Source organism: Nicotiana tomentosiformis, chromosome 3 (assembly GCF_000390325.3).
Source record: "Nicotiana tomentosiformis chromosome 3, ASM39032v3, whole genome shotgun sequence".
NCBI classification, from domain to species: domain Eukaryota; kingdom Viridiplantae; phylum Streptophyta; class Magnoliopsida; order Solanales; family Solanaceae; genus Nicotiana; species Nicotiana tomentosiformis.
Genome location: NC_090814.1, coordinates 35,141,840 through 35,213,928, shown reverse-complemented (window position 1 = coordinate 35,213,928; position 72,089 = coordinate 35,141,840). Strand labels below are relative to the sequence as shown.

The 72,089-nt window shown below is 39.8% G+C and overlaps 1 protein-coding gene and 1 long non-coding RNA gene across 2 annotated transcripts; one reads left to right on the top strand and one right to left on the bottom strand.

Annotated features, from left to right (window-relative positions):
- The first annotated feature begins 6,351 nt into the window (after nt 1-6,351).
- LOC138907609 (uncharacterized) lies at nt 6,352-8,702 on the top strand. Its single transcript, XM_070198212.1, has 2 exons — nt 6,352-7,695; nt 8,646-8,702. Exons 1-2 carry the CDS (start codon nt 6,352-6,354, stop codon nt 8,700-8,702), a joined length of 1,401 nt encoding a protein of 466 aa, XP_070054313.1.
- A 14,822-nt stretch (nt 8,703-23,524) lies between these two features.
- Nucleotides 23,525-43,441, bottom strand: LOC138907007 (uncharacterized). Its single transcript, XR_011414676.1, has 3 exons — nt 42,967-43,441; nt 27,095-27,160; nt 23,525-23,899 (listed from the first exon to the last, which is right to left on the bottom strand). It is a non-coding gene; the product is annotated as an uncharacterized lncRNA (long non-coding RNA).
- Nucleotides 43,442-72,089: the final 28,648 nt, after the last annotated feature.

Sequence of the window (72,089 nt, the reverse complement as noted above, 5' to 3'; positions counted from 1 at the left end):
GATGAAAAAATCATCAACAACTTAAGAATGAAGGTCCACGAATATGCAACTGACTTGATAAAGACCGAAAAAATTTGCTAGATACTCAAACAAAATTAGCTAAAAGAGCAGAAGAACATGCCTACCGTTTGAAACAGAAATATGACAAAGAAATAACAGTTCTAAAGGAAAAGTTGTTTGCCCTTGGGAATGAAATGGTCCAGCAAACCAAAGATTTTAAGACAGAAAAATAGCATTGCTACGCACTAATTTGCCAACTAGAAGAAAGTGTGCAACAGCTACAGGACCAAAACAATACAAGTGCACAAGTGTTGGAAGCCCGGGCACAGCAAATTGGGCGTCTGCTTCAAGAGAAAGGAGTTATCAGAACCAGGATTAAGGAGATAGCTGACTATGTCGTGATGAAATGTCACGAGTGTGAAGACATGACTAGGTCCATGTTATTCGCTTCTATGATGACCTTCGTCCACCAGGTAATGGATGACTTAGATCGTCTTCAAGAAGACATTGTGCGAAGACCCGCGCAAAGACTAGCTAATGCCCCGTAGGCTCCAAGAAGACCAGTAGAGGCTCTCATGTACTTTTGACTTTCCAATTTTCGAGTCTGTACTTTACGGCTTTCTAGAGTTTGATCAAAATTTTTTGTCGTTATTTTGAGTCTGTATGTTTTCTTTTGTAGTCGTCAGTACTTTTGTAATAGAAAACCAAAAAAAGAGAAAGAGAAAAAGATGTTTTGTTAATGTAAAATGTGTCTTTGTTATTTTGCACTTAGTCCCTGAACTACGTAATGATCTGATTCATGCGGCGTTATGATACGTAGGCAATCCACATAGGATTCGATCATAGCCATAAAAGAGAGAAACAAATTAAGAAAGTAAAAAGGGAGATCACAAAGCTGGGATGAAACACACAGCCGTTGCAAAACATTTAGAAAAATGTTTAACTGTTTAGGTGCATTGCATCCCCCAATATGCAAATCCCTATGTGTTAAATGTCCCAAACTAACTGGTTTGTTGTGTATGCTATTAAAATCAAGGTTCTATTTTTAGGTGGTTTGTTTTGTGGTGGTAATCTGGCTTCACACCCTTATTTCACGAGAGCTAAAGGAAGTATCGCCATGGCCTCAGAAAGTCATCTACCTATCGTTGAGCCCGAAGATAGCCCGGCATCGGCTATCTCGCAGCCAGAGTCAGAAGTTGCTGAGGAAAATAGAAGGCTACGATGTCGTATGCTAGAGATGTGGGATGCATGGTCCAATGGTAGGGAACCACCAGTACTATCCCTGGATTTCCTGAATTGATCCCCAGGACGGGAGGAACTACCAATATCCATTCTGTTTGGGTACCCCACCATGTCAGCCAACTTCACTGGTATACCTTCTGAGGTTCGCCCCCAGGCACCATCTTCAGGAATATCATCTACAGTGTTCACAGCACCACCAGCCTCTACCACGGCACAACTAACACTACCTCGACAAAGCTTTTAACCATCAACTTTCACTTTCCAAGCACCCCAATTTCAATTGGACACCACTCAGGTTACCCCAAATTCCTATCCTCAGCACCTACAATTTGAGTCTCCCATAGAACATGAGAGAGCCGTAGGAATCCTGAACAAGAATAGATAGCACGAAAGATGAAAAGCATCGAGCAAAGCCTCAAGAATATGCAGGGCCTGAGTGGCCAAAAGAGCGTTTCATATGCTGATCTGTGCATGTTCCCTCACGTGCATTTACCCATTGGCTTTAAAACGCCAAAGTTCGAAAGATATGATTGGCATGGAGACCCGATTGCTCACTTAAAGCGATATTGTAACCAGCTAAGGGGTGCTGGTGGAAAAGAGGAGCTGTTAATGGCCTATTTCGGAGAGAGCCTCACCGGAAGTGGTATATGGACCAAGACATCTTCCATTGGCATATATGGGATGACCTGGCCCGGGATTTTGTAAGGCAATTCCAATACAATGTTGATATAGCCTCGGACGAGAATTCTTTCACCAACCTCAAAAAGAAAGCCTCAGAAAGTTTCCGGGAATACGCTATCAAATGGTGTGAACAAGCAGCCAGGGTAAAACCACTGATGGATGAGGCCGAGATGGTCAGTGTCTTCTTATAGGCCCAAGAGGCCGATTATTTCAAAAACATGTTGTCTTCCATGGGCAAACTGTTCGCGGAGGCCATAAAAATTGGAAAAACGGCCTGAAAATAGGCCGCATCATAAGTCAATCAGCTTTAAGAGCCACTTCCCAAACCATCCAGAGCGGCTCGGGAGGTTTAGCAAGCCGGAAGAAAAAAAAAGAAGGAGCTATGATAATTTCAAGCTTGAGAAACTCTCGTCGATCCCGAGATTATTCTGGTCCACCTTCCAGGACCCCGCAACATTATTACCCCCACCAGGATGCAGCATATGCTATGGCCCCGTATCCTTATGCGGTAATGAACGCACAACCATACACCCGACCACAATAGCATTACAACCAAAATAGAGCTCCACCTCTAAGAAACAACCCTTCTCACCAAGCTCCGTATAATCCCCGTCCACCACAAAACAATTACCAATATAACACACGTCCCCGTGAACCACCCAGGAAAATTGATTTCACCCCTATTGGTGAATCTTACTCTAGTCTGTTTCCAAAGTTAGTCCAAATAGGTCTATTGCAGCATGTACCTCCGAACAGGCAGAACCCGGAGTCTCCATCCTACCGGCCAGGTACTAGGTGCGCTTATCACTCAGGGGCGGAAGGGCATGACACTGAAGATTGTTGGACCCTTAAGAGAGCAGTCGAGAATCTGATAGAACAGAAGCGGGTAGTGTTAAGGGACGAGGAAGTCCCTAATGTAACTAACAACCCGTTACCGACTCACAACAACGGGCCGGTCATCGGGATGATCTGTGAGGACAAAGAAGTCGACCCAGCATTAAAAGCTATCATTGCCATCGCCGACTCAGAAAAGAAACCTAAAGTTGTGGCAAAACAAGTCGGAGATGAGAAGAAGATAAATTCCACTCCCCAAAATGCAGAAAAAGCCGAGGAAACAAAGATAGGGGCAGCACCCGCTAAAGAGGCCATTCTCTATGTCCCAAGAGCCCCAGGAAGGGACAACTCATGTTAAGCCCTCCCAAGAGATTTGAACAGAGGAAAACCACGCCGAATATGCCAAAAATGTATGTACCGAAAGGGACTTACGTGGCACGGAGGCCAATAATTCCACCCAGGCTGGATGAGCCTTTGATCATTAGCCGCGTACCACAAAATCCCATGAGAGACCCCACTGCCGTCCCTTGGAACTACAACCAAACAGTGGTCACATACAAAGGAAAGGAAGTTAGGGGAGAAGTAAATGAAACAAACTAATCTGGGAAGTATCACAACCCAGAAGAATTGAACAAAACCAAGCAGAAGCGGTTTCCACTCAAAAAGCCAGTTAGTGCTGAAGAAACGGAGGATTTTTTTCGGAAGATGAAAACCTCGGAGTATGCTATAATTGATCAACTTAGAAAGACTCCCTCCCAGGTTTCACTTTTGTCCCTACTGATGAGCTCAAACGAGCACCAGAAGGTGCTTCTAAAGACACTGAATGAGGCGTATGTTCCGATTGAAACCACGGTTGAACAATTGGAAAGAATGGCAGAGCGATTTTTTTGAAGTCAACCGAATCTCCTTCAGCCGAAATGACTTGCCTCCAGAAGGAGCCACCCTCAACAAAGCCCTTCACTTGACTGTCAAGTGTGAAGGATATTATGTGAAAAGGGTTATGTTAGACGGTGGGTCCGAAGTTAACATTTGCCCTCTATCAATATTACAGAGGATGGAAATCGGGACAGAAAGGATTAGACCGAACAATGTCTGTGTGCGTGCTCTCGACGGTGTCAAGCGGGATACGATAGGGGAAATTGACTTGATCCTAACCATTGGCCCCGTAGATTTTGAAGTAACATTCCAAGTTTTGGACATGGATACTTCATATAACTTTCTCCTAGGAAGAACCATGCCGCGGGAGCTGTGCCCTCTACTCTCCATCAAATGGTCAAGTTCGAACATGAAAACCAAGAAATAGTTGTCCACGGAGAGGATGAACAGTCAATTTACAGGGACCCGTCAGTCCCATGTATGGAGGCTAGAGAGGGGAGTGAGCACATTGTCTACCAAGCCTTTGAAATTGTGGTCGCCGACCAGTGCGAAGAAGGAACACCATGTCCTCAACCCTGCTTATCAAACGCATCAATTATGGTTGCTAGTGAAATGATCAAACATGGGTACAAGCCCGAGAAAGTGCTCGAGGTATCCTTACAAGGCGTCACAGAGCCCGTCACCTTGACTGCCAACAAGAAGTTCTTTGGCATAGGTTTCCAAGCTACTGATGCCGACGAAAAATGGCCCGATGAACGTAAGAAAAATGGGTGGGCCCTGCCTCAGCCAGTCCCGCACCTCGCCAGGTCATTTGTTAAGACAAGATATATAGAAGAAGAATAAGAAGAGGCCTTCACGACCGAAGAAATTGAGGACATTTGTGAGGCAATGAGGCAAATGTTGTACGAGGTCCACATGGTCCAACCGGCCGAAGGCTCAAGCACTGCTGAAGTGTAATACGTGGGGCCCAATGATAAGCTTCAAAATTGGAAGGCTACTCCATTCCCTATCAGACGGGAATCCCGGTAGTTCAGTCTTGCCATCTTTTCTGCATTCCGAGTTATTTCAGGGTGTAACTCGAATGTTTTTAATTTTTTGTCTTTTCATTTCAATGTAAACCCTCGTATCTTCAAATTCAATGAAATGAAATAAATATTTCATTGTCTATGAATCTTTTTTTTATTATTCTTTCTGATTTTGCTATTTATCTTATCTTTCTCTTTTCAGTTATAATAATACGGACTTAAATACATGACATGCTTGCGGACTTCATGCCCAGATCCTAAAACGTTGTCTAACTGTGAAATAATGAATCAAGAACAAGAATATGATGAATATGAGGATCTTAGGGAAATAAATTGAGAATTGGAACAATTTGAGAATAAGCCTAAGCCAAACCTAAATGAAACCGAGCCAGTTAATTTGGGCAGTTCAGAAGAGATCAGAGAAACCATGATAAGCATTCACGCTGAGGAAAAAACTAGAGATGCATTGATTCAACTTTTGTTTGAATTTAAAGACGTGTTTGCATTGTCTTATGATGATATGCCAGGACTAAGTGTCAATTTAGTGGTACATAAGTTGCCAACTTATCCCGGTTGTCCACCTGTCCAACAAAAGTAAAGAAAATTCAAAACAGACATCAGCGATAAGATCAAAGAAGAGGTTGCCAAACAATTAAAAGCTGGTGTAATCCGAGTAGTCCGATACACCACATGGTTGGACAATGTGGTTCCAGTACCCAAGAAGGACGGGAAGATCTGAGTGTATGTTGACTACAGAGATTTGAACAAAGCAAGTCCCAAGGACAACTTTCCGTTACCAAACATCCACATTCTTGTCGACAATTGTGCCAAACATGAGATACAGTCTTTTGTGGATTGTTACGCTGGGTATCACCAAGTCTTGATGGATGAAGAAGATGCAAAGAAGACAAATTTCACCACACCATGGGGAACTTACTGTTACAGGGTCATGCCATTCAGTTTGAAAAACGCCGGGGCAACTTACATGAGAGCTATGACTGCCATCTTCCACGACATGATGCACCAAGAAATTAAGGTGTACGTTGATGACGTGATCATTAAATCTAGAACACAAGAAGGCCATGTGCGAGATCTGAGAAAATTCTTTAAGCGTCTCTGCATGCATGACTTGAAATTAAACCCAGCTAAATGTGCATTCAGAGTTCCATCTGGGAAAGTCTTGGGGTTTATTGTCAGTCGGAGGGGTATTAAGTTAGATCCAACAAAGATAAAATCTATCCGAGATCTACCACCTCCGAAAACCAAGAAAGAGGTCATGAGTTTGCTAGGAAGGTTGAATTACAATAGTAGATTCATCGCTCAGCTTACTACCACATGTGAGCCCATATTTAAGCTGCTAAAGAAAGACGCGGTGATTAAATGAAGGGATGAGTGTCAAGAAACTTTTGATAAAATCAAAAAATATTTGTCAAATCCGCCGGTGTTGGTTCTGCCTGAGCCTGGAAGACCTTTGTTCTTGTACTTGACGGTCTTGGAGAATTCTTTTGGCTGTGTTCTCGGGCAACATGATGCGACCGGGAAGAAAGAGCAAGCCATATACTACTTGAGCAAGACATTTACTGGTTATGAAGCCAAATACATGTTGCTGGAAAGAACTTGTTGTGCCCTAACTTAGGTCGCTCAAAAGCTTAGACATTATTTGTTGGCCTATACCATATACCTCATAACCAGAATGGACCCTTTGAAGTACATATTCCAAAAACCGATGCCCACAGGAAGGCTAGCAAAATGGCAAATCCTGCTCACTGAGTTTGACATCGTTTATGTCACTCGCACGACTATGAAAGCCCAAGCCTTAGCCGATCATTTAGCTGAGAACCCAGTTGATGATGAATACCAACCCCTAAGCATTTATTTCACAGACGAGGAAGTAAATTCAGTTGAGGTAATTCCGAAATACGCTAAGACTTGGGAAATGCTCTTTGATGGAGTAGTCAATGCAAAAGGTGTCGGAATTGGGGCAATTTTAATTTCACCCACTGGTCAGCACTATCCGGCTATAGCCCGGCTTCGGCTCTTTTGTACGAATAACACTACCGAATATGAAGCTTGCATCATGGGCATGAACATGGAAATTGATCTGGATGTGGAAGAATTATTAATCATGGGAGATTCTGATTTGATCATTCGGCAAGCCCAAGGTGAATTGGAAACTCGAGATATCAAGCTTATCCCATACAGAGAACATGTGGAAGATCTTAGCAAACGGTTCAAATCCGTTGAATTCAGGTATATTCCTCGATTCCACAATGAGTTAGCTGACGCACTAGCTACCTTGGCTACAATGCTGCCGTATCCGGGCAATGTCCATATTGACCCTTGGGAGATTCAAATCCGAGAAAGACATGGTTATTGCAATACAGTTGAAGTAGAACCAGATGTTCAACCATGGTACCATGATATCAAAAGGTTCCTGAAAATAAAGGAATACCCCGAGCAGGCCAGTGGAGACCAAAAGAGAACTATTAGAAGGTTTGCTGGCAGTTTCTTCTTAAGCGGAGAAGTTTTGTACAAAAGAACTCCAGATCTAAATCTTTTAAGGTGTGTAGATGCCAAAGAAGCTGAAAAGATCATGAACGAAATACATTCAAGAGTATGCAGGCCCCACATGAGCAGGTATATCCTTGTGAAGAAAATCCTGCGGGCAGGTTATTACTGGATGACCATGGAACAGGATTGCTTTAGTTTTGTCCGGAAGTGCCATCAATGTCAGATACACGGTGACCTGATTCATGCACCGCCTTCAGAGTTGCATCTTATGTCAGCACCTTGGTCATTTGTTGCTTGGGGTATGGATGTCATTGGGCCAATCGAGCCGAAAGCTTCAAATGGGCACAGATTTTTCTTGGTTGCCATTGATTATATCACGAAATGGGTCGAAGCGGTCACTTTCAAAGCCATCACCAAGAAAGCAATGGTGGACTTCGTACATTCCAACATTATCTGTCGTTTTGCTATTCCAAAAACTATCATTACCGACAGCGCTGCAAATCTGAACAGTCACTTGATGAGGGAGGTATGCGAAATGTTTAAAATTACGCATCGCAATTCTACCCCTTACCGACCCAAAGCCAATGGCGTTGTTGAAGCGACAAACAAGAACATCAAGAAGATCCTCAGAAAAATGATTCAAAGTTCTAGACAATGGCATGAGAAGCTGCCTTTTTGCATTATTGGGATATTGCACAACCGTGCGCACATTAGTTGGGGCCACGCCATACTTATTGGTTTATGGCACTGAAGCCGTAATACCTGCAGAAGTCGAAATTCCCTCTCTTCGAATCATTGTTGAAGCCGAGATCGAGGATGACGAATGGGTCAAAACCCGGCTGGAACAATTAACTATGATTGATGAAAAGTGGATGGCCGCAGTTTGTCATGGGAAGTTATATCAACAAAGAATGAGCTGCGCCTACAACAAGAAAGTGCGGCCTAGGAATTTTGAAGTGGGGCAACTCGTTCTAAGGCGTATTCTCCCACATCATGATGAGGCAAAAGGAAAGTTCGCTCCAAATTGGAAAGGTCCGTACATTATAAGAAAATTATTGCCGAAAGGGGCATTGTACTTAGGAGACATTGAAAGAAATGACCCCGAAACAGCTATCAATGCGTATGCGGTCAAAAGGTATTATGTTTAACCCCTTTTGCGGTCTTAATACTCTTTGATTGAGATGACGAAGGCTTCCATTCTCGCCACCCAAACACTATAAACCCTTTGCAAACCCTTTGAGCCGGTTACTCTTCTTTGATCACTCTCTTTGGAACCTGAAAGTCAAAAAAAAAAAAAAAGCAAAACAAAAACAAAAGTTTCGGCTTGTAATTTCCACAAGTGATTATCTCTTGTGAGCAGGTTAGCGGTTTTTTGTTGTTGACGAAGCTTCTACGAAGAGTTTTACCGGCTATCCGGTAAGAGGTCGAATATGTAAATGTGGCTAGTGATTCAGAGTGTTCATGAAATGTTAACAGAAGGATTTCGAGGAATTTGGCGGGTTGATTGTGCAAGATCATGTCAATGGAGGATAAGGAGCCTTGGTGGGTTCCAGGGTTATGTAATGGTAGCTTCAAGCTAAGTAGGAGAGCCCCACCGACTATGATTGGATTGCATGGTTGTCTACTTGTGAGGTTTCTGGTTATCGGCATATTGGTGGGTTATTATGACTAAGGAAAGAGAACATCAGTGGTAATTTGAGCAAAGGATTTGAGGAATGTGTGCTATAATTGGCCTTATCGATTCATGTTCAGGCTTTGGGAAGACTCATAGTTTATGCTTCGTGTAGATGTGATGTACAAGGAAAGTGATCCAGCCGGGTGCTTCTTTGCGAGGGTGTTCATGTGCTAGCAGAGCCTTGGAGTTAATTATGTTTAGGACCAAGTCAGGGTGGGTGACTCTCAACAACGGTCCTAGTGGATTCAAAAGTTAAAGTGTGGTGCCTGAGGATTTCGAGTCCGTAGTATGGTTGAGCATCAAACTTTTGCAGCGGATTATAAATGGAGCTTGGAGTGTTCTGTATTATCTTCGGTCTGCGGTGTAACATGAGAGGAATGGGAGAAGATGACTTCGGATTCATAGAGGAATTATCAGAATGGGTGTATCAGTTGGCGATGCTATTGTGCGCTTAAGGAGGACATGAGATGGTTTATGGGTTTTGAGACAACGTGGTTTCGTGAAATAAGGTCACTCAGGATAAGTGCGAATTTAGGTTTGTTATGTTTTGAATGGAGCTATTATAATTCCTAAGGCAAGTCTAGAGTAAATTAGAAGATGTCGGATCGATTAGCAATGGTTGAATTGGCATAATGGTGGCAATGATTAGTTCCTTCAGCGTGTCAAGTTATACATGTGATTTGTGGCAGTACGTACGAGGCTTGACGACCGCCATAATTGATTTTATTTGGGGGCATTCGAGTATTAGGGCCTGTTATGTGTAGATGAATCTCGGAAGGGTTATGGTGGTTTAGACCACTACTCGAGGGCGGTACTTTTCTAAGGTTATGGGAACTCGGTCGCGTGTTGCAATGGTTCTCCTGAAATGAGTTAAGTGAAAGGTTTCTATATGAAGAAGTGTGTACCCGATTAGTGGTTCAGGAGTTATGAGGGAATTCTTATACTCTTGTGTATTGGCATGATTAGGTGCAGTGAGTAGCATGGGAATTCGAAGTTGAGGATCAAGGTTGCGGTTAAGTATTGACAAGAATGTCACAAGCTCGGATGAGCATAAAAGGGATTTAGATGGTTAGATTAAGCTGGTATGGTCTTTGGCGTCACCTGAGATCGGTGTCCTATGTAAGAGGCTTTGCGTACTGATTGTGGATTCTTGATTTGCCTTACAACACTAGTGTGGCCGGCGGTATGGATGTGCAGATTTGTTACCTGGTGCGGAAGGTCGTGGAAGCATGTTCCACGGGAAGATTGTATAAGTGTGACATATAGTCACTTGATTTATTGAAGATTGGAACCGAGTATGAAGGTTATGGTACTATCGCTAATTTGAGAACTTATGCCCAAAGGGTGCTCGGTTCATTTGGTTGAGGACCATGGAAGTTTGTTCTGGATTTGACGGATGTTCTTGTGTGTCATGGGAAAAAGAGGTTATTGTGGACCCCTGAAAGGTTATTGGCCCAATACGGTGCGATCAGAATCAGCTTGAGGTCCGTGGATGGTCTAAATGTGAATGTGGGCTCTATATCAGGCCAGATGTGTTCATTTAGCATAGCGTTGTTTATGGAGGAGTATTCGGACGTTTGGTGCTATTCGTCGTCAGCTATTTCATGTAATACTCTATTGTGCCGTGTAAGTTGTGAGGTGATTTGATTATTCGCACTCGTATTGAGATCCCGTGTAGTTTGTGGTGTTATATGAGCATGATGGCTCTCGAGATACAAGTCATTTATTGCACCTTAGTTGTGCTTGAGTTTTGTGGAGTATGGCACTGTCTATCTCCCCAGGGATGGTATTACGCACTTGGCGTGCTTGTGGTCGATATTTGGGTATTCCGTAGTTATGAGCATTTTAGCTCAGTAAGTATTTCCTTATAGATTATTATATGTGGATCGGGTGGCACGCCGCCACAGGTATGTTGTTTGGATCGGGTGGCATGCCGCCACGGGTATCATGGTTGGATCAGGTTGCACGCCGCAACGGTATCATGTGTGGATCAGGTTGTACGCCGCAACATTGTGATGTTGAGTACAGTTCCCTATATCTATTCTTGTATGTTTTGTTTCTCATTCTCTAAGGAAAGTTCATAACGTCCTCTCGGTTGTTTAATTAGTTACGTGGGTTGAGTAGTTCCTTCCAGAGTTCGTCTCCTTATGTATCACATTCGAGTTTGTAGCTTGTTGGCACATGGTAACATCATATAAGACTTTCGGCAGTGTTTGGGGTGGCTCATTGCCTGAACAGCTTGTACTGGGTGAGACGAGATTATTGGACCTAGGATCAGTGTGATCAGATCTATATAAGGCACATTAAAGAGTAAACATCGATATTCAATCTAGAATAAGGTAATGGTTCTTGTCGGGAGGAGAGAATCCATGAATTGTGATTCAGCAGGTGGTTATGAGTTTCTACACATCTCTTCTATCGTGGCAATATTGCGAGAGCTGAAACGGGACTTATATGCTTTATGAGGTGTGTTGTGGTCATCAAATTCGGGGGATTTCGGCTAATGTTATCAGAGGATGTTATTATGGTCATGTGAACCATGCAGTGCATGGCGTGGATTCGGCAAAGGTAGGCAATCAGGTATTGGTGCATCGTGTAGTGATTGATACGGTGTTCGTATATGGAGACGGGCCTGGCAGAGAATTCCGGATGTTGGAATTGGGCTCCAAGGCTTATTTGACTAAGGAAAAGGGAGAATTTTCAGACTGGCTTGAGTTAGTGGGCTCAACTGAGTTGTGGTAGCACAGGTAGGTGCACGAGCTATTAAAACAGTGATTTCAGACAACTCCAGAGCTTTTCTTAGCACATTCGAGGACGAACATATGTTTAAGTGGGAGAGAATTTAACGACCCGACCGGTCGTTTTTAGCTCTAGCGCGTCGTTCGGCGGTTGGAGGCCATGAGCAGCTTCACTTCAAGTATTATGACTTGCACGCGTGGTCGAAATTAAATTTCTGAAAGTTCGGAGTTGAATTGGAAAGAAAATTTTCATTTCGAAAGCTTTAAGTTGGAAGAATTTAGCTAAAGTTTTATTTTTGAGTAAACGACCTCGAAATCGGGATTTGAAGGTTCCAACAGGTTCGTATGATGATTTTGGACTTGGGCGTATGTCAAGATCGGGTTTTGGATGATCCGCGAACGTTTCGGTACCTATTGTGGAAGTTGGCATTTTGCAAGAATTTCATAAATTTGGGTTGAAGTGCATTTCAATGTTATCGAAGTCCGTTTGGGATTCCAAGTCTGGAAATAGCTCTGTATGGTGATTCTGGTATTGGGAACGTATCCGGAAGAGGATTCCGAGGTACGTAGGTCATTTTGGGGTCATTTGGCGAAAGTTAGAAATTTGAAGGTTTTTGAGAAGTTTGACCAGAATGGGCTGTTTGATATCAGGGTTGGATTCTTATTTCGGAAGTTGGTGTAGTTCCGTAATATCGAATGTGACTTGTGTGCAAAATTGGAGGTCAATCGGACGTAATTTGATAGGTTTCGGCATCGAATGTAGAAGTTTGAAGTTCTAAAGTTCATTAACCTTGAACTGGGTGCGATTCATGAATTCAACGTTGTTTGATGTGATCTAAGGCCTCGAGCAAGTTCGTGTTATTTTCTTTTGACTTGTGTGGGTGTTTGGTTGGGGTCCCGGGGGCCTCAGGTGTATTTTTGATCATTTTGGGCTACTTTGGAAGCTGATTTTCTGATGTCTGGTGTTGTTCTTCGCGTTTGCGAGGATCCTATCGCGTTCGCGAAGAAGGATTTGGCTTCTGGGATTTTGTTCTTCGTGTTCGCAAAGAGGTTCCCGCGTTCGCGAAGAAGGAAATCTCTGTTGCACAGGTTTGATTTCGGAGGCTCATATCTCGCAATCTTTAAGGAATTTGGAGATGATCTAAAAATAAAAGTTGTAGCTCTTTGTGTCTAGTTTTCAGAAAGGTAAACCATTTAACATTTGTATTTGTGTACATAAAGCTGTGACTGGTACACTACAGGCTGTCCGAGAAGATGAAGAAGAAATTTGTGTTGCACAGGGCTGACTTTGGCAGCTTATATCTCGAAATCTATAAAGAATTGGGAGATGACTAAAACATGAAAGTTGTTGATCATTTGGAGTTTTGTACAAAATGTTATGACCATTATACTAGAGGCTATCTGAGAAGAGTTTGGAAATGGCTTTTCAGAATTTTGTTCATCGCGAACACGATGGGATGCCCGCGAACGCGAAGAAGGGTCGCCTGGGCAGTGTATAAGTTTGCAAAAATGGGTTTGGCTCATTTCATCATTTTTCCTCCATGGGAGCCGACCTAGGAGCAATTTTGAAGCTCCATCTTCATCATCTATTTCAAGGTAAGTGATTCCCACATATTGCAAGTTAAATACTTGGATTATATATAGATTTTAACATGGAAATTCATGGAAAATTAGTGAAAATTTGGGATTTTGGTAGAAACCCTAGAAATTGATATTTTTGAATTTTGACCACGAATTTGGGCATGGAATTGAGAATAAATTATATATTTGAGTTCATGATATTATGGGTAATGTTTTTCTTTGAAAATTTTCGGAATCCGGGTACGTGGGCCCGAGGGTTGATTTTATCGACTTTTCGAGCGGAGTTTGAAATTATTGTAAATTGGTTTATAATAATTATTGGAGTATATATTTATGAATTTGCACATTTATTGATTAGATTTGAAGCGTTGGGTATCAATTTTAGTTGTTGGAAAGGCTTGGGATCCGGGTATGGAACTTCGGAGCGAGGTAAGTCTCCTTTTTAACCTTGTAAGAAGGAATTAACCCCATAAGTGAAATAATTCATTCTGTGCTTCTATTTGTGAGGGCTACGTACGCATGAGGTAACGAGAGTCCGTGCGTAGGTACTATTATGCTTAAGTTCGGGTAGTCTGGGACCCAAATCATGCTATACTTGCGATATTTGCAACCTTATTGTTAATTTAAATTGCTTAAATCATATTGAAATTGGTAAAGGAATTTTTAAAAGGTTAAACTTCATTTTCTTGACCGTTAAATGAGAATTGGCATTTCCTTGGATAATTGCTCCTTAATGAATTCTTGATTTGGCTGTTTGAATGTGTTTTTCTTTTGTGGAGCGGGCCGAATGCCTCGGCAGGTTAAATAGATGCATCTATGGTTCGTGCTGTTTGACCCTCGGCAGTGCACAATTTATATTTATATGTTGGATTGGGCCGTACGACCTCGGCATGACTTGCGCGTGATAATTCTTTGGAACTAATAATAATTGACATTTCTTTATTGGCTTGAGATATAAATTGTTAAATGATGAAAATAAATTTGGATATTTTCATTAGTAAAAAGAATTGTTGATTATTTTCGGTTATTGAATTTTCAACTATGTTATGTAATCCTTGCTTAACAGAATATTGGCATTTAATTTTTGGCCCATGGTAAGTGTCGGAGTCGACCCCTCGTCACTACTTCTTCGAGGTTAGGCGGGATACTTAGTGGGTACGCATTGATTTACGTACTCATACTACACTTGCTACATATTTTGTTATGCAGGCACATATATATTTAGTGGCCTTGTGGGCGCAAAGGCGTGGTTAACGCGGGATCTTAGATGAGCTGCATTCCACATTACGACCCGCAACCAGCGGAGTCTCCTTCAGAGTATATTTTTCTTTCCTGTCCAAATTTGTACTCCGGACAGATGCTGTATTTTATTTTATTTTATTTCCTAATTGATGCTCATGCACTTGTGACACCGGATTTTGGAGTGATTATGAGTTGTTCAATATTGAAATTGTTAAAAATATTATTATTTACTCCGAATTTCCATCTTCTACTATTTAATTGAAGGAAAATTATGATTTCAAAAATATTAAAATGAGACCTAAACTAAGTATTTAGTGTTGGTTTGCCTGGCAGCGGTGTCCGGCGCCATCACGACTTTTAATGGAAATTTGGATCGTGACAAAAATTGCCCCAAAACGTTGATTCGGGCCCACATCTTAGAATCGTATAAAAGTCACAAAATCCGAACATCCATTCAACCACCAGTTCACCCATACCAAAATAGCTCAAATCCGATACCACAACCTCGATCAAAACCTCAAAATTCGGTCTAAGAACTTTTCACCCTTTTCTCCCCAATTTCAAAACCCAAATCCTTAATTAAATGACAAAATTAATGATAGATTAGTGAAATATAATAAAAAGTGAGTCAAGAATCCTTACCCAAATATTTTCTCTGAAAATCTCCCAATATTTCGCCTCAATCTGAGCTCTCTAGCTCCAAAAAAGGATAATGAAATCAAAACCCTCGAACTTAGACTTTTCTGCCCAGTTAAACCGCTTCTGCGAGTACTTAGCCGCTTCTGGTGCTCCGCACCTGCGAAAATTCCATCACATGTACGGTTCCAACTTAAGCCCAGAAGGCTCGCTTCTACAGCACCCTAAGTGCACCTACGCTTCTGCGAAGGGACAACCGCATATGCGCTTCCGCTTCTGCGCGCCACTGACCGCACCTGCGGTCCCTGCTGGACTGACTCACTCTCGCTTCTGCGGCTGAAGGGCCGCTCCTGCGGCCCAAGGTGCGTAGGTGCGATTGCACTAGACATTGCCAAGCTTCAGCAATCTAACACAACTCCAATTCGATCTGTTAACTACCCGAAATTAACCCGAGGCCCCCCGGACCTCAACCAAACATACAAATAAGTCCTAAAACATAATACGAACTTAGCCGAGTCCTCAAATCAGATCAAACAATATCAAAAACACGAATCGCACCCCAAATCAAGCCTATTGAAACTAAGAAAATTTTAACTTTTACAAACAATGTCGAAACCTATCAAACACGTCCGATTGACCTCAAGTTTTGCACACAAGTCACATTTGACATTACGAACCTACTCCAACTTCCGGAATCGAAATCCGACTCCGATACCAAAAAAGTTTACTCCCGGTCAAACATCCCAAAAACCTTCCAATTTTCCAACTTTTCGCCAATTAACGCCGAAATGACATACGGACCTCCAAATCAACATACGGACACGCTCCTTAGACCAAAATCACCATACAGAGCTATTGGAATCGACGGAACTCGATTTCGAAATCGTCTTTACACAAGTCAAACTACGGTCAACTATTACAACTCAAACTTCACACTTAGGGACTATGTGTCCCGTTTCACTCCGAAACTCTCCCGAACCCGACACCAAGCATCCCGGCAAGTCAAGTAACCATAAAATGAAATAGAGGGGAGGATCAAGACTAATACTCTTAAAACGACCGTCCGGGTCGTTACACTAACTTAACTCAAATATAAAATAATTTATATTTCAATTTATTTTCAATTTAAATTGATTACCTAAGATAATTTTTTTAAAATATAAATTACTTTTATTTTTAATAAATATAAATTACTTTTACTTTTTAAATATGAAAAATGAAGCTAAACAAAACTTGGAATTAAGAAAAAATAAAAGAATATACACAGTAATAGAAAAGGTTACAAGAAACAATCTTCAAGTAGTGATCTATATTTATGGTACGTTTGTATATCTTCTTTCTCATAAGTCTTAGTAGGTGAACTCTTTTATCTTCTCTGGAAGTTTAATGCCTCAATGGCAATGCAAATATAGTAGTCCTCTGGCATCATACTATCATCTGGAAAAATTATGATGAAATTTTACTTAGACTATGTAATGCAGCTAACGAAATTTTATCTTAATGTGCATAGTCACGAATTTTTATATTAACTTGATCATGACTTGGACATAATAAACCATAGAGGGCGGTTCTTCTTTCAGCAAGGTGAAAGTGTATTTCTTTTCCAATCTACAAAGCTTCAAAATTTAGGGTTCAATTGAAATTTATCTAACTTAAAGCTAATAATTCAAGGTTTCAAGCAATATTATCATACCAATCACTAATTTTCTTCTTCTTTTTCAAAATAGGAGTTGAATCCAAAAACCTAATTTATGTTTTACCATCCAAAACAGAAATGGCATAACTAAAAAATTTAAACGATTAACTGATGTAAATTGTGAAATACAGATAGCAAAGAAAGAAAATTAAACTAAGTAAAGAAAAAATTAACTAGCAACTGACTTTCTTCGATAAAAATGGCCAAATGACCCTGAACATGGATTATAAATTTAAACTATAATTTTCAAGCTTAAAATATCAGATAGACACATAAAGTACCGGATATCATGAGAAAGATACAACCCTTTGGCTCCATGAGAAGTTTACATGCCAAATTCAACAATATCACAGTTTAATCATCAAGTATACCAAATCTCAGCATATGTATAGTGCCTGGCACGATTACCCCTCAATCATCACACACACCTACACTCAATATTGTATGGGTGCCTGACATAAGCCCGTCATCAAGCACGTCTCGTGTGCCTGCTGATCACGCCAACTGTAGTCCTAAAAAGGATAAGCGATCGCTGCAAATATAATCCGGTCTAAGAGTCCAAAGTCAAATCACATAGAGAACTAAGGTTTAGCTATAGTTGTTCAATATCACTAAGAAGACAAGCTCGAATAATTTCTAAGTTATAAAGAATGTGATTTTATTCTAAACTAATTAGCTATTAAATTAAAGTAGTAACTTATCAATTAAACATACTAAGGATTAGAGACAAGATTAAGAGGCCTAGAGTTATGACTTTTCCAACTATCAGAATTCTTCCCACCATGTCTTCTATAATTTTGCCTAAGTATTCCCTACTGATCTTGAGCACTTCATATGTCGTAGTTCTCTCCCGAGTAACTACAACAATTTACTAGACATATTCTCCCGAATTACGCTAGCTCGTACAATCTTACCGCTTACTATAATCACGCCAAGGAATTGTTATTCCTAAACTCACCTTTAAACCCGCCATTTTAATTTCTCACATATGTTAGTAGTGACGGTGTTCAATAACAATCTAAACATATACCTTTTCCCAAGCAATACATAATAAATAGGTACAGTCAATTGATGGCCATTCAATCAATTGAAATAAGCATGTAGTTAAGCAAATAAGAAAATTCAAAGGCTAAATTATATTAAAACGTAACAAGAATTCATCTTACAAAATGTTCCATCAAAACTCTAGATATTAAATTAGCTTCTCATAATAGTATGTAGAAATACAATACTAAAATTCATAACTAATGATAGAAAATAGGAAGAAGAAAGGAAAAACTCGTGGTTGAATCTTCATCCTTGCTCCTAGCATATTCTTGCCTCCAAAGGTGTTTTCTAACCCTAAAGTAGTATCTCTATCTTCAAAGTTATGTAAAAAAAATCACGTCTAGAGTGTATTTATATGACCTAAGTAGAGTGGAGGATCGTCCAATGCAATCTATTCGTAGATAGGAAAGCTGAAATCCGCATCCATGCTCGCACGTAGCGTGCCATACACGCGAACTCAACTTTTACAAGTTTTTCATTTCGGGAAGCGATTCGTACTTTGGCTTCATTTTCCTATTTTGTGCACTCAATTGTCTTCTTTTCCGCATCTGTTTTCATGCCATGCATGAGAATGGACGAGCTCCCAATTCTTCCATCTCCCCCCCTCCCCTGACAACAAATTAACATCGTTTAATCACTTATTATCCAAACTTACTCCTACACATAAAAAATATGTACGAGCATATTTCACTTCAAAAATTATGTAATCTTTCGCACCTCACTTAAAAAATAATATGCGAATATACTAAAAAATATGCACTTTTTATCATTTATCATTACCCCACACTTAAACTCTTGCTCATCCTCAAGCAATTTAAAATTAAGCACATCGGCAAGTAATTAAATTTTAAAATACTCAAGCATCATACTAATGACAATGGTTTATATCAATGCTTAGAATCTAGCATAAGGGTTGTTGACATCTTTCCTCTTTTTTCTAGACCCATGCCAAGACTATTTAAAATATTTGTGTGACCCTTTCTAACATCCTAGCTTCAAAAGATGACTCCAATAGTTTCCTCTTTGTGAATCTCTTCTAGTGCCAACCAAAGTTATGAATAAAGCATATGCTCTCACCAACAAAGCAAAGAGAGTAATCAGTCCACACACTCAAATATGAATCTAAATATAATTTAGAGACTCATATATTGAAACAATTTTCTCACTCTCATAAAGAAACTCATGTGCCCCCAAAGCTTGTACCATAGACTTGCCCGTAGTGTAACTCTCTACTAATTTAAGCTCACGAAGTCTAGATCAATTAGGTCTATATGGATCGTAATATATGCTAGGGGACGAGTATGATTGATATGGATAATAGTGACTAACCCTCCTAAGCACTTTTAATACACTATATTTTAACCTTTAAGTACATCCTTTTCATGATCACTCAACATTTCGCTTCGAAACTATACATAACACGGCCCATTGACTTTGCGCACATCTGCATAATCACTAGCACATATCAAAGTGAATTCAACAACAACAACAACAGCCCAATAAAATTTCACAAGTGGGGTATGTGGAGGGTAGAGTGTACGCAGACCTTACCCTTACCCTAGAGGGATAGAGAGACTATTTTCGAAAGATCTTCGGCTCAGGAAATATCAAAGTGAATTCAAGGGGTATTTTTTTTTTTTTTTGTATTTTTGTATTATCTCAAATCTTTTCAACACCCTCCATAAGTTGGAATTTCTGGCTAGTGACCTTCGCAATACATAGGTAGACCTTTTGGCCTTTATGTGGTTCCCACTCAAAAGCTACCCAATCTCCTCCCTTACTCTTCTAGAAATATAAGTGATTTTGATGAATAACTCGGCGTCAACGTCCTTGGATTTGTTGTGAAATTTGTTCACTGATGAAGTCCCGAGTGCTACTGGAAATTAATTGGAGATCGGAGGAACTGAGAATGGACAATAATTTATTTAGAGGTGCTCTTTTGTTTGAGATTAGGAAGTCCAGTAACTTGAAGGTTCTTGATATTGAAGGGAATCGATTAACGAGGATATTTTATATATGGTCGAAATTAGGTTCGCCTATTGTGTGACCAATCGAGACTGAAGCGTGACAGGATTAAGCTCGATCTCGGGTTATATCGAATCGAGGTGCCAAATTACATCGTTGAGATCGTGACTCCGGGACCGAACAAGATCGAGGAAAATTTGCCGAGCCAAATAACAGAAAGCCAAAATATTCGTGATCGGTTCGGGATTACGGTGGAAATCCGGTACGTATCAAGGAGGGGCCGATTAATTAGCAAATCATGAGTTTTTTTTACCTTATATAGAATTGTATTAAGAATAGGACTCCCCTACTATATAAAAGGGGGTATGATCATTTGTAACACACATTACAATACGCAACACAAAGCAACATACTGTTATTTCTAACTCTTATCATCTTGTTATTCTGTTCATACATTAAGGCATTTCTTGTTTTGAGGGTGATAAACCTCGAGGGCCAAGGCTGTTCAATTCGCGTGGTTTGTATTTATTCTTTTATCGTCAATTTCAATATTAATGTGGTTTCTTAATTTGTATCAAGTTATATCACATATCCTTAAAACCGCGTATAAATTCAATTGTTATCCGATTTTGAGGGTAAACATATTCCTATATTTTTAGGCGAACTTAGAAGCTTGAAGATTTTATCACCGGTTTATTGTTCCGTTCCTTCTAGTTTAGAAATTCGACTAATCTTGAAAATCTGAACTTGGCAGGAAATGGTCTCAATGGAATCTTGCACGAGGAATTAATGGGTTTGAACAATTTAAGCTTATTAAATCTTAGTGGAAACAAGTCTTCTGGCAATATGCCACTTTCTGCATCGTTGGTTGATCTCATTAATGATAGGTGTTCTTGCTTGAGCTTTTAACATCTTTCAAAGTGTTATCAGCTGGATTATGGGTAAATGTTAAATGAAGCGGGTAAAAAAAGGGATGAGTCATTTTAATTTTGTGAGGGCACGTGGTAGTCCGGCCAATTGAGGGGTATATTTAAGTGATAGTATAATAATAGGGGCCAAGATAACCAAATAGTATAACGAAGAGTATTTTAAAACTTTTTCGATAGTACATGAATATATTTAACCCTTTCCGTTGAATATAACATACTACTATATAATACGAGAGTTTCTCATGAATGAAATGAAAACATCAAACTTTAAATAGGTCATTCTTGAAATCTAGCTACTATTTTGCCGGCCTTATGCTATTAAGAGTTTGTTTGGCCAAGTTTTTGGGAGGCTAAACGTATTTTTTTATCAGAAAAAGTACTTTTTGAAAATTTAAGGTATTTGGCCAAGATGGAGAAATACTTTTGAAAAGTAGCGGAACCGATTTGCTTTTGGGAAGAAGCTGCAAATTCTAGCTTCTTTTAAGAAACAAAAGCAGAAAATTAATTGTTTTAAGAACCTTACTATAAATTTCTATTTTCAAATTATCCTTCATTAATTTAACTTCTTCCTTTTTCTTTTTTGTTTTTTATACCTTTCTTTTATTTATTTATATTATTTCTATCATATTTTTATTCTACTTCTCCTATTCTTCTTTGAAATAGTCTCTCTACTATAAATATCACCTCTTCTTTTTATATATGAATCATATTTTTAATTTATACTGAATGATTATATTTTGATATATTTAAATTATCATGTAAACAATAAGTAAAACTGGACCTAATATTATCGCTTTGGATTACTAAATTTATATTGATTAAAAACTTTAATATATATTTTTACTTTATGTTTTATATTCTAATTAAATAAAAGAAAAAAATAACTCTTTTTTTTAAATACAATAACACCAATAACAACAACAATAACAAACCTAATGTAATCTCATAAGTGGGGTCTTGGGAGGGTAGTGTTTACACAGACCTTACCCCTACCTTGTGAAGATAAAGAATCTAATTTCAAAGACCCCCGGCTCAAGGAAAAAAAGAAAAAAGAGGGCAGAAATCAACAGGTAGTAATAATGTAATGACCCGACCGGTCGTTTTGAGCATTTTTATTAAGTTCGAGGGTTCGAGGTCATGAATAGCTTCATATGGTATGGTATGGCTTGCGTGTATCGTCAATTTGGTCTTTAAGTTATTCGAAATTGATTTGGAAGAATGATACCTGAATAGGAAGCTTTAAGTTGGAAGAGTTAATCAAGTTTGACTTTCATGCATTTGACCTCAGATCGAAGTTTTGACGGTACCGTTAGGTCCGGATGGTAATATTAGACTTGGGCGTATGCTCAAGTTACATTTGGATGTTTGTAGAAGGTTTTGGCGGTAATTGGCGAGAGTTGGCAATTTGAAAATTTAAAAAGTTAATAGGTTTGACCGGGAGTTAATTTCGATATTATCGGGTTCAGATTGTAATTCGTGGAGTTAGAATAGGTTCGTTATTTCATTTGAAACTTGTGTGCAATTTGAGGTTATTTTGAGTTGATTTGATATGGTTCGGGAGTTTTGGAAGTTGAAAGTTCAAAAATTATTTAAGTTTGATTTGAGGCGCGATTCGTGATTTTAATATTACTATATGGGATTCGAGGCCTCAAGCAGGTCCGTATTATGTTTTGAGACTTATTGGTATGTTCGGACGGGTCCCGAGGGGCTCAGGTGAGTTTCAAATAAGTTTGGATTGTGTTGCGCTCGTTTTTTATGTTTCGACGTTGTTTCTTCAAGCATAAATAATACCATATTAAGCAAATGAGCTCCAAATTCTATTTTGATTGAAGCATTATATCCGTATCATAATTACGAAGTCATAGCAAAAAGAATCGTCAAATTTAGAACTCATATGAAGGAGTTATGCTCATTTTAGTGTCGGAGAAGTTAGTTGTTGTTGTTACTTCGCAGAAGCGAAGTGGGATCGACATCTGCGACCTCACAAGTGCAAAAAGTAGTCCGCTAAAGCGAAAATGACAGTTGGAAAACCGGAGGTGCGAATTTTCGGGTGCAAAAGTGGAAATCCCTGTGTAAAAAAAAAAATTAGACTGCATTCATTTGGTATTTTGAGCATATCTTGAGTTCTAGAGCTCCGATTGAGGTGACTTTTGCGGTGTTCTTCTCGTCTTTTTATGAGGGTCGGTGTATAACCTCAATTATTGTATTTTAACATGATTAAAATAGTTCATTTGTGAATTAATCCATGTTTTGATCGAAGAATTGTGAGTTTTTATCAAAATATTTTTTAAAAAGAATAATTGGATTTTGAACATTGATTCGGAGTCGGAATTGGATGAAAGTAGTATGGTTGGACTTGTATTTTAATGGGTTGTAGGAATTTGTAAGTTTTGTCCGGTTTCGAAGTCCAGTCCCGGGTTGACCTTTTGGTTGACTTTGGGTTTTTGATTAAAGATTCTACCTTTATCGCTTGGGGTTTGTTTCCTAAGGCATTATTTGATGTTCTGGAGTTGATTTTGGCTAATTTCGAGGCGTTCAGAGGTTGATTCACGCTGGATGGCATTTTTAAAGTATTATGTGGCTTGCTTGGTATTTGATTTGGCTTGTTCGAGCTAAGTAACATATCTAAACTTGAATTTGAGGGTTTTTAACTCTGGAAACTATGTCATATAAGATGTATTGGGGTGACGCACATGCTAGGTGTCACGACCCGAAAATCCCACCCTCGGGACCGTGATGGTGCCTAACATTTCACTTGCTAGGCAAGCCAACATTAGAATAGTTATCCATTTTTTTGTAGTTCAAATCAAATAATAATAAATAAGCCGAAATAACTGAAATAAATCTGAGGTAAAGTGCAAAAAACCATAACAACTGAAATATCTAATACAACCCCGAATCTGGTGTCACAAGTGCACGAGCTACTAGAATAGAACAAATAAAGGCCTGAAGTAAAAGTAAAGCTGTCTGAGGGAAAGTACATAACTCAGATAAAGAAGAAGGAGACTCTAGGGGCTACGATCGCCGAGCAGCTGTACCTCAAGTCTACACTCAATAGCCGACCCAAGCAATCTATGGACTGCCACTGGGACCGACTCCAAAATCAGCACAAGAAGTGCAGAGTGCAGTATAAGTACAATCGGCCCCATGTACTCTGTAAGTGTCGAGCCTAACCTCGACGAAGTAGTGATGGGGCTAAGGCAGGTCACTTACTATACAACCTGGACACAGTATAAAATAATGACAGTAAAGAAAAATTCGGAAATGAATTGAAGCAGTTAACACATGAAAGTAACTTAATCTCTGAAGAAAAACCAGTAAGTGCTAGAAATACAAATCCTTAGAATCTCGTATGAAAGTACCAAAGCCTACACAATACAACAAGGAATGTAAATCACATAAACTATTGCCACGCACAACCCGATCCCACCGTGTAACACAATTCTCCCTTATTCCACCATAAAAATATCAACAATAATAAGTAAATATATGTTGCGGCGCGCAACCCGATCTCACCATATAATTCACCCTTATTTCACCATATCAATCCACCCTTATTTCACCTTTTGCGACGCGCAACCTGATCCCACCGTATCAATATAAATTCACCCTTAATCCGCCATATCAATCCACCCTTATTTCACTTGTTGCGGCGTGCAACCCTATCCCACCGTATAGTATAAATAAATAAATAAGTGCAATCAATTTAAGAATTTGAATCACAAGAATTCTCTACGATTAATGGATATGAAGCAGAGCCAAGAAGGAAATCTCGTCTCAAATTAAGAATTCACTATGATTAATACTAAACAGTAAGACAAGTAAAATAAAGATCAACTAAAGGGTACAAGTAAGTCATATAAGGCAAGTAGCATTAAATCATGGAAGCATGAGAGAATCTAAGATTTTTAACACGCGAATAATAAATGACAAGTAGCAAATAAAGGCATGAGAGGCATTTAAAGCATGTAACAGTTAAGGAATAGAATAAAATAATTAAAGAAATATGAAAAAGCAAGGAAACAAGTATTTTAGCGGTGTATATACACTCGTCACCTCACATATACGCTGCAACACATGAATTTTACATAACACATAACTCAAGGGTTCCTAATTCCCTCAAATCAAGGTTAAACCCAACACTTACCTCACTCTGCAATCAACTCAAAGTTCAACCCCTACCTTGCCTTTCGAACAAGTCTCCAAACCAACCAAATCTAACAAATTATTGATCAAACGATTCAAAATAAGCTTTAGAAACTACCCATGAATGAAAGAGATTCAATTTATATCATTATTGAAAAAAGTCAACAAAAGTCAACCCCCGGGCACGCTTGGTCAAAAATCCAAAATTCGTACAAAAACCCGATTACCAATTCACCCCCGAGCCAGATTATGTAATTCGTTTCGAAATCTGACCTCAATTCGAGGTCTAAATTCTAATTTTACAAAAATCCCTAATTCTACATAAATTCTCAATTTCTATCATGAAAATCCTAGAATTAATGATGAAAACTTATGAAATGTATTGGGTAAATGAAAGAAAGTAGATTGAAGTTGCTTACCTAAGAAATTAGGAAGAAAAGCTCTTGGGAAAATTGCCTCTAAGGTGTTTAGGGTTGAGAATTTGAAAGAATGAGCTAAAATCCTGTCTAGCTCAGCTTTTGACCAGGCGCAGATGTTGCAATTGCGACATAGGGTTCACAATTGCGAACCACACAAATGCGAGGCATACTTCGTAAATGCGAAGAAGCTCCATCTATTCTATCAATCCATTTGTGATGATTTGTTCGCAAATGCGAACTTTGGCCCTCCGCAAATGAGACCTTTTTATCGTAAATGCAATCCCTTACTGACCCAACCATTCTCTCAAATGCGAGGAAGTGGTTCGCAAATGCGAACATTGACCTCGTAATTGCGAGATCAGAGGCAGCACCAGAACCAGATTTTCACAAGCTATTTTTCTCAAGTCCAAACCACTCCGAAGCCTATCCGAAACTCACCCGAGTCCTCGGGGCTCCAAACCAAATATGTACAGAAGTTCAAAAACATCATACGAACTCGCGCGCGATCAAAATACCAAAATAACACCTAGAACTACGAATCAAACACCAAAACGAATGAATTTTTTGAAGAAACTTAAGAACTTTCATTTTAACAACCGAACGTATGAATCACGTAAAATCAACTCCATTTTGCACCAAATTTTGCAGACAGGTCATAAATACAGTAGTAAACCTATACCAAGTTCGGAACCAGAATTCGGACTCGGTAGCAACAAAGTCAAACTACTGTTAAACTTGGAATTTCTTTAAACCTTTAAACCTCTAATTTTCAACAAATTACGATAAATCAAGCAGGGACTTCCGAATTCAATTCCGAACATACGCCCAAGTCCCAAATCACGATAAAGACCCACCGGAACCGAAATATTGATCCGGGTCTGTTGGCTCATAACGTTGACCGAAGTCAACTCAAATGAGTTTTAAGGTACGATTTCACATTTTAATCAATATTTCACATAAAACCCTTCCAGGAAAAGACACGAACGATGCACACAAATTGAGGAAGGCTAAACAGAGCTATGTGGGGTTTCGAAACACAAAATTAAGGGTTAAAACTCTAGATGACCTATCGGGTCATCACATTCTTCACCTTTAAAACAAACGTTCGTCCTCGAACGGACATAGAAAAGTACCTAGACTGCTGAAAAGGTGTAGATATCTACTCCGCATGTCCGATTCGGACTCCCAAGTGGCTGCCTCAATCGACTGACCTCTCTACTGAAGGATAACTCTTAGACCTTAACTCCCGGTCTAGAATAGCCACCAACTCCTCCTCATAAGTCAATTCCTTATCCAATTGGACTAAGCTAAAATCTAACACATGGAACAGATCACCATGATACTTCCGGAGCATGGACACATGGAACACCAGATGGACTGTTGATAAGCTGGGTGGCAATGTGAGCTTGTAGGACACCTCACCCACTCTCAAGAATCTCAACGGGTCTGACATACCTAGGGCTCAACTTTCCCTTCTTTCCGAACCTCATCACACCCTTAATGGGTAAAACCCGGAGCAATACCCTCTCTCCCACCCTCGGGACCGTGATGGCGCCTAATATTTCACTTGCTACACAAGCCAACGTTCGAATAGTTTATCCATTTTTTCACAGTTCAGATCAAATAATAAAAACTAAGCCAAAATAACTAAAATAAATTTGAGGTAAAGTGCAGAAAACCATAACAACTGAAATATCTAATACAATCCTGAATCTGGTGTCACTAGTGCACGAGATACTAGAATAGTACAAGTAAAGGTCTGAAGTAAAAGTAAAGTTATCTGAGGGAAAGTACACATCTAAGATAAAGAAGAAGGGGACTCTAGGGGCTACAGATGCCGAGAAGCTGTACCTCAAGTCTCCACTCAATAGCTGACCCGAGTAATCTATGGACCGCCGCTAGGACCGACTCAAAAATCTGCACAAGAAGTGCATAATGCAATATGAGTACAACTGACCCCATGTACTCTGTAAGTACCGAGCCTAACCTCGATGAAGTAGTGAGGAGGCTAAGGCAGGTCACTTTCAATACAACCTGGAGGAAGTATAAAATAATGACAAAAAGAAAAATATGGAAATGAATTGAGGCAGTTAACACATAAAAGTAACTAAATCTCCAAAGAAAAACCAATAAATTCTAGAAATACAAATCCATAGAATCTCGTATGAAAGTACCAAAGGCAACACAATACACCAAGGAATGTAAATCGCATAAATTGTTGGGGCGCGCAACCCGATCCCACCGTGCAACGCAATTCTCCCTTATTCGACCATAATAATATCAACAATAATAAGTAAATATATGTTGTGGCGCGCAACCCAATCCCACCATATAATCAGAATCAAGGTCTAAATTCCTGTTCACCCCCGAGCCCGGTTATGTAATTAGTTTCGAGATCTGACTCTATTCAAGGTCTAAATTCAAATTTTAGAAAAATTCCTAATTCTACAACAATCCCCAATTTCTACCATGAAAGTCCTAGATTTAATGATTAAAACTTATGAAATGTATAGGGTAAAGGAAAGAAAGTAGATTGAAGTTTCTTACCTAAGAAATTAGGAAGAAAATCTCTTGGAAAAATTGCCTCTAAGGTGTTTAGGGTTGAGAATTTGAAAGAATGAGCTAAAATCCCGTCAATCTCAGCTTTTGACCAGGCACAGATCTCGCAATTGCGAACCCCGCAAATGCGAGACATACATCGCAACTACGAAGAAGCTCTATCTCTGCTATTATCGCATTTGCGATGATTTGTTCGCAAATGCAAACTTTGGCCCTCCACAAATGCGACCTTTTGATCGCAAATACGATCCCTTACTGACCCAGCCATTCTTCACGAATGCGAGAAAGTGGTTCACAAATGCGAACCTGACAGATATTTGAAAGTTCGCAAATGCGAACATTGACCTCGCAATTGCGAGATCAGAGGCTGCACTAGAACCGGATTTTCACCAGCTATTTTTCTTAAGTCCAAACCACTCCGAAGCCTATCCGAAACTCACCCGAGCCCTCGGGGCTTCAAATCAAACATGCACACAAGTCCAAAAATATCATACAAACTTGCTCGCACGATCAAAATACCAAAATAACACCTAAAACTACTAATTAGACACCAAAACAAAGAAGTTTTTAAAGAAACTTAAGAACTTTCATTTTAACAACCGGATGTCTGAATCACGTCAAATTAACTCCGTTTTGCACCAAATTTTGCAAATAAGTCATAACTACAGTAATGAACTTATACCAAGTTCCGTAACAAGAATACGCACCCGGTAGCAACAAAGTCAAACTAGGTCAAACTTGGAATTTCTTTAAACCTTTAAACCTCTAATTTTCAACAAATTTCGATAAATCAAGCTAGGGACTTTTGAATTCCATTTCGGGCATACTCCCAAGTCCCAAATCATGATACAGACCCCGCGGGACTGTTAAAATACTAATCCGGATCCGTTTGCTCAAAACATTGACCGAAGTCAACTCAAATGAGTTTTAAGGTACGATTTCGCATTTTAATCAATTTTAAGAGCCTTCCGAAAAAAGACACAGGCTTTTCATGCAAATTAAGAAAGGCTAAAATAGAGCTATTTGAGGTTTTGATATGCAGAATTAAGGGTTAAAACTCTAGATGACCTATCGGGGTCATCACACTAGGTGACAGGTGTGTGGGTGTGCACCAGAGTAATCATGTTCCGAGTTGACTTTTAGACTATTACCAGACTTGTTTTGTGATCATACCTCATTATACCCATGTTTTCCTTACTTGTTTGATTAATGTTAGAAATCATGTTTAGGCTATGTGCTTATCTGGTTGAGACTTAACGAGGCTATTTCTATTGTTTTGAGCTATCTGACTTAATAGTAGTAATATACTTAGCCATGATTCTTTATTTGCATATCATATCTCAGTCTCTATTTATTATTCATTTTTACAACACATGTTGTTGTTGTTTTCCATATATGGCATTGTTTGGCCTGAGTTATATGAGATTGTGAGCCTTGAGACCTAAGAGGTTGATGACTGAGGTAGGCCTTAAAGCTGTGTTAAGAGTGATATTTGGATCGGGTTGCACACCACAACATGCCTTATTGTTTATTATTATTTGGATCGGGTTGCATGCAGCAACAAGCCTTATTGGATTATTATTATTTGGATCGGGTTGCATCCTCAATAGGCCTTATTGGCTTTAATATTATTTGGATCGGGTTGCATGTCGCAATATGCCTTATGGGCTTTATTATTATTTAGATCGGATTGCATGCCGCATAGGACATATTGGCTTTTGGTTATAGCTTGGGCAGGATCTGCCCCTTCAGAGTCTAATATACTAGTAGTGAGCACAGGCATTGTGATATATATACACGTACTTTGGTGAGGGGCTTTTTAGCGAGGCACCCGTATAGTACTGAGTGATTTTGTGTGTGATGAAGTGGAGTTTGATGCCAGGCACCTTGAGTGTGTTGAGAGTGAGTGTATTTGATGATATCACTATGAAATCATTAGCTTCCCATGTATATTTGACATGTAGGCATATAGATGTATTTTTCTCATGCTATATGGTAAACGAAAAGCCTTATCCGATGTTGTAAACTGGGAAAACACAGTTCTTTTGATAAACTCATGTTTAATTGATTTTAGTGGTAAGATTTGGACTTGGACTGTTATATTTGGAAAGCTTGTCTACTTTCCTTGTAACGACTCGGCCAGTCATTTTGTAAGTTATAGCCCAGTTTCCCCTATTTCTACTTCCTTTTGTGTTCTTCAGCTGTATTTTATCGTATCGTGTTGGTTACTTCGGGTCCGGAGTAGTTTCAGAGTGGAATGAGACACTTAGTCTCCTATTTAGAAGCTTAAGTTGGAAAAGTCAATCGAATGTTGACTTATGAGTAAACGATCTTGGATTTGGATTTTTATGGTTCGGTTAGCTCCGTTAGGTGATTTTGGACTTAGGAGCATGTCCAAAATGTGATTTGGAGGTCCGTGGTAGAATTAGGCTTGAATTGACGAAAGTTGGAAATTTGGCGATTTTGGTCGACAGTGAAAAATTTGATATCGGGGTCGGAATGGAATTTAGGAAGTTGGAGTAGGTTTGTAGTGTCATTTGTGACGTGTGTGTAAAATTTGAGGTCATTCAAACATGGTTTGGTAGATTTCGGCGTCGTTTGCGGAATTTGGAAGTTTAGAAGTTCTTAGGCTTGAATCCGAGGGTAATTTGGTGTTTTGATGTTATTTTTGAGTGTTCCGAAGGTTCGACTAAGTTTGTATGTTGATATATGACTTGTTGGTATGATTGTTTGAGGTCCCGAGGGTCTCGGGTGTGTTTCGGGTGGTTAATGGATCAATTGTTGGTGTTGGGAGATAGCTGATCTGCTGGTGTTTGAGGCTGCTGGTGTTTTCCGCACCTGCGGATGGGGAGCCCCAGGTGCGAGGCCGTAGGTGCACGTGGGAGTTCGCAGGTGCAGATAGTGCTGAGGTAGGCTGGTCCATAGGTGCGGGAAGGCAGTCGCATCTGCGAGCCCGCAGGTGCGAGACCTGGGGCATAGATGCGAAAGAAGGGAGAATGGCTAGTTCGCAGAAGCGGAAGGATGTGCGCAGGTGGGCGCCCACAGGAGAGGAACCTGGGGCGCAGGTGCGGATGAGGGACTTAAGTGACATTCCACAGGTGCGGATTATTTTGCGCATAAGCGAGACCGCAGGTGCGGATTTTTGGCCGCAGGTGCGAAAGTCCTGGGCAGAAAGTATAAATAGCACATTTCGCGAATTTTGGTTCATTTCCACCATTTTCAAGTCGGTTTTTGGAGCGTTTGGAGTGATTTTGAAGGTAGATTCAAGGGTTCTCAGTGGGGTAAGTTGCTTGAGCTCTAATACTCCTATCTATGGTGTTTTCTCGTTGTTTTATCAATTAATTAGTGGAAATTAGGGGTGAAAATGAGGGGTTAGGGCTTGGGATTTTGGAGAGTTTGATTTGGGGATTTGAGGGACCAAATGATGTCGGATTGTGATAAATTTTGTATGTATGGACTCGTGAGTGAATGGGCTTTCAAGGTTTTTAATTTTTGTCAGATTTTGAGACGTGGGCCCGAGGGCCGGGTTTGAGCCGATTTCGAGTTTGGGGTCTAATTTGATAGTTTTTCTTGTGAAATTCATTCCATTAGCATATGTTGATGGTATTGTACTGGTTGTGAATAGATTCGGAGTATTTGGAGGCCGAGTCGAGGGGCAAGAGCATCGCAGAGTAGAGATTTGATCGGTTTGAGGTAAGTAACTATTGTAAATCTGGTCCTAAGGGTATGAAACCCCGGAGTTTTGTATCATTATACGATTTGGAGGTGGCGCACATGCTAGGTGACGGGCGTGTGGGCGTGCACCGTTGGGGATTGTGACTTGGTCCGTCCCGTATCAACTGTAAAGTTGAATATTTTGTTGAAACTATATGATTCTTATGTGTTTTAGAATGAATTTCTGTAAATCAGGCCGGATGCCATGCTTAGGCCTTATGCTAGTGTTGTTTGGACCCTTAGAGGTTTTTTCTTGCTATCCTCTCATTGTTTTCGATTGAAAATCTATACTCAGTCATATTTATACTTATTTACTGCATAACTCAGACTCTATTACTCTGTTTTGATGCATCATATAAATGTTGTTTGGGCTGAATACTTTGTGTTTCTAAGAGCCCAAGAGGAAGGAGAGGTTTATGACTGAGTGAGGCCGAGAGCCTGATTGTAAGGATATTTATGAGATCAGGCTGCACGCCGCAACATGTTTATTTTTGGGAGCGGGCTGCACGCCGCAGCATGTTTGATATAGGCCGAGGGCCTCATTGATTTATGTCATAATTGGCTTGATATAGCGCTTGGGATGAAGGAGCCCCTTCGGAGTATGTACACATCCCCAGTGAGCGCATGTACCTACTGAGTGCGAGTGCCGAGTGCCGAGTGCTGAGTGACTGGGAGGCATGAGTGATGGTGAGGTTTGCCCGAGGGGCTGTATATGAGTGATGTTTGCCCGAGGGCTGTATATGAGTGATGTTTTCCCGAGGGGCTGTATATGAGTGATGTTTGCCCGAGGGGCTGATTATGATTTCATCATTTTTTCTCACCTTTGCATTGAGCCTTTGTTTGAAAATTGTTGAAAGATGTCTTTAAATGATTTTACTGGAACTGGATTTAAACGAGCTGATTTGATTCAAACTCTGGTTTTAAAAGCACGCCGTATTTTACTGAGTTTTTGTGATATGAACTTTACTTGCATTGATGCTCGTCACTACTTTCCAGTATTTATTTACTGTTGTTACTAACTGAGTTGGCGTACTCACGTTACTCCCTGCACCTTGTGTGCAGATCCAGGCATTTCTAGACACGGTAGAGGCTGTTGATTATTTCTAACGCAGATTTCTCGAAGATAGTAAGGTAGCTGCCTGGCGATCGCAGCCCTGCTCTTCTCCCTCTTATCTTCCTTTAGTTGTATTTAGTTATTTTCCAGACTATGTTAGTCTCGATATTGTCAGACAAATTGTAGTAGATGCTCATGACTAGTGACACCCCGATGTCGGGCTTTTTTTTCCGCACTTTTATTTTAATTTGAACTCCTTTATGAAGGTTTTATATTAGATAGTTTTGAAATTATCTTTGAAATGAAAATATCGATTTATTTTGATAATGTGTCGGCTTGCCTAGTACCACGATAGGCGCCATCACGACAGGGTTAGTTTTGGGTCATGACATTCCTGTAACTGTGAAATAGTTTAGCATTATATCTCTTAAGTTATATACATTTACTATATCCACTATATTGTTATGAACTATTATTGGCTATTGGTGTTGGACTCTGGCCATCTTCTGAGCTCGTCATTGCTTTTAACCTAAGGTTAGGTTTTTTGCTTATTGAGTACATGGGATCGGTTATACTCATACTACACTTCTTCACCTTGTGTGCATATCTTGGAGCTAGTGCTGGTGCTTATGGTGGGAGATGGCATTGAAGATGTGGAGCTGGCATTGAAGATGTACATGCTTTCTGGATATAGCTACCACTTGTCCTTGGTAGTTTTAGATTTCAGTTCTGCTTTTGTATATTTCAAACATATGTTATAATCATGTTCATATCAGCTTTGTAAATCTAAAGTCTTGGCTGTTCATATCTTGTACTACCAGTCCTTGGGTTATTGAATAGATTTTCTATTATTGCATTTATTGTTCCCTTATTATTCCCATTTGAATTATGTTGAATGTAAGTTGGCTTACCTAGTAGGTTGGGTTAGGTGCCATCACAGCTAGTGAATTTTGGGTCGTGATAAGTTGGTATAAGAGCGCTAGGTTCATAGGTTCTATGAGTCATGAGCAAGTTTCTAGTAGAGTCTTGCGGATCGGTATGATGACATCCATACCTATCTTCGAGAGGCTATAAGGCACGTAGGAAAATTTTCCATCTTTCTTTCTTTATCGTGCGACATTGATTCAGCTTGAAGCATATCTCTTTGAATTCCTTCCACTCACTCGTACGTGATCTTGAGCATTCAGTATCAGTTGTGCATCAATGACTTATGGTGTCCTGGATGAGGTGCGAGATGTGTTCTCGATGTTGTGTTTATGGGCCAGTTAGAAGGACTTGAGGCCAGGTTTAGACCGCAACTTGGGCTTGGTAGTTTCAGTTATGTATGTATGTATGTATGTATGTATGTGCTTCTGGGATTATATGTTCAGTAATGTTCCTAGGAGTGGGATTTATGGCTCGGTGAGTGGTTGGATGGCTATATGATGAGTATGGTATGACATCGGGATGTGTTTAGATGGCTTGGGTGTGACGAGAAGAGTTTTTTGTGGCTTGATTTCTATCTTGATATGTTGTACAGTCTTGAGTTATGAGTGTGTTGAGGTATCTTTCATGTTGTTCATTTGTGGGATGAATTCTTATGTCTTGTTGGCGAGTATAGACTCGGGAAGATTTAGCGATTTCATAGTGGTCATGACCATGGTAGGGAGTAGGGGTAGTCTACGAATGTGTGATTCTTATGATATTTTGTGGAGAGTTTCTTGCTACCAGTGGGTTATATGTGTTGCAATTTGCGTTTGGATCGTCTGAGAAAGTTGGTTTGACTGTCACGAAGATGAATGTGAGTTTAGCAAATGATTTGAGGCATTTTTATGATTAGAGCGACATGAGCTTATAGAAAATTTAGTTGAATTATAATGCGGGATTATGGCAGTAATGAAGTAAGGGTATTGTGGATTATTAGATGTTGTATTCTATGGCTTTGAGCCAAGTGGGGGAGTCAGCTATCGATGATCAGATTTCATGGTTATGTGTTATATTGGTTTCAGTCTGAGGCATATTTGAGAATCGGTTAAGACCTGAAGAGGTTAGCTTTGAGAATGACTTGAGAAAGGGAATTGCTGGATGCATGATGTGCAATACTTTATGGGGATACTGGAAATCTTGCAACGATTCAGGTTCTTATTTATAGTGGAGGTAGCGTGTATGGAGCATGGATTCACTCGGTTGCTTAGAGATCTGGAGTACTTCTTTGGGTGTTGGTGTGCTAATGGAGCACAGGTCATTCGGCTTGTTTGGGTGGTGCATTTGGGATTAGAATAGGGTAGATGACTCTCAAGAAGTTTTTAATGGGTTCGCGATTCATATGTGGTATTTGAGGAATTTCGGATTAGTAAAAGGCTAAGATTTGAGATTTGCGACGGATGGTATCGGGACTCGCGATATTTCTATATCATTATGGATTCTATATTTCAGTATCATAAAGGTTAAAGAAATAACTTTAGATTTGTTGGAGGTCTCTTTAGAGTGGGCATTTTGGTTGTGGTACTTTTGGGTGCTTAAAAGGGAATACAATGGCTTATGGGCTTTAAGACGATGTGGTTTCATGCTAGGATCTCTTGTGGTGAGCTTTGGATAAGGATCATAGTGTACTGGAAAGGAGAAGTGTTAACTCAAAGGCAATTCGAAAGGAACTCAGAGAAATAGGACAACTTGGTGGTAGGGTGGATCAGTATGGTAGTGGATATGATCGGTTCTTTTGGTTCTTATGATGTGGTGGGGATTTACCGCTGCTTTGTGGTAATACTCTTGGGTTTGGCGACCTGCGTGACTTGTTTGAGTTAGGGGGATTTAGTTCTGATGGCTTGGTTATTTGCAAATGGGTTTTAAAGAGTTCTCGATAACTTTGACCATGGCTTGGGATGAATGTTTTTGTCAGGTATGAGGGTTATGTTGCGTGTTGTGATTTTCCATTAGATGGGAGTCAAGCGAAAGGTTTTTGGCTGACGGAATGTGTATCCTGTTTGTGCTTCGGGGTTGATAATTGAGGTTTCATGTTTTCATACAATGGCATGATGGATGAGGTGTGACGTGTGGGATTGAGATTTGCATGTGCAAGTTTTTGGTTCAATATTGAAGGGGTTCTACACAACATGGACGACTTAAGATGTTTAGAAGAATGCTGGCCCTATTTTAAAATCACCTGAGGAGAGCATGTATTTCAGAAAGACGCATTGTGTTTTGACTTGCGAATACTTGACTGGTATTTCGATAATCGCCTAGTTGATCGACGACTGATGTTCAGAATTTGGTTGTTTAGCACGAAAGAATTATGGACGTATTTCTCGCGAGATGATTGTGTATGAGGTACGTGTTCGCCTTATGAGTGGTGAAGTTGGGATCATACTTAGAGATTCGTGTATTCTAGGGATTTGAAAACCAGAAGGGTTCTTAGAGGCAGGTTGTTCCTTGGTTGCGGACAGTGAAGGTATGTTAAGAGGCTGATGGCTGAGTGTATGTATTGGATATGGGTTATTATGGACCTTTTAGAGGTTATCTATCTATTTTGGGAAGATAGGAATTGAATTAGAGTCCACTGGTAGGCCCATTAAGGATATGCATTCTACATCGGGTTGGATTTGCTTACTCAGCACAACTATTATTGAAGGGTGTGTCATCGGTTAGAGTTGGTCTTATTCGTGACTGATATGTTTTGGGTGTTGCTCTGCTATGCTACCATGGGTTGGGAGACTGTTGACTGCGCCTTGGTTATGGTTTTCCTGTTTGTGGTATATTGTGCTATCAGTTTCTCCATGGTTATGATCATGCACATAGCGTAACTATCATTAATATGCATGTCATTTTTGTTTATGAGCATCATAGTTTTAGGTATTTCATATGGACCGGTGCTTGAATTGGGTCGCGTGTCGTGACCGAGTTATGTTGGGATATGATCCTTTGTGTTTATCTTGTATGGTTTGGTTCGCCTTTGTGTGATGGGTTCATAGTAGTGTGCTTGTGGTGGTATCTGTTGAGCTTGCGGAATGGTCCTCTCATTTGATTCTCTTTCCATTTTGGGTACATTTAAGTTATTGCCAGTTTGATGCACGAATTGCACGATATGTGGCTATAGATGATATTGGCATGGCATGTCGGTTGAACACCTTGTACAGGATGAGATGAGGTTATGGAACTGGAATGAGTGCTATCGAATTTGATTAAGGTATGTTTGGAAGAATAATGTTTCTAGTCAGCTTAGAATTTGGAAATGATTCTTATCGAGCAAGAAAGCTCCACGACTTGCTAAATTGATATGTGGTTATGAGTTTTTGCGTGTTTCTTTCATCATTGGCGGTGTACAAAGGTTTATAACAAGGTTTTGTTTGATATAAGGTTTGATATTGGTACTGAGTTTGTTATTGAGTAGTTATTGTGGTCGGAAGTTATTGCTATGATAATCTGGGTTATGCAGTATATCATGCGATTATATCTTGGGTTATGATTATGGCTTGATACAACTTTTTCAGACTGCACAGTATATAGATGCGAGTATCTGATCTTATAATGAATTCCAAATGTTGGAGATTTAATTCTAGGGTTTATGGGCTAAGGATGAAGTAAGGATCTTCAGCTAGGTTGTGTTGTCAGGCTTATATGGATTGGGGTAATGTGGGATCACCTACGTGTATGTGTACGGGATGTTAGTGATTTTATGGTTTTGGAACGACCCTTAGCAAGTTCGAGGATGAACGTATGTTTAAGTAAGGGAGAATGTAATGACCTGACTGGTCATTTTGAGCATCCACATTCAGTTCGGTGGTTCGAGATCATGAATAGCTTCATATGGTATATTATGACTTGCGTGTATCATTGATTTTGGTCTTCGAGTTATTCAGAATTGATTTGGAAGAATGATTCCTAAATAGGAAGCTTTAAGTTGGAAGAGTTGACCAAGTTTTACTTAGTTGTATTTGACCCCGAATCAAAGTTTTGGTGGTATCTTTAGGTCCGGATGGTGATTTTGGACTGGAGCGTATGCTTGGAGTTGCATTTGGATGTTTCTAGAAGGTTTTGGCGCTGATTGGCAAAAAATGATAATTTGAAGGTTTAGAAAGTTCATAGGTTTGACCAAGAGTTGAATTTGATGTTATCGGGTTCGGATTGTGGTTCTGGGAGTTGGAATAGGTTTGTAATATCATTTGGAACTTGTGTGCAAAATTTGAGGTCATTCCGAGTTGATTTTATATGGTTCGGCACAAGTTTTGGAAGTTAAAAGTTCAAAAGTTTATTAAGTTTGATTTGAGGTGCTATTCGTGGTTTTGATGTTGTTATGGGATGTGAGGACTCGATCAGGTCCGTATTATATTTTGGAACTTTTTGGTATTTTCAGACGGGTCCCGAGGAGCTCAGGTGAGTTCAGATAGGTTTGGATTGTATGGTGCTCGTTTTTTATGTTTTGACGACATTTCTTTAAGCATAAATGATACGACATAAATAAAATAATCTCTAAATTCAGTTTTTATTGAAGCATTAGATCCGTATCGTAATTACGGAGCCATAAAAAAAAGAATCATCGAATTTGGACCTCATATGAGGGAGTTATGCGGATTTCAGTGTCGGAGAAGTTAGCTTGTAACACTCCATAATTCGGACTAGGAGTAGTGCATGTGTGAAATGAGTATTAATTTGATATTTTATCCATGTGGAATGCTATCGGGATGTGTATGGGTGAAAATAGTTGTTTTGGTATCAAGACGGAGAGTGATGTTCATAAGATTCGATAAAATAGACGAAGTTTATGGAAGGTCTGTATTCTATCAATATTCCGGGAATATATTTTCAGAATTTGGGAAACATAAAACATAAAAGTCATATCCCTTTGAAATACCTTTACAATGATATATTGTGGAGCCCAAATGGATCTCTGTGTAAAATGTTATGCGCGTTTTACTAGACAATGCGCAGCCTGCACACTTAGGTGCGCGCCCAACTGTTCTCGTGCGCGGCAGCGCACTTATGGTAGTGTTACTTCCCTTGGTTCACGTTCAAGTGAGAATTTGGGCCTTCAGCTGCATGGGAGAGCACCTGGGTGGTCGTTTTAAAAGCCCTATGTCGTCCCCCACACCCCAAAACACGAACATATGCTCTAGAAAGGGAAGCTCTTAAGAACCTAACTCCCTCCAAGGTCCCTCTATCATCCAAGTTAAGTTCTAATGATGATTCTAAGCTAATTTTAATTCTTCAACACCTTGTTAACATGGGTAAGCCCCTCAAATCATTTGATATTCGATTGAGGTATCATTGGTGAGAAAAGAAATCCTAGAACTCGAATTCAAGAGGATTGAACGTCAAAAATGTAATATCTTCACCCTCTAGTTGATTATAGCATTGGATTTATGATTATAGACTCTAAGTTCATGAAATATGAGTTTATGGGTTTAATAGAAAATCATGAACAGTTATAGGTTTGGGTTGTTGATTGTTGAATATTGATTAAAGGTGTCATTTTTCTTATGGGCTATGAAGAATGATATTTATAGTAATTTGAGATTTTAGAATTATCTAGGAGCAAGAGGATGGGTTATTGAGTGTAAAAATACCATTAATAAGGGTTATGAAGCTTTATGCCCACCAAATGTTTGATAAAATGTGTAACCAAAACATGAGCATTATTGCTAATATGGAATCCTTTTGACTTGTATTGTTATAGATTAAAGTTGAAAGAGTTGGCAAACGTTGTATTACACTCTAGAGCAGGAAGTTAAGGTATGTGAGGCTAACTCTCTATGTTTGGGAATGTTATTGATTCTCCCTACACTACGTTCCTTCCACAACATAACTAATTGCCTTAGAAAGATAGTTAAGTTTGGTTCCTTGAATAGTTGTAGAACCTCTATTCTCTAACTTCATAATTCGTTCATGACTTTCATTGTGAACGTTGTGAGCTCAGAGCGTAATCAATATACACTTGTGTTTGATGCCCATGAGTCTTAGTCTTGATAACTCAGCATGTCATAAACAGTTGGAGCATAAGTTCTCATAATCAGTTCATGAATACATGTCCGATTCTAGTTCTATTCAGCATTCCAGTATCATATAACTCAGTATGGTTCAGTATTTTAGTATCATGCATTGCAGTATGATTCTTAGTTCCTAATTTTAAATCCCTGAATGTTGACCACCTGTATTTGGGCATGAGACCGTAGTTTATGCTTTATGCATCTTTAGTCTTGATGCTGCATTTTATGCTTTATGCATTTTTGGGCTTGAGGCTACAGTTATGTATACATATACATGGGCCCAAGGCCGTAGTTTAAGCGCATATATATATATATATATATATATATATATTGGGCCTGAGGCCGCAGTTTACTTATTCAGACAAACAGGTGGTTCATCATTTAGAAGAGGGAGTATTCATATCTTTACTTTCTTTGTTCAGTTCAGTTATCAGTTATCATTTCAGTTATCTGTTATTATTTCAGTTATCAGTTATCAGTTATCAATTATCATTCAGTTATCAATTATCAGTTCAGTTATTAGTTATCAGTTCTGTTTAAGTTTCAGCATTTACAGTTCTTTATTTTAGTTGCTTTACATACCAGTCAAATGTACTGACATCCCTTTCACCCGGGACCTGCATCTCATGGTGCAGGTAATGATTTACAAGTTGACGATTCAGAGCGCTAGGATTCGCGTAGAAGCTATTTGGTGAGCCCCAATTCCTTCGGGGCATTATCATTACTTTAGAGTCTTTCAGTATTTTTAGATAGTTAGTGTTTTCAGTACTTCATTAGAGGCTTCATAGACTAGAGCAACAGTTAGACAGAGTAACAGGCTTTTCATGTTAAACATTGTTGGCTTCAAATATATTTCAGACTTATATTAGTGTTTTCACCCTTTGATTTATATCCTTCATACTTTTAGTATATCATCATGTGTTAGTTTATATTCTGCATTCAGTGTGTTATGATATCACATATTGATTCAGCTAGCTAGTTGATTTGCTCGGTCACATGTAGTTAGGCAGGGTGTCGTGTTACGTCGAGGCCCAGGTTCGGGGCGTGACAAAGCTTGGTATAAAAACACTAGGTTCAAGTGTCCTAGGGAGTCTATGAAGCCGTGTTTAGTGGAGTTTCGTTTATATGTGTGTGTCGGTCATGCATATAAACATTTAACTACTAAGACATTCAGGATTGTCTCATTTTTTATACTCTAGATCGTGCCATGAAGCTTAGAGCAATAGGTAATCTTCTCTTCTTATCTAATTCCAAATGTATCGAATACCCAAGCGACGGGCAGGAAAAACCCAAGGTCCTAGAGAGGATGATTGCCCATTGGGGTATAATTATGGAATAAAAATTGGTAACAAATGAGATTTTAGAGGATGTTGAAAGTGGAACACAATTGATAGTAGTACAGATTAGAGCATAACCTTATTAGAAAGTACTAAAACAGATATCATGTTTTATGGTTATCAGCTTATCTCAGTTACTAGTTATACAATCTTTCAGTTAGCAGGTTTATGGTTGTTTAGTATACTAGTGTCACACCTCTTTTTTCTCACGCAACCCTATTATGAGGTTGGGTTAGAAGAGTTTTTCCAATTAAAGTGACGATTTGAAAAGGGATTATTTATTATTTGGAGTCGCCACTTGGAATTGAGTTTTGGTGTTCCAAGTCACCTTTTATTTGAATCCCTCATCAAACGGAAGATTTGACTCCTTATTATGGTCTACGAAAATAGAAGACTGACTAAGGAATTCTGTTGACCGAGGGAAAGGTGTGAGGCACCCCTCGAGTCCCGTGGTTCTAGCACGGTCGCTTTTATTGACTTATGTCCGGCTTAAATTATTTTTTGGCTATTCTTTTATTGCACTGGTTATGGTTTGCCTATTATCACTTAATTAATTATTATATTTTATTAATTGTGTTCACCAAGATGCGGTACGCACACAAGGTACTTCTTTGAAATTAAATGTTAAACCAAGGTACAGAATGTACACGTGGTTATAAAATAATTATTTTAAATTTAAAGGTATCGAGACGCGGAATGCGCACATGATCCTTTTATTATTTAAGCATATCAATCCAAGGGTCGGGTATGAACACATGGGCTAATATTTAAAGTGCGTCTAAAACTTTTCTAGCGTATTCATGATTTTTTTTCTTTCCTAAGTTTGAGATTATTTTGAGGCCATGATTTATGGATATATGGTTATGGAAGGAATATGAAATCTTTTTGCTAAATTATTTACAAGGTCGATTATACCACTAAGTTATAAAATAAAAATAAAATTGTGACTAACTTGTTCCTAGCGAATTTGGCAGATTAAAAGAGAATGGAGACAATATAGCAAGAGCAATAAAAATGTTCTTATTCCCAACTCTCATCTCAGTCATATCCAAATAATTTTTCATATCTATTTATCAATAAAGATAATAGGTCTCTTAATAACGAGTAAGGTTCCATCACACACACAAAAATGAGATACGATAACAAATACCTAGATACATAGAAAATGGCTAATAACAGGTAGATCAATAACACAAAATGAGATATAATAAAGTGAGATAGAAGTGGACTTCTTTTTTTTGTGACTTTTATTTCCTTAAATTGTCTTCAAAGGCTACCGTCTAATGAAACAAGTGGATCTAAATACACATAAATAACAAAATTTTAAAAATATTCGTCTTGACTTTGCGCTACACTAAACTGGACAGTGTGTCGAACTCAATTCACCCAACTTTTATATAGGTTTACCAAATGGTCGTTCCTCTTAAAATTGTTTACTCAAATCTCGACTTAGGCCGTAGGGATTTAGCACCTCATAAACAAGCTTTAAAATATTATCATTTTCATCTTGAACAAAATTAACGAAGCCGAACTTACTTAATGAGAACATATCTATACAATGAGATTATTCATTTAAGACTAAGATGAGTTGAAATATATAGTAAAGAACAACCTAACAAAGTATAACTACCTCAACCAAACACAAAGTTGATAGACATGATGTACTGCACTTGATCACGAATTTGATAATGTCTAAGACTTAAACTGCTAAAAACAAAACTAACGAACCTAACAAATGAGATAAGAATTGCAAAATTAAGATCTTTAAATAATTCTAAAGTATGACTAAATGAAGACTACCACTCCCAGTATATTGATTCATATGAGAAAACCCAGAAAGTAACTTAGGAAATTTTTACATATTATTATTATCTCCGCTAGTCTATTCTATTGAATCATCCGATTCCCTCGTATATTATGCATAGAAATACATACATCTAAATAGCTTAGATATTCTTTGAAATAATTTAGTGAAATATATCAAATCAAAAGGAAACTTCACAACAAATCATTCAAGGAGGAACAAGAGATGTTCAAAATAATTATCTCATTCATCATCGTCAAGTATTATTAGCAAAATGAAAGTGGGAAAGAACGGACCTTAAGGATATTTTAGTATATATAGAGAGAATCTGGAATACAACAACTTCTGGCGACTGAATTAGATCAATAGAAGCGAACCACGACCAAAACACGAACCTCAACGGCGATAAACTCGAGCAAACCCGCAATCTTTCGAACTCGGAACACAAAGATAGAATTTCTGTTTCTTTTGATAAAAGGAAAATAGAGGTGATGTATTTCTTTTTGAACTAGAGCTTCATCCGAAGAAAGTCATACTTTTTTCCTTTATGTTTTCTCTCAATTTTTTGTCGCCTTCGTCCGTTGTAATTTTCTCCTTTTTCAAAAGATAATCCCCCCTTTGAGTGCCTAACTGTGTCTCTCTCTCTCTCTATATATATATATGCAAGTAAAATGTGTAAGTGAGTTATCCCCTAACTATAATGGGATCGTGGTTATATAGTGTGTGTGTGTGCAGATGGAGATGTGAGGGAGTGGGAGTGTGGGATGAAACTGTGGTAGAGAGGACGTGAGGAAGATGGACATAAAAGGTGGGAAGTTAGGCTAAAAATGGGGATTTATGTGATTGGGATTGTTATCTAATTAAAAATCAGATTTTTGAATTAATTTTTTAGAAGATAAATTAAAATATTAAATAAGAAGATTAACTAACATTTCTTACAATATAGGAAAACTAAATATTTACATGTACTTTAAATGATACTAATAAAGATTCTATAGCTTACTTATTAAAATTCTAATTAAAATAAATCAAATCTTTGTTTTTTTAAATTTTCTTTTTCTCTTTAATACAAAATAGAAAAAAGCTTTTACTCTAAGAATGTGAGTATTATTATATTTTTTTTAGTAATAATATTTTTTATTATTATTAAATCGAATAAAATCTATTAAGAGTAAGATAAAAATTTAAAATATCAAGATTAGACCTAAAGAAATATTTACACTAAAATAGTATAGAATTTAGGTGTGGTCCAAAATTAGTTGTTCACAACATGCCCCTCTTTGCTTGGAAACATGAGGAGTTTTCAGGCAAAGAAAATGAATAAGGTGACTGATTTTTGACCTCACTATAATTTAAAAAGGAAAAGAAGAGAAAATAAGAAATGTGACCGAGCCTTGGTTTTATGCAGCCTACATATCCCGGGTTATAAGGGAATCATGTCACGTGTAGTTTAAATGGAAGTAGAGTGATGGAGTATGCTTCGATGGAGAGTTGAGTGAGGTTCCGTCGAAGTCCCGGTCCGCGGTTCCTACTATTACATCAAAATAAAAAGAAGATTGTATACTCTTGAAATCTAAAAGTTACAAAATTCCTATCTAAATTCCATCTGGAGTCTTGTCTTGTTTCTTGACTTGCTTCCCCCATTGACTTTAGACTGAAACTTGATGTTCTCGATGCAACAAATTAGGAAATATTCTCACAGGCCTGTTTCTTGATCAGATGATGAGAAAATAGATCTTAAGACCCTATGTCTCCGCATACATTATGTCAAAGCTAGTTGCGGCTGGTATTGAGATCAAACGTTCCACTTTCTTTGGCAAGAGTTGGAATCTTAATTTTTACACATCCAATCTGTGCTTTGCAGAAAAACCTACAAGCCATCACAAAAAAATAAAACGAACAAAAATTTTCTGCCCCAGTTTGCACTAGAAAATTTTTGTGAGTTATTAAAAATACAATAAACTATCTTTGCTATTGCAAAATGAAGAATTGAACGAGAAATGGGCTTCTTTTTTTTAATAAATGGGTCGTGCCCTATGTTAACAAGATGGAAGGCAACCAGGGGATGTAGTACCCTGTGTTGGCAGTAAGATGAGGCTCGTGGCACTCTGAGATGCTACTAGGGAATATTGTTCCCTATGTTTGCAATAAGAAATACAACCAAGGGATGTAGAACCCTGTGTTGGCAATACGATGAGGCTCGAGGCACTCTGGGATGCTACTAGGGAATGTCGTACCCTATGTTTGCAATAACAAAATGCAACCAGGGGATGTAGTGCCATGTGTTTGCAATAAGGTGAGGCTCTTGGCACTCTGGGATGCTACTAGGGAATATCGTACCCTATGTTTGCAACAAGAAATGCAACCAGGGGATGTAATACCCTGTGTTGGCAATAAGGTGAGGCTCTTGGCACTCTGGGATGCTACTAGGGAATGTCGTACCCTATGTTTGCAACAAGAAATGCAACCAGAGGATGTAGTACCCTGTGTTGGCAATAAGGTGAGGCTCTTGGCACTCTGGGATGCTACTAGGGAATGTCGTACCCTATGTTTGCAACAAAAAATGCAACCAGGGGATGTAGTACCCTATGTTGGCAATAAGATGAGGCTTGTGGCACTCTGGGATGCTACTAGGGAATGTCGTACCCTATGTTTGCAACAAGAAATGCCACCATGGGATGTAGTACCCTGTGTTAGCAATAAGATGAGGCTCTTGGTACTCTGGGATGCTACTAAGGAATGTCGTACCCTATGTTAGAAGAAAGTAATGCAGACAGGGGATGTAGTACCCTGTGTTGGCAATAAGATGAGGCTCATGGTGTTCTGAGATGCTATTAGGGAATGTCGTACCCTATGTTGGAAATAAAAATGAGGCTCGTGGCACTCTGAGATGCTACTAGGGAATGTCGTACCCTATGTTGGCAGAAAGTAATGCAGGCAGGGGATATAGTACCCTGTGTTGGTGATAAGATGAGGATCTTGGCGCTATGAGATGCTACTAGGGAATGTCGTACCCTATGTTAGCAATAAGAAATGCAACCAGGGGATGTAGTACCCTGAGGTGAAGATAGGGTATTGATTCCCTATAATAAAACTAAAAATAACATGATTACATGTATATTGAAAGGAAATCAAGTATTTGAGAACTTCACTTGGTGGTGTTCGTCTTTTCACGAACTGTTTCCTAAAATTGTTATGTTCTTGTTCTGAACAAAGAAAGATTCGTTAGTTTTAAAATGGTGGTCAGTTTGTGGCCTTGATTTCTTGGGTGACTTGACCTCGAGTCCATTACACTTGTTAGAAAAGTTGACTTTTTCGATGGTCGTACGAATCACCGGGAGATTCTGTATTTACTTTCTGGAGATCTTCTTTCTCAACATCAAAACCAGACTATTTTGAGCCTATCACCACTTGTGTTTATGATGCAAACAACTTTGCTCCCAAAACAACTTTTAACTGAGTAACTTTTGTTGAACCTTGAAGCATTTTTCAGTCCTTCAAGACTTTTGCTCGCCAGGAAAAATCACAGATGGCTTTATGTCTTTGCCCATATAGTTTATGCCCAATAATCTTTCCTTTATATAACGGGGAAACTGTAACCAATTTTTCGGCCTTTTCTTTGCTTTGCTTTGACAAAATTATACTGAAAGGGACTCAAGAAAGTAATGCAAAAGAAAACAAGAAAGTGAACTAACATGTATTACAACTTAATCAAGAAGTGTCCCTTTTAGGGGAAAAGAAAAAAAATAAGAAAGGACTTATCTGGAGGAATATGCTGACTTCAATGAACATGACATGCACTTTGGACTGGATGCTCGATCCGTTTGAACCGTCTAATTCTCGAAATCTATTATAAACTTCACTTTGAAACTGAGTTCTTTGTCTTAACCATGCTTGTGCTAGGATATATGAAGACCTAAATCGGTCAATGATGCCCTTTATGGGTTTTCACCAACTGACCTCTCTCATTTGCCTTTCTCTCAACTCAACATTGCCTTATAGTGCCCGTGAGGGTTTTCACCAATAAGACTCTCTCATTTATTTTTCTCTCTTTACAATGGCTGAGACATCACCGGTAGTATACTGACTTAGCATTCTCGAAAGTTGATCAGAAGGTCTTAGCAGGGAAAGGTAAAAAGAACTATTTAACTGATTACAACTTTTGGAACCATTTTGATGGACCAACCATCGAAAATAAAATAAAATCATGCCCCAGTTTCTTTGAATACTGGAAAAATGTAGATTTTTGTTTTGGTATGACCAAACCCCAAAGTGAGGCTGCCTACGTATCCTTTCGAAATCAGGTCGGACGTAGTTCAATTAACATGAACTTGTTTTGATGATTTTTTTTTTGAGTTTTCTTTCCTTTTTTTTTAAAGTACATTGGTTCCAAAAGAGGGGAAAACAAAGAAATATAAACAAGGCTTCAAAGGGATAACTAGGATTGACCAGTGTTTGGGTAGCGAGAATGATAACCTTTCGTCAACCCAACTTGAGCATGCTAAATATAAGAATGCCCCAATAGAGCCATGTCAGACATAGTATCTCTTGACCGCATCTGCGTTGACGGATATATCCGTCACCTTTCCTTCTATATCTGCCAAGTGTAGAGCTCCTTTTGACAATACTTTCTTGACGAGGTAAGGACCTTGCCAATTTGGGGCGAACTTTCCTTTTGCTTCTTCCTGGTGCGGAAAGATACGTTTCAAAACAAGTTGTCCTACCTCGAATTGTCTTGGGCGCACTTTCTTATTGTAAGCGCGTGCCATTCTTTGTTGGTATAACTGACCAAAACAAACTGTCGCCAAACGCTTTTCATCAATCAAACTCAACTGTTCCAATCGGGACTTCACCCATTCAGTGTCCTCAATCCCTGCTTCAACAATAATTCGGAGAGAGGGAATCTCAATTTCAGCAGGTGTGACCGCTTCAGTTCCATAAACCAATAAGTAAGGCGTTGCGCCAACTGATGTATGGACAGTTGTCCGGCATCCCAAAAGGAGCAAAAGGCAGTTTCTCATGCCATTGTCTAGACCCTCAGATCATCTTCCTAAGAATCCTCTTGATGTTCTTATTTGCGGCTTCAACATCTCCATTAGCTTTGGGACGGCAAGGATTAGAATTGCGATGCTCAATTTTAAATTGTTCACATACATCCTTCATCATATGACTATTCAAATTAGCAGCATTATCTGTAATAATGGTTTTTGGATTATCGAAACGACAGATGATGTTGGAGTGAACAAAGTCTACTACTGCTTTCTTGGTAACTGCTTTCAATGTAATAGCTTCCACCCATTTGATGAACTAATCAATTGCAACCAAGATGAATCTGTGCCCATTTGAAGCTTTTGGCTCGATTGGGCCAATGACGTCCATTCCCCATGCAATAAAAGGCCAAGGAGACGACATAGGATACAAATTTGAAGGTGGCGAGTGAATCAAGTCACTGTGAATCTGACACTGGTGGCACTTGCAAACAAAATGAAAGCAATCTCGCTCCATAGTAAGCCAATAATATCCTGCCCGAAGGATTTTCTTTGCTAGAACATATCCATTCATGTGCGGACCATAAACTCCCGGATGCACCTCATTCATAATCATTTCAGCTTCTTTGGCATCCACACATCTCAACAAATTCAAATCTTTAGTTCTTTTGTATAGGATTTCCCCACTCAAAAAGAAACCATTAGAGAGACGCCTAATAGTTCTCTTTTGATTCCTATTAGCATGTTCCGGATATTCTCTTGTTTTCAGAAACTATTTAATATCACGGTACCATGGTTCACCATCTCGTTCTGCTTCAATTGTATTGCAATAACCATATTGATCCCGAATTTGAATTTCTAATGGGTCAATGTGAGTATTACCCGGATATGGAAGCATTGAGGCCAGGGTCGCCAAGGCATCAGCTAATTCATTATGAAACCTAGGAATGTACCTGAACTCGATGGACTTGAACCTTTTGCTAAGATCCTCCACACATTTTCTATATGGAATGAGCTTGATGTCTCGAGTCTCCCAATCACCTTTAACCTGCCGAATAAGCAAATCTGAATCTCCCATCACCAACAGTTCATGCACATTTAGGTTTATTGCCATGTTCAAACCCATGATGCAAGCTTCATATTCTGTAGTGTTATTTGTACAAAAGAAACGAAGTCGCGCCGTGGCAGGGTAATGTTGCCTAGTAGGTGATACAAGAATTGCCCCAATCCCTACGCCTTTGATGTTGACAGCTCCATCAAAGTATAGTTTCCAAATTTGACTGTCATCTTGGACTACTTCTTCAACTAAATTAACCTCTTCATCTGGGAAATATGTGTTCAAAGATTCATACTCATCATCAACCGGGTTTTCTGCCAGATGATCAGCCAAAGCTTGTGCCTTCATGGCAGTGCGAGTGACATAAACAATATCAAACTCTGTGAGCAACATTTTCCACTTTGCCAATCTTCCAGTTGGCATCGGCTTCTGAAAGATGTACTTTAGGGGATCCATTCGGGATATGAGGTAAGTTGTATAGGCCAAAAGATAATGCCTAAGCTTCTGGGCGACCCAGGTTAAGGCGCAACATGTCCTTTCTAAAAGAGTGTATTTGGCCTCATAAGTGGTGAACTTTTTGCTCAAATAATATATTGCTTGTTCCTTTTTGCATATGGAATCATGTTGACCCAGAACACAACCAAAAGAACTATCCATTACTGACAGATATAAAAACAGAAGCCTACCAGGTTCCGGCGGGACCAAGACAGGGGGATTTGAAAAATGTTCCTTGATCTTATTAAAAGCTTCTTGGAACTCATTTGTCCACTTGATAGCGGCGTTCTTTTTCAACAACTTGAAAATGGGCTCACATGTGGTTGTAAGTTGCGCGATGAACCTGCTGATGTAGTTCAACCTCCCAAGTAAACTCATGACTTCTGTTTTGTTCCTCGGGGGAGGAAGCTCTCGAATGGTCTTTATCTTGGAGGGATCTAACTCAATGCCTCTTCGACTAACTATAAAACCCAAAAGCTTCCCAGAAGGAACTCCAAATGCACATTTGGCTGGATTGAGTTTGAGATTGTACCTTCGTAGCCTTTCAAAGAACTTTTTCAAGTCTTGCACATGGTCAGCTTGTGTTCTGGAATTAATGATCACATCATCAACATACACTTCAATCTCTTTGTGCATCATGTCATGGAATATGGTAGTCATGGCCCTCATGTAAGTTGCCCCTACGTTCTTCAAACCAAATGGCATGACTCTATAACAATAAGTTCCCCATGAAGTGGTGAAGGCGGTCTTTTCTGCATCTTCTTCATCCATCAGAATTTGGTGATACCCGGCATAACAATCCACAAAAGATTGGATCTCATGTTTAGCACAATTGTCAACAAGGATATGAATGTTTGGTAAGGGAAAGTTGTCCTTTGGACTTGCTTTGTTTAAATCCCTATAGTCAACACAAACTCTGATTTTTCCATCCTTCTTTGGAACTGGCACAACATTTGCTAACCATGTAGTATATCGGACAACCCTGATCACATTTGCACTTAGTTGCTTCGTGATTTCTTCTTTAATCTTATCACTTATGTCTGTCTTAAACTTCCTTTGTTTTTGTTGGATTGGTGGAAAATTAGGGTATGTGGGAAGCTTATGAACCACTAAATCGGCACTCAAACCCGGCATGTCATCATACGACCAAGCAAATACATCTCTGTACTCGAACAAAACTTGAATTATGCCATCTCTAGTCTTTTGTTCAGTATGAATGCTTATTTTTGTTTCTCTGGTTTCTTCAGGACTTCCCAGGTTAATTGCCTCAGTTTCATTTAAGTTAGGCTTAGGCTTATTCTTAAATTGATCCAATTCCCTTTTTATTTCCTTAAGAGCCTTATCTTCATCATACTCAACTTCTTGATTCATTATTTTGAGATTAGACAACCTTTTAAGATTTGGTCATGAATTCCGCGTGCATGTCATATTTTTAAAACCAGCATTAATGAAACTGAAAATGGTAAGAAATTAACAAAAATTAGGGAAATGAAAAGACATAATTTTACTATAAAATTGGAACTTCATTTCATTGAATTAGAAAGGATAGAAGGGTTAACATCAAAGCAAAGCAATTAAACTAAAATATCTAGATTACAACCCTTAAAATAATCCAAATACAGAAAAAGCAACAAAACAGACTACCAAGACTCCTTCCTGATGGGAAGAGGAGTTGCTTCCCAGTTGTTGAGCGAGGTATCTGGACCAATCAACTGAATAGTTGCACGGCTAGGGCCCTCACCAACTTGAACCATATTGATCTCATAGAACATATCCTTGAGACCCTGGCAAACTTCATCAATGTCATCCTGGGTAGCAGGATTTTGGACTTCTTCAAATTGTGGCTTGAAAAAAGAGTAGGCAATGTGAGGGATTGGTTTGGACAAATTCCAACCATTCTTTTTGCGGGCCTTGGCTCTGTCTATGTCAGCTGATGTTGGTTTAAAACCCAAGCCAAAGGTATCCTTCTTCGAAAAAGGAGCAATAGGGTTCACAATTCCCTGCAGAGAGGATCCTAATCCTTTTTCCTGGTTCATAGCCATTCCTTAACATCAGCGCCGCTACCAACATGGATGTGGCTGAAAGACGAGGATGCAGAATTGGTTTTCCTTCTTCTACTTGGTCAACCTCAATCACCTCAAAAGCTTGATATATGATGCATTCACACCCTTCCTTGGCCTTGATACATGGAAGGGATAGGTCTTTATAGACGGATGAGTCGTCCTCCCCATGAACAACAACTTCTTGCCTGTCATACTCGAATTTGACCATTTGATGTAGGGTGGATGGTACAGCTCTGGCCATATGGATCCACGGCCTTCCTAGAAGAAAATTATAGGAAGTCTCCATATCCAACACTTGAAAGATAATGTTAAAATCAACCGAGCCGATTGTCATGATGAGTTCGATTTCCCCAATAGTGTCTCTTCTTGAACCATCAAAAGCTTTGATGCTGACATTACTACTCCGAATTCTGTTAGTGTCAATGTTCAGCTGTTGTAGAGTAGAAAAAGGGCATATATCTACACTTGAGCCTCCGTCAATCATGACTCATTTTACATAGTGCCCTTCACATTTCACCATAAGATGCAAAGCTCTATTGTGCCCAACCCCTTCCTTAGGCAAATCATCATCGCTGAAAGTAATTCTATTTACTTCAAAGAATCTTTCAGCCATTTTTTCTAGCTGATTCACTGTTGTCTTTTCTGAGGCATATGCCTCGTTCATAGTTTTGATCAACACACGACGATGCTCTTCCGAGTGCAAAAGCAGAGATAACAAAGATATCTGAGCAGGGGTTTTCCTTAGTTGGTCAATGATTGAGTAGTCTTGCATTTTCATCTTCTTAAGGAATTCCTCCGCTTTTTTTTCTGGAATGGGTTCTTTCACTGGCAAGTGACTTTCCCTAGCTTGCTTAGCTATTCTCAATTCCTCTGGTGAGTAGTACCTTCCAGAGAGGGTCAAACCCCCAATTTCATCTGTTTCTTCAACTATATCTTTTCCTCTATATGTCATGACAGTCTTGTTATAATTCCAAGGAATAGCTTTTGTGTTTGTCACTGGGACTTGTGCAACAAGTCGGATCACAACTGGCTCTGTTATATTTCTCAAACTATTATTCGGAATGATCTTTTGAATGCCCCCAAGGATGTAAAGTTTTGGCCCACCCAATTGAACCTCAACCTTTTTTGTGCTTCTAGGGATATAGAGAATCATTTTTTCAGAACCTGCCAAGTTCAAACTAGAACTCACACCTTTCACAATCAACGGTGCCAATTGCGGTGGGCTCACTATCAATTTTGGTTCTTTCCCTATGGTTCCAACATCCATCTCTGTCTTGCCAGACTGCTTATAATACCAATCATCATAAATCATCCCAATAAAATGTGTATTATCATGAGCTGGGAGCGGATTGTTTGTGATATTAGGAGTATCCTCATTGTTTGTTACCACAATTGCCTTTGCTTCAATCAAATTTTCAATGGCTTTCTTTAATGTCCAACAATTTTCGGTACTATGACCTTGGGTGTTAGAGTGATACTCACATCTTGCATTGGAGTCAATACCTTTTGAATTTGGATTCACATAACGCGGCATGATAGGTTCAATCAACTTCAACTGCATCAACTTTCGATATAGGCTTGTATACGATTCCCCAATTGGGGTGAATTCTTTCTTTGGCTCATGTTCTTTTACATATTCCTGTCAGGGACGAGGATTATATGGCACCTGAAAATTTGGCCGGAGTTGACGGGAGCCTTGTGGAATCGGTGCCCGCCATTGCTGGTGATTTGGGAGGCCTAGCATAAGCCTGAGCATTAAACACTGTGTATTGTTGTGGGGGAACTGAGTACCGGGGACCCTGAGGTGGATAGTAATGTTGAGGAGAATTGGATTGTCCTTGTTGGAATTACACCTAAGAAGGAACTATTCCTCTTTGAACTCCCCCGAACCCAGATGCCATCATTGATCCTTCCTCTTTTTTTTTTTGATTTCCGAAACTGCCTGACCTGCTTTGAATTGCTTGAGTGGTCGCCTTAAGGGCTGCCTGACTCACAATTTTGCCCGACTTCATGCCATTCTCAACTATTTTACAAATCTTAGTTGCCTCAGCGAAAGGTTTACCAATGGAGGCCAACATGTAATGGAGGTAATCAGGATCCTGAGCTTGGAGAAAATAGCCAATCATTTCTGCCTCTTTCATTGGTGGTTTGACCCTACCAGCCTTCTCTCTCCACTTGATTGCATATTCTCTGAAGCTTTCTGTTGGTTTCTTCTTTATGTTGACGAGAGAGGAGCGGTCTGGAACTATATCAATATTGTACTGAAACTGTTGGATAAAATCTTGAGCCATGGCGTTCCAAACATGCCAGTGAGATATGTCTTGATCTATGAACCACTCTGAAGCAATTCTTGTCAAACTTTCCCCAAAATAAGCCATGAGTAATTCTTCTTTGCCTCTTGCTCCCCTTAATTGGTTACAATACCTCTTCAAATGGGCAACGGGATCACCATGCCCATCATACTTGTCAAACTTGGGGGTCTTGAAGCCGGGTGGCAAATGAACATGGGGGAACATGCATAGATCGTTAAACGAAACACTCTTGTGGCCTCCCAAACCCTGTATGTTTCTCATGGTTTGTTCCAGGCTCTTCATTTTTCTGGTCATTTCCTCTTGTTCCATATTCTTGTCGGGCTTTTCGATCTCGATTGGGAACACGTTCTGAGGAGTATGCTTGTATGAATCTGGAATTTTGAAAGCTAGTTCTGGAGAGTAATGTTGGGCATCATGAGCATTCAGTTGTGGATCATTGTTGGACTTTTGAGCAAGAGTCGATTGAGGAACAGTGAAAGTAGGGACAATGGGTACAGTAGGTGCGTCATTTCTGAAGGGTGCAGTTGGAGGATGTGGAATGGAGGTACTGGGGATAGTGGGAAGGTTAATTCTCGGACTAAATCCAGGTTGGTACAATGGGTTACTTGTTATGGAGATGGGCACTTGATTTGCAACTGACACATTATGAAGATTATCTGAAGGCGGCGGTGCATGTCCATTCACCCAGGCTTGGTACATCTCTACCAATTGTTGTTTCAAGACTCTTACTTCTTCAACTAGTCCTGAACCTTGTTCAACCAATTGTCCATGGACATCATTATTATCTGACTCATTCTCACTGTTGTTTGCCATTCTACTTTTTCCTTTTGATCTCGTGTTGTAAGGATGAGTTGCCAGTTTAAACCACAAACCAACCACCTCTGTTTAACTTTATCTTTTAAAATGACAAACAACAAACGTGTTAGAGTTAGGCATTTTGTAGGTATTAACCACACATTATATGTCATGCACCTAATACCATTTTCATTTATAAAATGATCTTGGAAGGCTTCATGCTTCATCCCGGCTTATTGATTTATTTCCTCTTGAATTTAATGCTCTTTTTTTTTCTTTCCTCTTTTTGTTTTTCATTTCTTTTTAGATTAATTATGGCTATGATCGCATCCGATGATGATTGTCTACGTATCATGACGCCGCATGAATCAGACCATTACGTAGTTCAGGGGAGAAATAATAACAATTTTGATTTTTTGATTTTTTTTTAAAAATAAAATAAAATAGAACAGACTAAAATATTTTTCATTCATTTTCAACTAATTTTTTTATATATACAATGAGAGAAAAGGAAATATATAGAAACTGAATCTATTGACTCTAAAGACATGAACATGACTGGAATAAAATAAATATTGATAAGAATAAAAGACTCCAAATATAAAATTAAAATGCGACAAACGAAAATAAAACTAAAAGCTAATTGATTGCACTAAAACTTTAGTCTTCAATGGTCTTCTTGCTTAAATTGATATCATCAATGATCTGCATCTCTTGGCCTCCATTCTCCCCCCAAAGTCTCGTACAAATTTTGAAACACCACTGGCAACTGTGGGACGAGGGCACGTGCCTGTTGACCAACTTTCTCATTGTTTAGATAGCGATGAGCATCATGAATATATACTGCTTTTTCTGCCAATCGAAGTACTTGCTCTCTATCTTGCCCCATATTCACGTGATAATTCTGCAACCACATCTAGGTAGTGTTGAGGGCGTGCCCCATCTGAGCCTCATGTCCCTCATATTCTTCAATGCGACGGTTTAGCACACCTCTCTCAATCATCCACTGACGCCGCTCTGCCTCGAAATCTGCATGCTGATGACCCCTCTTCTGCCTTATTATTTCTTCTAATTGTGCATGAAGCTGACCCTTTGAGCGTATCCAGTGGGCCCTTTCTCTTTCAAACTGCTCTTTCTGCTGATCAAACTCCAATTGTTGTTGGTGTGCATCCTCTTCAATGATACTCAAGTTTTCTTGCAGCTTATGTATTTTAGCATTTTTGTTCACCTCAACTCTTCTGACTAAACCAATCGTGTTTGCCAGTTCTTCTTCTAAGCGGGCCGCCTCATTTTTAGCATGTTTTAGATCTTTATCCGTAACCCATAAGGCAAGTTGATAATGTTTCTCAATATTTAAACGAATCTGAGCGACTCCAGCTTGCTGCGGGGCTTGTTGTTTGGCTATGGTCATCTGAGCATGCTCCAATTCCTCTTTCAGCCTTTCTATAGTTCTTTGATCATTTCTCCTCCTGTTCGACCCCTCAGGCCTATCTCCAAATGACGAAGGATCATTAAACCAGGTAATATATTCAGGGATCACCTCTCCACGATCTCGGTCTTCTACCATCTCATTCAACTCCGAGACTTTACTTGCATACCAAATTTTTATAATTTCTTTTACGTCATGAGGTTGATCTTTACCAAAATCATAACAGAACTTGCTCATATCTCGTGTTGGTGGTACCTCTTGTAGTCGTGCAAACTGGCGCATTACCCGAAGTGGAGCATAGGGCTGAACACCATCCAATCCTATGAGTACCAAATAAGAATGGTATGCAGACTCACAGATGACCTCTTTAGAGGAAAACCAATCGTAATTCCAAGTGATCCGTTTGGCGGACAGAGTAAGAAGTAGTTCTTTCCAGGCATCTATCCCTTCTGGTAAGTCACATTCGTTAATTCTTTTCTGGTGATCATAAGTATGATTGGGCCATAGCTCCCTAAAATCAGTGATCGTAGGATGACGATAAAAATGCTCCAAAAACCATATCTGTAGCAAAATGTTGCAACCATCAAAGTTTCGCGCGCCCAATTTACATCTAGTTAAAGCACGAAAAATGCAAGAAAGAATCATAGGGACCAAAGTATAATCATCCCCTTCTGAAGTCAGAGCCTCAACTACACCTGCTAAGCGGAGGTCAATGCATCCTTCCCTTTCCGAAAAAACTACACGCCCCAAAAAAGCAACCATAAATGCAAACCTTCTGTGAACCTTCCATGTTTCCTTATTTTCCTTTGATTTCAATTTTCCCACATTCCTTTCGAAATTGCATTCTAGGCCATACAAGTGAAACAGAAATCCCAACTTAACCTACTTGCCTCCTAAACCTTCATATTGTCTGTAATTTATGTTCAGGAGCTTCAAAAACTTACCCTCATTCACATTTTTTGGTACTACGGGCCTTTGACGGCGAAGATTGCAGCCCCACCCCTGAAAATGGGCGATTTCCTCCAAGGTCGGAGTCATTTCACAGTCGATAAAATGGAACACATTATTTTCAGGATCCCAGTGCGGAATTAAAGCTTCGATCACATCCCTCTGGGCTTGATCGTCATCATGTGAACCAAATATCCCAAGTACTTCTTTATTTGGTTTCGCTCATATTCCTTAAAGTCTCTCCACCAATCCCACAACAACTGTGGTATCTGATCGATAATCAAAAAATTTGGTATCCCTTTTGATCTGGGCCTCTTTTCAGATTTACCTCTTTCCCCACTCATGGTGTACCTGTTTACCCAGACACGAGGTTAGACTTTAATCAAATATATTATTGACACAAAAAATCCGATTTGTTGGGTTTAGACTCTATAAAAATAAAAAATAAAAGCCAAACTGTGGGACTAAAAAAAAATTAATTACATTAGTAAAATAATCATGAAATTAAAAAATAAAAGGCTCAAAATGACTATTTTTTCGTAAAAACAAGTGAACAGAAAAAAACTGGCCTCTTTTGTTAAAACGACCATTTCGCATTTCTAAGGAAGGTTTCAAGGCTATTTCGACAAAAGGACTGGACGCAAGGACAAAACTAGTCAAAAGAGATAAAACTGAAAAAGTGACTATATTATTATTATTATTATTATTATTTGAAAAATAATAATAATAGTCCGTAGACACTTTTTTTTTGGGGGGGTTGAACCTGATGAAGGTTGCCTACGTATCTCACATCCGGTGAGAATCAAACCCGCGTAGTTCGGTCTAAATAAATAAAATTATTTTGAAAATTATGATTTTACACATTAGAACCCTTCAAAATTTTATTTTATTTTATTTAAAAAAATGGGTTATTTATGAAAATTTTGAGGAAATTTTCTCTTTCTCTCTTCCCTGTTCAATCAATCTATCCTAAAGCCGATCAACATTTCAGTAAAGCCTACCAAATAATATTACATGTAGCATAGAAAATTGAACATGTTGGTCTAAAAAATTGGTACCTGTCCTATACGGGCCCAACCCCTGTGCCGAGTCCCGGTAAGTCCAATGCACATGATGTAAATAAAGCGTAGCCTAATAGGGATATTCATTGCTGGTGGCTTGTTCTTCTAAGTTTTCAAATCCTAAAGGAGATGGTATCTAGACCTGGCTTACCCGAGTGGATGACCCGAGCCGAGGAACGTCAAGCGTCACCAGTAATAGAACATCACTGGCTAGCTAACGGCTCTCCCGCCTAAACATGCGTGACTAAATCCTTCACCAGAAGCTGGTAGGCTAACTGGCTTTATCTCAAGACAGAAATTTTATGATGCTGGTAGGCAAACACAACATAACTACCTATCAGAAGACTCAGAGGGGTGCGAGAGAGGATATAATTTATATCACAGTTCAAATAAATGTTAAAGCGGTAATGAAGCGACAAATAGCACATTAGGCTTCCAAACACAATAATATCCAAAGCATGATAAAAGCCAAACAAGAATCAATATATAAAGCTCGAATTCTTATTAGTAGTTATCCCCAGCAGAGTCGCCAGAGCTGTCACACCTCTTTTTTCTCACGCAACCCTATTATGAGGTTGGGTTAGAAGAGTTTTTCCAATTAAAGTGACGATTTGAAAAGGGATTATTTATTATTTGGAGTCGCCACTTGGAATTGAGTTTTGGTGTTCCAAGTCACCTTTTATTTGAATCCCTCATCAAACGGAAGATTTGACTCCTTATTATGGTCTACGAAAATAGAAGACTGAGTAAGGAATTCTGTTGACCGAGGGGAAGGTGTGAGGCACCCCTCGAGTCCCGTGGTTCTAGCACGGTCACTTTTATTGACTTATGTCCGGCTTAAATTATTTTTTGGCTATTCTTGTATTGCACTGGTTATGGTTTGCCTATTATCACTTAATTAATTATTATATTTTATTAATTGTGTTCACCAAGATGCGGTACGCACACAAGGTACTTCTTTGAAATTAAATGTTAAACCAAGGTACAGAATGTACACGTGGTTATAAAACAATTATTTTAAATTTAAAGGTATCGATATGCGGAATGCTCACATGATCCTTTTATTATTTAAGCATATCAATCCAAGGGTCGGGTATGAACACATGGGCTAATATTTAAAGTGCGTCTAAAACCTTTCTAGCGTATTCATGATTTTTTTTCTTTCCTAAGTTTGAGATTATTTTGAGGCCATGATTTATGGATATATGGTTATGGAAGGAATATGAAATCTTTTTGCTAAATTATTTACAAGGTCGATTATACCACTAAGTTATAAAATAAAAAATAAAATTGTGACTAACTTGTTCCTAGCGAATTTGGCAGATTAAAAGAGAATGGAGACAATATAGCAAGAGCAATAAAAATGTTCTTATTCCCAACTCTCATCTCAGTCATATCCAAATAATTTTTCATATCTATTTATCAATAAAGATAATAGGTCTCTTAATAACGAGTAAGGTTCCATCACACACACAAAAATGAGATACGATAACAAATACCTAGATACATAGAAAATGGCTAATAACAGGTAGATCAATAACACGAAATGAGATATAATAAAGTGAGATAGAAGTGGACTTCTTTTTTTTTTTGTGACTTTTATTTCCTTAAATTGCCTTCAAAGGCTACCGTCTAATGAAACAAGTGGATCTAGGAACATAGTCTATAGAGCGGCTCCACTCAACCCCTGGCAACCCCGGCATCGCTAACGTCACGGTCTTAGCGTGACAATCTAGAACAACATGTCATGGAGACAACCAATTCATACCCAAAATCACATCAAAATCAACCATATTAACCAGCAAAAGATCTACTCTAGTCTCCAGACTCCCAACAGTCACCACACATGACCAATATACACTGTCCACATTAATAGTATCGCCCACCAGAGTAGATACATGAACAAATGAAACTAGATACTCACGGGGCATATCCATAAAATGAGCGAAATACGAGGACACAAATAAATAAGTGGAACCAGTATCAAATAATACAGAGGTATCTCTATGGCAAACTGAGACAATACCTGTAATCACAGTATCCGAAGCAATGGCATCTGGTCTTGTAGGGAGAGCATAGAAACGGGCCTGGCTGCCCCCTGATCGGCTTCCTCCTCTCGGGCGACCCCTAGCTGACTGAGCTCCACCCCGAGCTAGCTGGATGAGTGGTGAAGCAACTGGTGCTTAAGTCAAAGGCTGACTCCTCTGCTGAGATGAACCTCCTGGAAGGCGGGGATAATACCTCTTGATATGACCCAAATCTCCACACTCAAAGCAACCTCTCCTTGCGAATGGCGGTGGGGACTGAAAGGAATCCCGAGCACTGGAATAACTACTAGAAGGTTCTGACATAGATGAACCCTGAGTTGATAGTGCATGAGACAAACCCTGAGCTGGTAGTGCATTGAATGATGACTGGCCCTACTGATAATTGTGTGACCCATGGCCAGATGATGCACCACGATGAACTGGGCGAGCCATTTGAGCATGTCTGAAAGGACGACCCCTACCGTGGTGGAACTGACCCCCAGAAGGAACACCGCTAAATCCACCCTATCCACGAGGCCTCTTGGCCTCCCTCTTAACCCACTCCTGGCTGCGAACTATCTCAATCTGATGAGCAATGTCGACAACCTCATCAAAACTAGCACCAGACACACTCTCTCTGGTCATAAGCAATCACAGCTGAAATGTGAGGCCATCTATAAACCTCGTGATCCACTCCCTATCTGTGGGAACCAATCAGATAGCATGTTAGGCCAACTTCGAGAACCTCATCTCATACTGCGTCACAGATATATTACCCTGACGAAGCTGCTCGAACTGCATGTGCATCTCCTCTCTACGGGACTGAGGCACGAACTTCTCTAGGAAGAGAATGGAGAACTGCTACCAGGTAAGGGGTAATGTGTTGACTGACCTACGCCTCTCGTTAGCCTCCCACCAACTGAAGGTAACCCTAGAGAACTGAAAAGTAGTGAACAAGACTCCACTGGTCTCTAGAATACCTGCTGTACGGAGTATTATCTGACACTTGTCCAAGAAGTCCTGTGCATCCTCTCCCTATGTACCGCTAAAAGATGGAGGCTGGAGCCTCCCAAACCTCTCCAATCTATGCTGCTCATCCTTAGGCATAGCAGGAATCACATAATCCTGAGCAGTTATGACCGGCTGGGCTGGTGGTGCCCCCTGTGGCTGGAGTCCCTACATCACCTGCTCTGGTGTGCGGGCGGTGGGAGTCTGAGTGCCTCCCCCGGCCTAAGAAGTGGTTGCTGCCATCGAAACAGAGTCCGCCTGAGCAAGACCAGTGCACATGGTCAGAATCTGAGTTAAGACCTCCCGAAGATCCGGAATCACGATGGGCATAACTGGTGCCTGCGCTGGTCCCGCTGGTGCATCCATAACTGGGACCTGATCCTGAACTGGGGAAACTGTTGGATCTACAGATACTATCCTAGTTGTTGTGTGGGCTGCACCTTTGCCCCTACCGCTGCCTCTACCGCGACCTCAGCCTCTCGCGCCCTGGTTGGTGGTACTGGTGGCTGCCCATCCTTCCCAGTGGTACGTGTCCTCACCATTTGTGAGAGAATGAAATAACAGAAGTTTAGTTACCAGAATCAACAGATTCGCACGAAAAGAATTCAAGAATGTGAAGTTTCTCTAAGGGTCCTGCAGCCTCTCGAAGATAAGTACAGACGTCTCGTACTGATCTACAAGACTATACTAAACTCGCTCATGACTCGTGAGACCTATGTAACCTAGGCTCTGATACCAACTTGTCACCACCCAAAAATGACTGTCGTGATGGCGCCTATCATGGATCTAGGCAAGCCATAACTCAACATTTCCAACACAGTAAAACACTTTTAGAAATAACAGCGGAACAATTAATATTAAAGAAAAAGCCTTTTTAAAACAGAATTTATTAAAAATACGATACAATCCATCCCAAAATCGGGGTGTCACTTAGTACATGAAAGTTTAAAACCAGAATACAGCCCACTACACTATCTAGAGAATAAAACTGAAAATACAGATAGAATAAGGACGGGGAATCAAGGCCTGCGAACGCCATGCAGCTACCTCGATAGTCCCCGAACTCTGATGCCTCAATCAGCAGCCGCCGCCGTGACCAGAAACGCCTGGATCTGCACACAAGGTGCAGGGAGTAACGTGAGTACATCCAACTCAGTAAGTAACAAGTCCAAACTTTGGACTGAAAGGCAGTGACGAACTCAATCGGTACTGATAAAAATGGGAATAATTGTGCAGAAACGTAGGCATGCTTTCAATATAACCCTGCTATCTCTACATGCCAATGCACATGCTGTATGTGATGCACCATGCTGTCAATAGGGGGAAAATGGGCAGGTTGGGTTGAATTTGGGCGGGTCAAGATGGGTTAGGTCAATAAATGGATCATTGCCCAACCCAGCCCAAAGTGTACTTGGGCTAAGATGGGCTGGGTCAAGATGGGCTAAACAATGGGTCATAGCCCAACCCGCTCGACTTGACCCATATTTTAGAACCATGCTCATCTTGCATAAAAAAGCCTATTACCTTAAAATGTGTAAGATGAAAAATATTTTCCGGGTGGGGGTGGGGGAGGGGTTGGGGTGGGTGGGTGGGTGGTGCAGAAAAACGAAAAAACTAAAAATACAAAAAAAAGTAAAAAGGTTTTTAACGTGTTTTTGTGCGGGGTGGGGGTGGGGGATATGGTGTAGGGTGGGTGGGTGGTGTAAAAAAACAAAAAAATAAAAAATAAAAAATACAAAAAAAGATTGAGGGGGTTAGCATGGGGGGAGGGGTGGTGTAGAAAAACAAAAAAACAGAAAATTAAAAATACAAAAAAAAGAAGTAAAATTATTTTTTTTGAGGGGGTTTGCGCGGGGGGAGGGGGGGGGGTAGGTGGGAGGTGGGTGGTGCAAAAAAATAAAAAAATTGAAAATACAAAAAAAAAAAAAAGAAGTAAATTTCTAGATAAGTTGGGTTGAGATCCCTGAGTTTCATGAGTTGTATTTGGGCTGCTTAATGAGTCAGAATGGGCTATAAAAAATAATGGGTTAACTTGGGCTCAACCCAAATAGACCCATGAGCTAAAATGTTTGTAGCCCAACCCATTAATCTTTGGGCGAGTTGGATGGGTTTGGGCTCAAATTGGCTCCCCTAGCTGTCAACCTCATGTGCTCACACTCTCGCATGCTTAACCACTCGGTACTGTATATGGCCCACACGGCCCAGGGAAGATCCATCCCGGAACATATACATCACTGACTATAAGTCACCCAGTACCGAGGAAGGCCAATCCAGCCCTGTAGAGAAGATTCATCTCTAGGTATCAAGTACTTCGGACAAGATCCATATCCAGGGAAGATCCATCCCTCAATAGTATCAACCGAGCTCACTGGGGGTGTGTTACAGCCTCTGGAGATGCTCCTACAGCCCAAGCACTATCATAACATCAGTATAACCGCTGCGGCGTGCAGCCCGATCCCATAACTGTCACTCATAATCAGGCTCTCAGTCATCACTCTCTCCAATCTCACTCACGCGCTCAAAATATCATAAAAACTAGCCTGAAACAGTAATATGATGAATCAACAAATAACAACTGAGACTGAGATATGATATAAAATGGATGTATATGACTGAGTACGAAATATCAATAAAAGCAGTAAAGTGACAGCAAGAAACGACCATTATGGGTCTCAACAGTACCGGCATAAAGCCTAAACATGATATCTAGCATGATTGACAACTCAATTACTTTGTCATATGATGAAAACACGGATATCAACAAGATATTATCACTACACAGTGCCATGGAATCAACCGGGTCATAGTTCTCATAGTGCATGCCCGTACGCCCGTCACTTGGCAAGTGCGTCACCTCAATACTAATCATAGAATACATATTTCGGGGTTTCGAACCCTCAGAACCAAGTTTGAAAGCATTAGTTACCTCAATCTGGGCAAAACTCTATTTCGAAATGCCTTGCCTCTCAAATCGGTCTCCAAACGTCCCGAATCTAGCCACAAGCAGTACAATACAATTAAAATAGGCTAAAGGGATCAATTTCACAAGGAAACTGCTAAATTATAGCCCAAAATCTAAAATCGGCTCAAACCCGACCCCCAGGCCCACGTCTCGAAATCCAGTAAAAGTAACAAAACCCGAAAGCCCATTCCCTCACGAGTCTAACCATACCAAAATTATCAAAATCCGACATCATTTGTCCATCCAAATCCCCAAAATCCACTCTCCAATTCTCAAGCCCTAAACCCCCAAATTTCAATTCAATATCTCACTAATTAGGTGGGAAAATCAATGCGGAAACAAGATTTATGATCAAAAACGTGTACAAGAAGCTTACCTTAATAATCCCCTCGAAAATCCTCTACTAAATCGCCTAAGTCCGAGTCCAAAATGTTGAAATGAGACTAAAATCGCGAACCCTAGCTTTTAAACCTTTTGCCCACACTTTTCGCACCTACGACCATTTATCCGCACATGCGAAGCCACTCCTGCGACAAAAGATCCGCACCTGTGGAATTCACTCAAACCCACTGGGCTCACACCTGCGCTCCAGGCCTCACACCTGTGGAGTCGCTTCTGCGGCCCTTCGTCCGCTTCTGCGGAAATGACCAAGATCCCCTCTTACGCATCTGCGGGCTCGAAGATACGCTCAATTTCTTGCACCTGCACCTCCTGCCCAGTCTGGCCTTGCCCACATCTGGGCCCATCCTACCGCACCTGCGGCTAGCCCACTCGCAGGTGCGATTACACCAGCAACAACCAACTTCAGTAACTTCACCAAGTAGAAACCAAGTCCGATAAACACCCGAATTCAACCCGAGGCCCCCGGGATCTCAACCAAACATACCAACAAGTCATATAGCCCATTACAAACTTAGTCGAACCCTGGAATCACCCAAAACAACATCAAAATACGGATTACACCCGGATTCAAGCCTGAAGAACTTCTAAACTTCCAAATTCCACAAACGACGCTGAAACCTATCAAACCACGTCTGATTGGCCTCAAATTTTGCAGACAAGTCCTAAATGACACCATGAACCTACTCCAATACCCGAAAATCAAATCCGACCCTGATATCAAAATTTCCACTTCCGGTCAAATTCGCCAAAATTCTAACTTTCGCCAATTCAAGCCTAATTCTACTACGGACCTCCAAATCAAATTCCGGACGCTTTCCTAAGTCCAAAATCACCTAAAGGAGCTAACGGAATCATCAAAATTCAAATCCAAGGTGGTTTATGTCATTCCCCAAACCTGAGCCTCGACGTAACACGGCACTCGGTGCTTGACTATATATGACCGAGCGAACCAACTGCTGGCTGAATCAACATGTGATATCATAACATACTGAATGCGGAAGATACACTAACACATGCTTATATATTGAAAGTCTAAATGATATAAATTAAATGCAGAAACACTAATATAAGTCTGAAACATATATGTAGCAACATTGCTTAACCTTAAATGCCTTTGACTCTGTCTAATTGTTACTCTAGTCTATGAAGCCTCTAATGAAGCACTGAAAACACTGACTGTCTGAAAATACTGAAGACTGTAAGGTAATGATAATGCCCTGAAAGAACTGGGATCACCAAATAGCTGGTACGAGAATCCTAGCTCTCTGAATCGTCTACCTGTAAATCATTACCTGCATCGTGAGATGCAGACCCTGGCAAAAAGGGACGTCAGTACATTTGAATTGCACTGGTATGTAAAGCAACTGAAAGAAAGAATTATAAATATTGAAACTGAAACTAAGCTGATGACTGAGAATTGATAATTGATAACTGAAATGATAACTATTGAAATTAAAACAAAAATGATAACTGATAGCTGATAACTGATAACTGATAACTGAAATGATAATGATAACTAATAACTGAGAACTAAAATGATAATGATAACTAATAACTTATAACTAAAATGATAACTGATAACTGAACTGAACAAAGGAAATAAAGATATGAGTACTCCCTCTTCTGAATGATGAACCACATGTTTATCTGAATAAATAAACTGTGGCCTCAGGTCCAATATATATGTGCACAAGCTGCGGCCTCTGGCCCAAGTATACGTATACATAACTGTGGCCTTAGGCCCAAAAATGCATAAAGCATAAACTACGGCCTCAGGCCCAAAGATGCTATGCTTTGTAAGTAATTTTCAATGTGTTTTGCGTTCTTACATATTCGTGAGTGGAAATTGTGTATGATTTTAACTTGTACTTCAGTTGCCAATCATTTTACTCCATTTATTGGAAAGAAATCGATTGTGTTTAAAGCCTTCATTACTAATGAATTTAAAGTTGTAATTTTTGGAATATTCTACTTGTTGATAATTATGATGATGATCTATGAAAAGGGAAGAAATGAAAGTGTGGAATATGTAATACGGCCATTTCGCCATGAATAAAGAATCATATGTATGGCCAAGAGAGCCAATGAAATAATAATGTTGTAAGTGGTTGAAAGTACGGAGTAGGTGATATGTGGTGTGAAAGGTTATGAGATGTACGTATTTGTACTTTTGTTTCCAATGTATTATGAAACCCTATGGACAGTCTATGAAACACATAGGTATATTGTGTTATGAAACCCTATGGACGGTCTATAAAACGCATAGGTATATTGTGTTATGAAACCCTATGGACGGTCTATGAAACGCATAAGTATATTGTGTTATGAAACCCTATGGACGGTCTATGAAACGCATAGGTATATTGTGTTATGAAACCCTATGGACGGTCTATGAAAAGCATAGGTATATTGCGTTATGAAGTACATTGTGTTATGAAATCCTGTGGACGGTCTATGAAACGCATAAGTACATTGTGTTATGAAATCCTATAGACGGTCGATGAACGCATATGTACATTGCGATATGAAATCCTGTGGACGGTCTATGAACGCATAGGTACATTGTGTTATGAAATCCTGTGGACGGTCTATGAACGTATAGGTACATTGTGTTATGAAATCCATTATGATATGAAATCCTATGGACGGTCTATGAAACGCATAGGTGCATTGTGTATAAGAGGTATAGATGTACGGTATGAATAAAGACTATGGACGGTCTATGAAATGCATAAGTGTATAATGTGATATGTGAACACTAAGGACGGTCTAATGAGACACATTATTAATGCAGACAATAGGTGCCCCTTTTGTTGTCCTTGTTTGTACAGGTTGTTTCAATTACATTATATTATGTGTTCCACGTATAGATCATATGGGCATTCTATTTTGAAAGAGGATTTCTAGCTATACATACTAGTGCTATTCGACAGTACTAACGTCCCTTTTGCTGGGGGCGCTGTATCTTTAATGGATGCAGGTGGTTCTACAGTAGGTGGTATTGATCAGTGATAGCAGTACACTCCTTTCAGCCGATTTGGTGAGCCCCACTTCATTTCAGGGTCATGTATATTTTGTTTCTCATGTACTTTATGGTTGAGGTATAGCCGGGGCCTTGTTGCCGGCATTTCCATATTACTCTTCAGTTGTACTTAGAGGCTCCGTAGACAGGTTGTGAGTGGTATTTGATGTTGGGAATTGGATTAGAACTGTTGGTATTTGGCAACATATTTTTCATTAAATCTATAAACTCGTACTATTTTGGAAGTATTGAATGATGCTGTTAATGGGAATGAAATGGAAGCGGTTAATGAAATCTCTTCAGTATTTGATTAACGGAGTACATCTCCTCTTTATTCACGAGTGAATTTGGGTAGAATGAAATCTAACAGGCTTGCTCAGTCGGGTTCACTCGGTTGAGCGTCTATCGCGCTCTTCGGTTTTGGGGCATGACACTCCCTGAGCAAGAACCATCTCGACTCGCCTGGCAACATTGGCAGCCGTCTGAAAAGAAATCTCACTCCCAGTCTCCTTAGCCATCTGCAATATGATACGCTGAGCAACTCCATCAATAAACCCCCTCACCTTCTCTCTCTCTCTCTCTCAGTAGGAAGCAGAAGAAGAGCATGACGGGCCAAATCTATAAAATGGGTCTCATAATAGGTAACCGTCATACTGCCCTACTGAAGACGCTCGAACTGACAATGATGCTCCTATCTCAATGTGATAGGGAGAAACTTCTCTAGGAAGAGCTGAGAGAACTGGTCCCAAGTAAGAGCAGACGATCCAGCTGGTCTGGATAACAAATAATCTCTCCAGCATTTCTTGGCGAAACTAGTCATGTGAAATGCAGCAAAATCGACCCCATTGGTCTCCACTATACCTATGTTCCGTAGCACCTTATGACAGCTGTCAAGATACTCCTAGGGATCCTCTGAAGAATCACCCCTGAAGTGAACTAGAAATAGCTTGGTAAACCTGTCCAATCTCCATAAAGCCTCAAAAGACATAGCTGACCCATCGCTGGCCTGTTCCGCAACAACCAGTTGAACTACTCCGACTGGATGAGTTGCTAGAGTCTGATACTGGGGATCCATCTGCTCCGGAGTATGGGTAGCAGGAGTCTGTGCTCCTCCTCTAGCCTGAGAGATGGCTGGTGCCATGGGGAATGTGCCAGTCTAGGCCACACTCTCCATAAGGTCCACTAAACGGACCAAAGCATCCTAAAGCACTGGGGTGGCAATGAACCCCTCAGTGACTGGTGCTGGTCCGACAGGCACAGCCTGGGCTTGAACCTCCTCATCAAACTCTACCTGAGGCTCCACCACTGGTGCTGCTGCTCGAGCTCTGGGCTGAGCTCTACCCCTGCCTTGGCCTCTGGCACGACCTCGTCATCGAACTCTGCCCTTTGTAGGAGCTGCCACTGGGGGCTCTGGCTGCTGCTCAGCTGAAGATGCGGTACGCGTTCTCGCCATCTGCGAGAGAACATAATAGAAGGGTCCAATTAGCATTGATAGAATAAAATCGCACGACAGAGAAGAATAGAAGTGAAACTGTTCCTAACTCCAAAACCTCCGGAAGATAAGTACAGACGTCTCCGTACCGATCCTCCAGACTTTACTAAGTTTGCTCGTTACTCGTGAGACCTATGTAACATAGTGCTCTGATACCAATTGTCATGACTCGGAATTCCCACAGCCTCAAGAATAAACCAGTGTCGTCCAGAATTACTAATCTTTATTAATTCAGATACAAATACTGGAAAAAACCAACACGTCTCAAGAAATGGAAACATATAGGTTGTTGCGGCGCACAACCCGATCCCACCATATGTCAATATCAGTATCATAATTCACCCTTATTTCACCATGTCAATCCACCCTTATTCCACATGTTGTGGCGTGCAACCCGATCCCACCGTATAGTACAAATTCACCCTTATTCCACCACATCAATCCACCCTTATTACACATGTTGCGGCGTGTAGCCCGATCCCACCATATCAATACCATGTACTTAATGCATAGTCAAATCAATAGTTCAGACCACAATAGCCTTTACGATTAACAAATACCAAACTGAACCAAATGGAAACCTCGTACAATATAGAAAATCTACACGAGTAATACTATACATCGAGACCAATCCAGTAATTGACAATTAGAATGTGCAAGTAAGTCAATTTAAGAAAATAGCAGGGAATCATGAAACTATGGAAGAACTAACGTCATGAACATGAGAAGATATTGAATAACAAGTAGCAATTAAGCATGAAAAGCATTTAGAGCATATAACAGTTAAGACAGGAAAGGTAATAATTAAGGAAAAGCGGTAAATCAGGGGAAACAGATAATTCGGCAGCGTATAAGCACTCGTCACCTCGTATATACGCCGCTCACATGGGAATCCCATAGCACATAGTCTGAGGGTTCCTAATTCCCTCAAGTCAAGATTAGACACAACACTTACCTCGCTCCAAAGACCACTCAAAGCTCAACCACAGCTTTGCCTTTCAAACAAGCCTCCGAACAAACAATATCTAGCAAATTACCAACCAAACGATTCAAAATAATCCTTAGGAATCACCCACAATTGTAAAATATTCAATTTAGGTCATTATTGAAAAGGTCAACAAAAGTCAACACTCGGGTCCGCTTGGTCCAAACACGAAATTCGGACCAACACCTACTTACGCATTCACCCCCGAGCCCGGTTATGTAATTTATTTTGGAATCCGACCTCAATGTGAAGTCTAAATCCCTATTGTTTCGAAACTCTCCCCCAATTTCCACCATGAAAACTCTAGATTTTAGGTTGAAATCTTAGGAAAAATTGTGAAAGATTGAAAGGAACTAGTTTAAAATCACTTACCAATATTTTTGGGAAGAAAAGGTTTTTGGCAAATCGCCTCTAGTGTTCTTGAGTTTGAAAATTTGAAGAATGAACCAAAAATCCCGTCTAAGTCAAGTTTTGATAAGTTGCAGGTGTCGCATTTGCGACTTGGGGTTTGCAAATGCGATCCCCGCAAATGCGAAGAACCTATCACAAATGCGAAGGTCTCCTCATTCCTGCTTTCTTCGCAAATGCGAAGAATAGTTCGCAAATGTGAACTGGACTGATTGCAAATGCGACCCCATGATCGCAAATGCGAAGAATTTCCCCTGCCAGTCCCCATCGCAAATGCGAACATAAGGTGGCCCGGCTACTCTTCACATTTGGGATGAGTAGATCGCAAATGTGAGCCCCTCATAAGTCGCAAATGCGATGTCTGGTATCGCAAATGCGATACCAGAGGATTTGCGATACCAGAGGCCTGCACTAGAATTGGAAATACAAGCAATGTTCTAAGTCCTATTTTCACTCCGTAGCCCATCCGAAACTCACCCGAGCCCTCGGGGCTCTAAATCAAAAGTGGACATAAGTCTAAAAACATCATATAAACTTGCTTGCGTGATCAAATTGCCAAAATAACACCTAGAATTACGAATTGAACACCAAATCAAATGAAATTTTCATGAAACTTTGAAACTTCTATTTTCACAACCGGACGTCCGAATCATGTCAAACCAACTCCATTTCTCACCAAATTTGACAGACAAGTCATAAATATGGTATTGGACCTATACCGGATTATGAAACCAAAATACGGACCCGATATCCAAAAAGTCAACTATGGGTCAAACATTTCAAATTCATTACGCCTTTAGCTTTCAAATTTCAACAAAGTCTGATATATCGAGCTAGGGACTTCTGAATTCGATTCCGAGCATACGCCTAAGTCCCAAATCACGATACGGACCTACCAGGACCGTCAAAACACAAATCTGGGTCCGTTTGCTCAAAACGTTGATTAAAGTCAACTCAAATGGTTTTCAAAGCAAAATTTCATATTTTTCACTATTTTTAACATAAAAGCTTTCCGAAAACACACCCAGACTGCACACACAAATCGAGGAGGTTAAAAATGAGATTTTAAGGCTTCAAAGTGCAGAATGGGGTTCGAAAACATGAGATGACCTATCGGGTCATCACAGACGAGCTCGAAAAATGGTCAGAGTCCAACATCAATGGCCAATAACAATTCATAACAATATAGTGAAGACAATATAGGTTCATAACTTAAGAGGTATAATGCTCGGCTCGTTCGCAGTTACGAAAAAATAGACATGCTGCTCAAGTATAACAGTCAAAGTTTCAATCTTATACTGAAAAATCAACTAAAACATGAGTTTATCAATAGAATTGTGTTATTCAAATTTCACAACTTCAGATAATAGTTTTTATTTACATTTAGCATCAGGAAAAATGCGTCTCTATGCCTGCATGTCAAATGTACATGTCAATCATCAAATTTCATATTATCGTCTAGCATGAGGAAAATACATCTCTAAGCCTACATGTCAAGTATACTTGTAAAATAAATAATTTCACAGTGATATTATTAAGTACCCTCACTCTCAGTCCACTCAAGATGCTGGCTCAATGCCCCTACTCCATTACACACACAAAGAAAAAATCACTCAGCACTGTACGGGTAGCTGGCTCAAAGCCCCTCACCAAAGCACGTGTATATATCACTGTGCCTGCGCTCACTGCTGGTATTTCAAACTCTAGAGGGGCGGATCCTGCCGAAGCACTAATCAAAAGACAATATAGCCTGATACAGTGTCATCCCGATCCAAATAATAATAAAGCCAATAAGGTCTGTTGTGGCGTGCAACCCGATCCACATAACAATAGAGCAAATACGGCATGTTGCAGCGTGCAACCCGATCCAAATAATAATAAAGCCAATATGGCCTACTATAGTGTGTAGCCCTATCCAAATAACACTTCAACCCGGCCCTAAGGCCCATCTCAATCATCAACTTC

What these genes read in the sequence shown, in the direction of transcription:
- LOC138907609 (XM_070198212.1), top strand. Translation starts at nt 6,352, where the DNA reads ATGGACCCTTTGAAGTACATATTCCAAAAACCGATGCCCACAGGAAGG. An exon ending in ACAGTCACTTGATGAGGGAG is followed by an intron (nt 7,696 to 8,645) that starts GTATGCGAAATG and finishes AAATGTTAACAG; the next exon opens with AAGGATTTCGAGGAATTTGG.